This window comes from Rhododendron vialii, chromosome 1a (genome assembly GCF_030253575.1).
Source record: "Rhododendron vialii isolate Sample 1 chromosome 1a, ASM3025357v1".
NCBI classification, from domain to species: domain Eukaryota; kingdom Viridiplantae; phylum Streptophyta; class Magnoliopsida; order Ericales; family Ericaceae; genus Rhododendron; species Rhododendron vialii.
The window spans coordinates 1,408,984-1,479,438 of NC_080557.1; the positions used below are offsets into that span (position 1 = coordinate 1,408,984).

At 37.3% G+C, this 70,455-nt stretch overlaps 6 protein-coding genes across 12 annotated transcripts in view; 3 read left to right on the plus strand and 3 right to left on the minus strand.

Annotated features, from left to right (window-relative positions):
• Positions 1-1,044: 1,044 nt before the first annotated feature.
• LOC131323449 (probable E3 ubiquitin-protein ligase XBOS32) lies at positions 1,045-8,734 on the plus strand. 2 transcript variants are annotated; one of them, XM_058355257.1, is made up of 10 exons: positions 1,045-2,306; positions 2,820-2,879; positions 3,041-3,112; positions 3,213-3,388; positions 3,488-3,648; positions 4,437-4,498; positions 4,573-4,619; positions 5,292-5,432; positions 6,699-6,790; positions 7,781-8,734. In XM_058355257.1, exons 1-10 carry the CDS (start codon positions 2,112-2,114, stop codon positions 8,278-8,280), a joined length of 1,506 nt encoding a protein of 501 aa, XP_058211240.1. In that variant the 5' UTR covers positions 1,045-2,111; the 3' UTR covers positions 8,281-8,734. The 2 variants fall into 2 exon arrangements, with proteins under 2 accessions (XP_058211240.1, XP_058211246.1); XM_058355263.1 differs by having other exon boundaries at positions 1,059-2,306; positions 4,440-4,498.
• Positions 8,735-20,361: 11,627 nt separating this feature from the next.
• On the plus strand, positions 20,362-25,672 carry LOC131308258 (GCN5-related N-acetyltransferase 7, chloroplastic). 2 transcript variants are annotated; one of them, XM_058335139.1, is made up of 6 exons: positions 20,416-20,478; positions 20,524-20,722; positions 21,863-22,018; positions 22,722-22,817; positions 24,300-24,420; positions 25,373-25,672. In XM_058335139.1, the coding sequence occupies exons 1-6, from the start codon at positions 20,438-20,440 to the stop codon at positions 25,543-25,545; spliced, it is 786 nt and encodes a 261-aa protein (XP_058191122.1). In that variant the 5' UTR covers positions 20,416-20,437; the 3' UTR covers positions 25,546-25,672. The 2 variants fall into 2 exon arrangements, with proteins under 2 accessions (XP_058191115.1, XP_058191122.1); XM_058335132.1 differs by having other exon boundaries at positions 20,362-20,722.
• An 844-nt stretch (positions 25,673-26,516) lies between these two features.
• On the plus strand, positions 26,517-32,832 carry LOC131308222 (mannosyltransferase APTG1). Of its 3 annotated transcripts, none has more exons than XM_058335077.1 (10): positions 26,517-26,651; positions 27,416-27,689; positions 27,794-27,911; positions 29,315-29,419; positions 29,738-30,024; positions 31,159-31,440; positions 31,599-31,800; positions 32,080-32,231; positions 32,335-32,497; positions 32,581-32,832. In XM_058335077.1, the coding sequence occupies exons 2-10, from the start codon at positions 27,457-27,459 to the stop codon at positions 32,662-32,664; spliced, it is 1,626 nt and encodes a 541-aa protein (XP_058191060.1). In that variant the 5' UTR covers positions 26,517-26,651; positions 27,416-27,456; the 3' UTR covers positions 32,665-32,832. The 3 variants fall into 3 exon arrangements, with proteins under 3 accessions (XP_058191060.1, XP_058191069.1, XP_058191079.1); XM_058335086.1 differs by having other exon boundaries at positions 26,538-26,648; positions 27,415-27,689; XM_058335096.1 differs by lacking the exon at positions 26,517-26,651 and adding an exon at positions 26,679-27,126.
• Positions 32,833-32,978: 146 nt separating this feature from the next.
• On the minus strand, positions 32,979-37,325 carry LOC131308234 (VAN3-binding protein). Of its 3 annotated transcripts, none has more exons than XM_058335120.1 (8): positions 37,040-37,325; positions 35,854-35,922; positions 35,705-35,773; positions 34,916-35,276; positions 34,201-34,371; positions 33,947-33,996; positions 33,484-33,541; positions 32,979-33,360 (listed from the first exon to the last, which is right to left on the minus strand). In XM_058335120.1, the coding sequence occupies exons 1-8, from the start codon at positions 37,040-37,042 to the stop codon at positions 33,140-33,142; spliced, it is 1,002 nt and encodes a 333-aa protein (XP_058191103.1). In that variant the 5' UTR covers positions 37,043-37,325; the 3' UTR covers positions 32,979-33,139. The 3 variants fall into 3 exon arrangements, with proteins under 3 accessions (XP_058191103.1, XP_058191089.1, XP_058191097.1); XM_058335106.1 differs by lacking the exon at positions 37,040-37,325 and adding an exon at positions 36,174-36,598 and having other exon boundaries at positions 35,854-35,925; XM_058335114.1 differs by lacking the exon at positions 37,040-37,325 and adding an exon at positions 36,174-36,595.
• A 6,957-nt stretch (positions 37,326-44,282) lies between these two features.
• Positions 44,283-45,722, minus strand: LOC131308273 (transcription factor IBH1-like 1). The gene is made up of 2 exons (XM_058335152.1): positions 45,576-45,722; positions 44,283-45,003 (listed from the first exon to the last, which is right to left on the minus strand). Exon 2 carries the CDS (start codon positions 45,000-45,002, stop codon positions 44,463-44,465), a length of 540 nt encoding a protein of 179 aa, XP_058191135.1. The 5' UTR covers position 45,003; positions 45,576-45,722; the 3' UTR covers positions 44,283-44,462.
• Positions 45,723-67,631: 21,909 nt separating this feature from the next.
• LOC131323063 (uncharacterized) overlaps positions 67,632-70,455 on the minus strand; it is a 3,950-nt gene continuing 1,126 nt past the window's right edge. Inside the window, exons 3-4 of the mRNA XM_058354686.1 lie at positions 69,217-69,435; positions 67,632-67,866 (exon numbers count right to left, since the gene is read on the minus strand). Coding sequence (XP_058210669.1) covers positions 67,820-67,866; positions 69,217-69,435 — 266 coding nt within the window. The 3' untranslated portion in view covers positions 67,632-67,819. The remainder of the gene's footprint in view (positions 67,867-69,216; positions 69,436-70,455) is intronic.

The window sequence follows — 70,455 nt, forward strand, 5'->3', positions numbered from 1 at the left end:
AGAAGGGTCATTCCACAAAACCCAAATAAAAAATTTCTTTCACATTTTCAAATTCAAAAATAATGTAAATGAAAAAAAAAATTCAATTAAAGATCTCAATGAGATCTATCAAACAAGATCCATAGTAGTAGGAAAATTATTTGCGTAAACACATGATTTTTGAGCTTGAAGTTGTCTTATACAAAAAATAAGTTTGTTGCTATGATAATGGGCGCCGGCGGAGGGAAATCGTACCAGCGGCCGCGCCGGGCCGTCTCCGGTCATCGGACGGCCGATCCGAGCCGTCCAAAAATTCTATGAAAAAAAAAACAAGGGGGCTAACGCGGGAATCAACGGCATCCGAGGTATGTAGGGTGCTTGATCCGAGCACCCCTTTTCCATGTATATATGATCAAGCACCCTACACGGAAAAGGGGTGCTCGGATCAAGCATCCTACACATCTCGGATGTCGTTGATTTCCGCGCTAGCCCCCTCGGTTTCTTTTTTTAAAATTTTTGGACGGCTCGGATCGGCCATCCGGTTGCTGGAGACGGTCCGGCGCGGCCGTCGGTACGATTTCCCTCCTCGGCGCCCATTGGTACCTATGTAAATTCTGAAAAAATAAGTACCACCTTCTTATTTTTTTGGAACAACCTTTATTATTGTACAAAAAATAAGTTCTTATTTGTTTTCTGAAACGGGCTCTAAGTCATTATTGAGCCCACAATAATGATCAAATCGTTTACTTCTTAAAACTCATCTAAACCATCGATCAAGTTGAAAATCAAATTAATTGAATACCATTTGATATGATTTTAAAATGCATTAAGCACTAGATAATTGTGTAAATGGGTTACAATCCAATGCTGCGTACTTTTTTTTACAAGCCTAATACATTTCTAAAATATGTCAAACAATATCCGGTCAATGTGATTTACAACTTCATCTATTACAATCTTAGTAAAATTTAAAAACTAGACGGTTCCGATCATTATTGCGAATCTGAAAATGATCCAAACTGTACCATTAGAAATTTAGAAGGGAACTCGACGCCTCGACGGGAGCCTTCCCCGAAAGGAACAACCCAACTACCCATTTGGACTCGATAGTAATAACAACCAATCATAAACATGGAACGCTTTTTTGCAGGCCTTGTTATTGGTTTGAGGTTCCCGTGAAACTCGCTGTCTCCCACACACATCCATCCAACTTTCGTCCTTTTTTTCAGCATTAGCATCTCCGCTCATGGCCAAGTGGCCATCTGCACCCTCATTCCATTTGAGGGAATACTTGGGCTTTGGATTTTCAGTAATGTGATCCGGAGGCCGGGGATTCTGTCTTCTCCCTCAAAATCTGGAGGTGGGTGTCCCAGACTTCCATTATCTTTTAAGGAAATTCGTTACAGGGTCTTGTGGGTCTTGATTTTTCTGGCGCTTTTGGATGTGGGTATTACGTGTTCTTGATTTTCCGGGAAAATTGGGTGATTGTGGTCTGAAAATTTGAATCTTTTGGTTTAGGGGTATTCTTGGGAGGTAGGTATTGGAGGATTTGTGCTTTGGGGAGGAAATTCGATTCTGAAGGGAAAATTTTCCTGGAGAATTTGATTCTTGGGGGAAATTATGAAGAGGGTATTGGGGATTTTTCAATCTCCCAGAAGTGATTTGTTGTAGTGTGATTGAGAACCAAGAAGTTTGCGGGCAAAGAATTGATTGGCTTGTTGTATGTTTTCCTGGGTCTTCTTCTTGAAGTTATCGAGATCTTTAGCAAAATTGAGAGGGATTTAAGGTTTTCAGGTGATTATTTTCTCAGGGTCCTATTAGAGTCCGGCTGGATTCTGATGGTTTCAACAAATTGTTTTCTGATGTGAAAGCAAAGTTTTGTTGTGGGTTGTTGAACAGTTTGGTAGAAAATAAGAGATCTGTGATCAAAGAGAATCATCTATTTTGTCTTTATTGTAATGTGGTTGTGTGATCCAAAGACCCCAGGGGAAAAAAGTTGTTTGGAACTTAAAGAATCTTTGTGGGTCGTGGCATTGCTTCCTCTGTGAAGCTTAAGAATCTTTGTGCAGTTTGGAAAAAGAACCCTATATCTTTCTTCTTTCAATTTGAGGGTTGTAATATAAATTGGGACCATGAGATTTCTGAGTTTGGTGGGCAATTCCTTTGGATGTTCGGCGTCCGGAGAGCGGCTGGTTTCCGCGGCTAGAGATGGAGATTTTCAAGAAGCTAAAGCTCTACTGGAGTACAATCCCCGTCTAGCTAGGTATTCAACTTTCGGAGTTCGAAATTCGCCCCTCCATTACTCTGCAGCTCAAGGCCACCATGAGGTATCTCAAAACTTTTTGATCTTCGGAAGTATTTAGATTAAGGTTGCATTTGGATTTGTGGATATCAATTGGTATGGATTGGGATAACTCGTTCAAGAAGTATAGCTTTTAATTTGATTTTGTAGATTAGGTTGACTTTTGAAGAATGGATTTGTGAGCTTTAGATTGAAGGATTCGGAATAAGTGTTTGTAAGTTACAGCACTTATTCCAGATAATTGTAGTTACAACCTGCAACTACAGTTATTTGGATTCCTCCTATAAATGTTGCTACTTGTACATGAATACAAAAGTATGTCTTTGGCATTGCTTATCTATCCCACTTCTGAAATATCAATCTACCTCCGGTGGTTAACCTTCCTTCCCTTTGGTACAGTTCAACCTCAAATTTGCTTTATTTAATGAGGATGATGCATCAAACTCATCCAAACAGAGCTTAAATGCATTCAACTAATCGTAATTTGTTGAAATAATGATGATTGATGACAATGGTTTCTCATTTTTTTTCCCCCCAGATTGTCTCGTTGTTGCTTGAATCAGGGGTTGATATTAATCTCAGGAATTATCGTGGGCAGGTATAGTAAATGTTGCTTTCTGAAATTAAGATTGTGGTTCTTTCTGATCTGTTATGATGCCATTTAACAATATGGTTTGGAACTAGCTTGGGTTTGCAAGTGTAAGAAAACTATAAATTGTGAAGAAATTTAAGCACAGTGCTTTTCTTTCCCATGAACAGACTGCTTTGATGCAAGCTTGTCAATATGGTCACTGGGAGGTTGTTCAGACTCTAATTCTCTTCAAAGCAAATGTATGAAGTATTCTAAGCCTGTTTCTTTTCTACTTGATTTACAATCTCTGTTTCAACTATTTCCTATGAGACTATCACAATATCGGATATTGAATATTAGATCCACAGAGCGGACTATATCAATGGAGGTACTGCACTTCACTTGGCTGCTTTGAATGGACATTCGCGATGCATTCGGCTTCTCCTTACAGATTATATTCCTAGCATTCCTAATGCTTGGAATATCTTGAGTAAAATGTCAGAAAATGAAAGTTCCGTTTCAGAATTTGATGAAAGGTAAACGTCATGTTAAAGCCTGCTTGTAATTCGTTCTCGTCTTTTTTTCAGTTCTATAGCTCTAATCGGTTTTGTTCTCCTAATCTTTGTTTGCAACAGTGCACTCCATGAGATAATAAATAGACCAGCTGATGGAGGCATCACTGCCCTTCATATGGCTGCATTGAATGGGCATGTGGAAACTGTGCAATTACTCCTTGACCTAGGAGCTTCTGTTTCTGAGGTCACAGTGGAAGATGGAACTACGATTGATTTAATTGGTAAATAACCTCCACTAATTCGTTTACGGTTAGTTATATAATCTGCTATGGCCCGTAACAAATGTATTGTTAGTTTTAGTACTTTTGGTAATGTCTTGAAGTCATTTAGCTTACAACAAATTATCTGTGGTCGTCTTTACGATGAAAAACTTCATTTTTCATTTCTTTCTCTGTTAATGAAAATACGGATATAGACCACTTCTATGAATACTCTGTGTGTAATATGTATATATGTCGCATGATCTCTACATTTAATCATCTCTGTGGATTATTTACTACTGTTTCGGTGTTGGCTGTGCTGGCTTCCTCTGATACCAATTCACTAGAAGTGTGAAGTTTATTTCTCATCTGCTACAATATTTGTGAAACATAGTTGTATCACATTGAAGTATCATACTGGTGATTATCTTATCATGTAGTTGGCATGTGTCCAGTCTCACATTGGAGATCTGCATGGTAATCTTGGCTGCAAAGTCTACAGATGTGTAGTTTTTTTTTGGCTGGGCTATATTTATGTGTGGTAGAAAACCTTTGGTTTTGGGGGTGTAATTACGAAGAAGTACAGGTTGCCTTTTGGGTTATGGAGAGTACCCATGAACATAATAGAGAAAGAGAGGGAGAGAGGTTTAATTATCTGGTTAGAGAGTTAAAATGCTATAAGAGAAGACTATTCTGGAGACTCATGGAAGTAAATTCTAACCTGCCTATGATCCTGGGTTCCTGATTTACAGTTTGGTGAGCTTTCTGTTATATTAATTAACACATGAAATTACATTTTTGTCACTTAGCAGGTGCAGGGAGCACGGCCCTTCATTATGCTGCATGTGGTGGAAATGCACAATGTTGTCAAGTAAGCTTCATTTTGCAGCTTTGAGCTCTCTCTCTTTTTCAAGTATTTTCTGAAGTATGTTTTTTGCATTTCAGATTTTGGTCGCCAAGGGTTCCAGTCTAAGTACGGAAAATGCAAATGGGTATGCGTGACATGTACTCTGAGCACATTTACTTGGACTTGTTACTATGTTTTTGTGATCTCTATTGATATTTCTTTCTTGCTTTCTTAATATTATCCATAAATTGTAACAAAAACATCATATATAATCTGATTATTTATGTATGATGCCTTTTTCTTCTCTTCGATTTTTTTTAAGGTCTTTCTTTGATTAGGGTACTTGTTTAGAACGGTGTTGTATCAAACTCATTTGTTAGCCATCATTTCCATCACGCTTAGATGGATTTGCAGGGTTCAATAAATTCGGGTATATTAAAATCTGATAGTAGGAGTAGTAGAAAATGAACAAATAGTTGTTTGTCCTAAATTTGCGTTCACACAATATCCTGGAGTGGGGATGTGCTATGTACAATTTGTGTGAGTTGCAACCCACAAATGCACAAGTATATGGCTTAACTGCTATGTCTGTCTCTTCCTATGACTGCTAAGTCCTCATGTAACATAAATGGACAATTTTCTACTAATTCAAAATTCTATTGTCGATTTCTCCTATTTAGCATGGTGTTTATAGGGTTAAAATCACCATTTTGCCTTCTGTTTTATAAGTATGTTGATGCATCTTTGCTTTTGTTCCTTATTAATGGTTTGTAGCTATTTATGTATCCCATCCCAATTTTTGTTTGTTTTCTTAAAGATGGACTCCCTTGATGGTTGCTCGCTCATGGAATAGAGATGGCCTTGAGGAAATTCTTAGCTCCGAGCTAGAAGAGCAGTCTCAACTTCTTCCATCACCGTATATATGTCTTCCCCTTATGAGCATTGTCAAAATTGCTAGGTGAGCAGAGTTAAAATCATTCTAGTCACAATAAATTTCATGACTTCAAGATGTTATTTCTTTGCAAATAATATATCTCATCTTGTGCTATTGAAGACGTGGGATTGTTTCATTTATGTGAGTTTTGTTTGAATTGTTATAAGCACTTTCTGGCACCCAGCTTGTTGCATTTTTGTTAAATCCCTGGATCCTGTTGTCTTCAGGATTTTAGCAAATGGATTTGTGCCAGATATATTAGTATGTTTCGTTTTGTAAAATGAAATAGCATAATGGTAGAGAAGAGATGCAATATACTTGCAAATTTGTGATATCCATTCGGTGACCGTATCTGGGATTGAAAAGAATGCTGACTATATTGAAAGACTTATACTCTGTACATCAATGAATCATCTGACTGACAATTATGCACAGTAGAGTATAGTTAGTCTTAGACATGGATTACTTTTGTGGAAGTAGGTAGTAGGTACTAAAGTCTAAATATTCCGTATTTGCTGCTGGTTTGATCCTTGAACTTATTGTTACTAAAATTTAAAGCTCTTCTGAAATGTGTCATTCAAGTAGCGGAAAACATTAGACAAAGCCCTTAGCCCGGAGAAATTAGTTATTCCTGAAGCCTAATCTACTTAGATGGATTCCCAAGAGAAGCACTGATGCTGAAAACGATGATCACTGATTGATGCTGAAAATCTCTCCCATGTGGACACACCATAATGAGAATAAATCCATGATCCAGTTAAAATAGAACCTGCTTAGAGGGCTGCCTCCCCTACCCTTTCATTGGTACGCCAGTTCTTGGGAGCGAACTCCCGGACGAGAGATGGATGGATTCCCTGGTCTTTTTGAATCTCACTCTTGGAAGATTCTTGGAGATGCCCTGGTCAAGGCGGTTCACAATTTCTTTTTAAGGAGGCGCTGTTAAGCCCTATGCTGGTAATTCAGTCGATGTTGGACTACATTCGTCTACCAAACATGCACGTGAACTTATCCTGCTGTTACTCTTTCAAATATTAACTTTAGTTTTCCTGTCATAAGTTAAAACCTAATCTTTTTAAAATCTTCTTATTTTTAATTTAGAGTCATAAATAGCTACATGTACAGCTTCTAGAACGTTTTTCATGCTTATTGAGGTAGTCCAAGAAAGAAAATGAATGCGATAGCTTATATGTTTTGTTATTTTCAAGAATTACTCGTTTTTGCAAAATGTTTTTGAAAGTTGGGTATCGGAAACGACTGGTTTCGTGACAATTTGCTCCTTGCCATTTACAGAGAATGCGGATGGAGGGACAGCGATAACAATCCTGTATGCCTAGACCCTTGTGTTGTTTGTTTGGAAAGAAAATGCACGGTAGCGGTCGAAGGTACATTTCCCTTACACTTGCAAACTAGCATACATATCATAATGGTGTCCGGATCCTTGTTATGTATCTATCAAAGAAAAGCAGTTAAATGCAATCTAAATGTTGACGTGACAATTTCTGTTGTTTTTCCCAAATAAGTTTACTTTGGACATATGTTAACTATTGTAATATCTTTCACATGTAAAACATATACATGGTGTTTAATCTGTTAATAATGATGTAGTTGGTGTTGCAGGGATATAGTTGGTTGAGTCTGCTTCCTAATACAAACTGGTTATACAACTAGAAACCCCGGCGAATCAAACCTTTCACATAAGAAACGTCTAACATATGAACTTAAGGGAAAACAGCTAAGCTAAGCAACCAACTAGCAGCTAGATGTCTACAATAACTTATGGCCACACTTAATGATTATCGTGAACTATTGATCCTAAGTTGTATCGAACGATGTATACATTCATATTATCTCTTTCTACATTAGTTTCTACTTGGTCCTTTGCACATCCATGCCTCATCTGTATCATTCCAGAACTCATTGAGCTAACCGCTCTATGCAAATAATGTCAAAGATTAGGACTATACCCAATCAAGGATCAAACTTTTGTTTGGTATATTGTTTCACTCAATGAGAACACCAGCGTTTCAGAATCGTTTTGGAAACTTTTTGGACGCAAAAGAGAAACATCAGATGAATATCGTTGCTGGCTGTTTTCTAATGATTCAGCCTGTGGCATTGCCCCTGGTGATTTTCGGTGGTCACATTGCAATTTCGAACTCCAGTAATGTTTTGTTCTGGTTTCCTAGGCAACAGAAAAATTACACAGCTGTTTCAAGTGAAGCGAAGGGAGATTTCCTTCCCATCTGTCAAATGTCATTTTAATGGGGTTCGACTAACTGGGCGTGCTCATTTTCCAGCCATGTTCAAATGCCTTCCATATATATTCCATCATTGACCAACATGTAACAACAAAAGATGCCTTGTTTTTTCAGGTTGCGATCATGAGTTCTGTACAAGTTGTGCCCTATACCTCTGTTCTACTAACAGCTCCTCAACTTCGGTCCACGGTCCACCGGGGTCAATCCCATGCCCTCTCTGCCGCCACGGAATCGTATCATTCGTCAAGCTCCCAGGCACCGGCCCACTATACAAGGAGAATAGCGCAAGAACAAGTTTGTCCCTAACATTTTGTTCGTGCTCAACCGAGGGTATGGAAAGGAATTCAATGGAAACCCCATTTTGCAAACCCGATTTCCACTGCACCCGTATTTCGCCACTCGGGTCTTCTTTCCGGTCCCTGAGTTGCCAGAGTTTTCCCTCAGTGAAGCTCAGCCCGAGCCTTTGTATGGGAGCTCCCGACACGAACCCTTGTTTGGTTCGTAGAAGTAGGTGTTTGAGACCCGGGTTCAGACGTTCAACTTCTGACGGTGAGAGTAGAAGATCATGGTTTTGCTCTCTTAATCAGTACGTAGCAACTGGCAGCGGATGCTGAAAATATATTTCCCTTCACGCATAAATTAAAAACAAAAAGAGTGTGAAAATCGATTCTCTTTCCCTTCTTTTTTTTTTTTGCCTTTCTGTATTTTTGCTGGCCGTGATCATAAGATTGGATTGTTTTCTTGAGAGCAATGTTAAGGTACAGGAAAAGTTTTCCCGAAAATGTCCGGGAAAGAGAAATGAATGGTTCAAATTCACTTTGATGTTAGTGAATCTCAATCATTAATTTAATTTTCCCCGTACGTTTCGGGAAAAAATTTCCTAGATCCTAACATTTTTGTTCTCTTGAAGAAAGATATTGATTTTGTAAATAGGAAACACTGAATGGTAAGCTGTTTGACTGATGAATCCTTTGGAATCTGGGGTTCATTAGTTTTTTTTTTCGGTCCATGTCTAAGATTTGAATGATCCCCCATAATGAAAGTTACTACTGTATTTGTTTTGTTTAATACCTGCAGTCATTCAATGTGAGCAATTGCCATCAATGCATTTGAACTTTTATTTTTCAGTATTTTACGTCCATATTTTAAGATTCTCAGATGAGAATGTTTGCTTGATAGACTGGATTTCTAACTGCATAATTGTCAATGAAGCATTAATGTACGATCGATGGATATTATTTTTTGAATGGCAGTAGGTGTTGCAAATGAGAAGGAAGATCTCTTTTGCTCCATGGCCTCTCGAAGTTTAGTTTTTTTTTTTTTTTGGGTTTTTTGAACAGACGACCTCTCGTAAGTTCGGATGTAAAAAAACATACTCCCTCCATTCCCAAAATAATTTCGGAAAGTAGTTTATTTTCGAATTACAAAATGACATGGCTTCCTTTAGGGAGTAAACAATGTATATGATAGGGGGTTTTCAAACCGAGCTGACCTTTAGGGCGTGTTTGATAGGAGGTTTGGAGGGGAGGATTGGATTAATAATCCCATGGGGTTGTTAATACCTTGTTTGGTTAGGTTTTTGTAGGGGGGATTAGTTATCCCATGGGATTGTTAATCCCCCAAAATGGGGGTATTAGCAATACCATGGGGGGGGGGGGGTGTTACTAATAATCTCATCCCCATGGGATTGAGCAATACATGCTTAAAAATTCACTTCAATTCCAATTCCAATCCTAATCCTAGCCAAAACAAACATGTTATTTACAATCCCTTTCCATTCTCAATCGAATCCCAATCCTAATCCCGTGCAAAACAAACATGAATAAATAATTCATCTCCTCATTAATAATCCCACCTCATTCTCAATCCCAATCCTAATCCCATATCATTACGAATCCCCTCAAAACGAAATCTGCAATCAAACACGCCCTTAGAGTACTTGGCTCTACATGTTTCCTGAATAAACCTTAAATTCAAGCTTGATTCGATTACTAACGAGTCGTACTTGGCTCTACATTGAACAAACTTAAAATTCAAGCTTGACTCAGTTACTAATGAGTCAAGCTTAAGCAACTCAAGACTCGACTCGTTAACAACCGACTTTCAATGTATAATTGTTTGGTTTGGTTGTTAATAACTACGGGACAATTAGCGGTTCGCAAACTACAACGTAATATCTCCTTGCAAAAATTATCTTATAAACTAAAATAAGGAAGCTGAGAACAAAAATACATGACGCCATACAAACTCATGAACACAAAATTTGCTTAATCATGTCCGAGCAGCGTAAAAGGTTACATTGCTCAATTGCATCTTCTAAATTTACACACAAGAATGCTAATTGATGCTTCAAGCTCAAGCTCAGGAGGAGTAGCGACGAAAAGTGGAGGTGAGAGGTTTGAACCGGATAAAAAAAAAAATAAAAACAAAAACAAACAAAAAGAGTGATCCTACAAAACACGATAAACATAAGAAGTCTTGCAAGGTCAAGAAAAATAAATACCTAAAAAAAATTAAAAAAAAAAATGAAATGTAAACCCCAAGCTCATTAAGGATAGCACCGAAAGAGTATCATGTGTATGTCTTCCTTCTCCATTTGTGGTGATGAGTAAACCCCAAGTAAGAATTCTCTCTCATGGAGGAGTGGCTGGGTGCTAAACATGCAGGTTTTTTTGGTTCCATGGATAAAGGATGGTAATTAACAACCACCAAAGGGAAGGAACATGAAGAGAGAGAAAGGACAGCAGTCATGGAGGAAGTGAAGGAGAGAGAGAATATTGGTGTTGGGGTGTGCTGTGAAGTGATGGAAATGGGCAAAAGAGATGGTTATTGAAGAGATGGGTGGAGTTTATATATATAGGCAATAAATGGAGACTGGAAGTTTCAAACTTTCAATGTGAACCTGTGGCCTCCCACAAAGGAGGCATGATCCTCTTTTCGAAAATTTCTGTGCTTCTGAACTAAGGATTTTTCGGCCATTAAATTTAAAATATAAGAAAATGACACAATTTAATAGTTAAAAAATCTCTCAGCACAAAAAAACAAGTATTTTCGGGATAGAGGAGAAGAGATCAGACTCCTCTACAAAGAGGGTAGCTTTTTTGGCATTGAAATAAAATAATGGAAAATTGAGTAGAATCTCTCTCTCTCTCTCTCTCCATATGTTTCTATCTGTTTTGTCGTTGCCAAAGTTTCAACTGTTTATAGTTAATTCATTCAAGAGTTTCAATTGTTACAAATAATTACTCCATTCGTTCCATAATATTTGTCCGGTCCGCAAAACGGAGACGTAACCATTTGGTTTAACATTTTGAGAGTTACTTTTAACTCTCGACACAGTTTTCAATAAATTTTTCTCTCTATCTCTTTCCACTCATTACCACTCCAACTCTCAAAAATAACTTTTAAAAATGTAAACCAAACAAAGCATTTTTGTAAGAAAAGTTAAAAAAAAAAATCAATAATTTACTAGATCTCGACGAGTTTTTTTAACTTATGAAAAAAATTTAAATTTTTTCTCGAAAGAAATGCATTATTTTGTAGTCCTAGTTTCGCGGACCGGATAAATATTATGGGACGGAGGGAATAGTTTTAGTACGTATGATTTTTATAAGGAAAATGCTACAATACACACCTCTTATTTTGGTGTGTATCATATGCACCCTCATTGAAACACACCAAAATGTTATGATTCCCAAAATGTTGTGAATTTATTGTTAAAAAATTATGAATCATATTGATGAAAAGTTACGAATCTTTAGTATAAAAGTTACGATACGAAATAAAATGTTATAAATGACCGGTCCTACAAGTAATTTTTTATGAGGTGATACAATATGAACCACACAATAGGCGCATATGGTACAATGCGTTTCCCATGTGTAGCTCATTCGATCTTTCATAAAGGGAATAAACATGCCCCAAATCACTTCCATTTTTAAAAATTTTGTTGATCTTTAGACATTTATTTTATTAGATTGTGCGACTAGCCGACTACCCATTATGTATAAGAATTGATTTTTTGCAGAATTAAATTTTTTTCTTGGCGTGACTTTAATTACAAAGATATCTTTATCTGTATTTGATCCATGTCACATTAGAAACTAACAGACCAATTAGCATTCTCTGGTATCAACATTAGGTTTTTATATGCATATATAGGATGGGTTTTATGTTGGATCGGATGCCTTCCTTTATATGTTTAGATTTATATATATCAGGATATCTTCGTCACTATTATTGCTCACTCCTCAGGAAAATATTTTATATATAAATGTGTCTAAAACAATTCGATGTATACTAATCCCACGTGCATGATGTAAAATATGGGTGCTTTAAATGATTTTTTTTTTGGTCAAACGAAAACTTTGCATTAAACGATTTCAAACAAATCAACCGCGCGAAATCTGAATTTGTGTTTGAACATATTTTTGCACAACATTGCTCGGACTCTAGTATGTGGGGGTGGGAGGGGAAAAGACAAAAAGTACGTAGTTAAGGTCCGGGACTTTTTTTTTGCCATATTTTATAGTTAGCGGGGTTAGTAAGAAGTTAGTTAACGAGAGAGCTCAGAGGGCTATCTATAGCCCTAAAATCCCGCCCCTTGTAGGACTCGAACCTTGGTCTTTACGGAGGGGAGACATGAGCAAATCATCTCACCAAACATGGTTTCTTGCCCGAGACTCAAGGCTGCGTACTTTTAAACTTAACTTATTTTTTTATTCAGTCCATTCTTCTACACTTAACTTATTTTCCATCCTTAAACATAACTTATTTGTAATTGTTTGTGTTAAGCAATTAAGTTTAAGTTTAGAAGAATTCATGAACTTAAGGTACTCTCATTTAAGTTTCAAAAGGGGATAAAAAATAAGTTAAGTTTAAAAGAACGCAGCCTTAATTAGAGTTTGCTTCTTCTTAAACCTTTCAGATACTATCAACTCATTTTGGCGTGAGTCCATACAGATGCATTTGCTCCGATTTCAAGTGGGGTTATGGCCTCCAAGAATTAGTCGAAAAGTGCGTAAACTGATCCGGACAAATTATAAAAATATAAAAAAAATGGGGGAAAGTTATTGAAAGTACAAGAATGGGGAGTGCAAGAGTGACAGATCAAAGCTAGTATTCCTTTTTACTTAGCGCATCTGTCTGAGCTCTCTCACATCTTTTACCTCCTCAGTTACGCCAAGCACGAAAGAATAAAGAAGCATGGGAACTCGTATTTTCAAACTTTTGACGAAAATGAAAACATGCAAAGTTTCAACAGTGTTTTTTATCAGTGCTTCCGACTGCTGCAAATTAATTACTAAACCACAGCTTTCAGTAGTAGTAGTAGTAGTAGTAACATGCATCTCTCTCTCTCTCTCTCTCTCTAGATCTCTCTACTCTCTCTCTCTCTCTCTCTCTCTCTTAAAAGGTTCTATGACTATTTTCCTGGCAGTTTCCTGTCTACGATTAACCACAGCTCTCAATCTCCCAAAAAAAGGATATGCACGTACCATCGTTTTGTTTTCATTAGGGTAGTTATACAATTACATCATATTGGAAGGAAAAATATTATGTGCTCATGAAGCAATGACGCCATATGGTGCTCCACAACTCTTCTTTCTTGAAACATTATTGTGGACTATTTCACCGCAAAACGTTTGGACTTTGTTCGGTTTGGGTCTAGACACTCATCCTTTGCTCTCTGCGTACGGTCCCTGGCAAATGTTCTCTCCAATTATTATTTTCATTTCTCTTAGAGGAGTGATTTGGCCGCTCTCCAAATTGCTAACGGCACTCCCCATGAGAGTATGCCAAATTGCATGCTAATTTTTGAGGAGTGGCAAAATCAAAATGCGTTGATTTTGGCACTCCTTTGGGTAACAATTTGGAGAGTGGCAAAATCACTTCCTTTCTCTTCGGCTCCATTCCGAAACAAAAGAATACAATTTCAAGTTCAAAAATTATAGGTTTATTGAAATCTAAAAATATACTATATGGATCTTATTTGGAAGATATCGATGAGATCTTTTATACGATGCAAAAAAAAATTGAACGATTATTTTTCATTTACTTTATTTTTGAGTTTGAAAATTTGAAATAAACTGCTTATTTTTTAAGAAGGTTTTTGGAACGAGGCCTTATTCTCTATATTTCTTGACTCATTATCCAAAAAAAATCACCTTAAACCCCAATATTTCTTGACTCATTATTCAAAAAAAATCACCTTAAACCCCAAACCAGCACTAATATGTGATGAGAAAGGGAGTTGGTATATCATTCAACGGTACTACAAGAACGCTGAATAACCACTAATCTTGGAGAGTTCAAATCACATTTCTGGTCATTGTATATTGATCACATAATTTTTTTTCCTACCTCTCAAGAATCTCACTGTGATATGATAATTGAAAATGCACCAAAAACACAGGCAAATTTCGGTACAGAGAATTTGAGAGGCATGGTACGTAATTGGTACGGGCAGTGAAAAGTATACAAAACTTGTGCTTTGCAATATGTTAATCTATAAAAAAAAGCATAATTAAATATGGAATACTGCTGCTATTTTGTAGTACTTTTTAAAATTTTCAATGTATTTAAGCTGTTATACATTTTATTTTTGTTTCCCATACATGATCGCCCTGAAATTACTAGCTCCGTCCCTGTGCATGTACATACTCATGAAGAACCCCATGTATTGTACCCAATGTATGTCCATCGTCAGATCATCTTTAGAACATCCAAGTCCAAAGGATGCATGAGTCAGAACACAATGCCCAAAATTTACTCCAATAGATTTAGGAGAAATTTTACTACTCATATGTAGACTGGCAAACAAGATCTTTTGATCATTTTGGGTGTGGGAGAAGAAAACTCAGAAGTAAGCAGCTTTCCAAGTTAAAAGGCTGAGCTATGAAAAGCATATTCACAAAGGCAAAAAGCACACCTGGTTGGGAGGTTAATTATTTTCGCATTTTGCATTGTGAGTTGTTAATTTTGGATAGTCGCTAGAATTAGATTATGAATCTGGTAGATTATGTAGAGAGATATGTGCTGAATTGATTTTGTAATAGAGTAGTGTTTGGAAGGATAATGCTAAAAATAGATTATAAATGAGTATTTTTTTTAGGATAATGCTCGAAATAGCTTATGAATTTAGAAAGATAATCCAAAATAAGAAAGAAAAAGCTCCTATTGGGCTAATTCTAGTGCCTCTAAGTGTAGTTTTGAGAATGCATTGCCACATTATGCATTATCAGAATTCGGCTTCTAAACAAGAAAAAAACTGCAAAATGCATAATGATTTGCCTCCCAAACAGCCTATAGTAATTTTTTTTTAATGGAAATTGATTTTGGCATTTCATTTTGTGTCTTGATCATGTGAGAAAACAAAACAAAAAGTGAAGTGTCATTGGCTAAAAGTGAAGTGCCAAAATCACATTCTTTTTTTAATGACAAAGAACAATTTCATACATCATAAAGATAAAATAAAAAATAAAAAAATTAGTACAATAAGAAAAGACACCTATAGTTCCTAATAGTGTTTGGGAGTCACTTTTTAAAGATTATAATCATAATTACGAAATAAGTTTTGAAAATTAACTCCTTAAACACCCATAAAAAAAGAAATGCAAAATGCATAGTCTGAAAACGGAATTCCTAAAACACCCCCGAGTCCTATATCTCTCTCTAGCTTGAGAGTAGGATAAATTGGGATTAAAGTAGCTAGGGTTTCTGTACGTAGCACAGTATGCATTGCTTGGTCTTGTAGTATCAGCTTCAGCTATGAAGAGAAGCAGTCAGCGTGGGGGCAATTATTCCCCTACGGCAGACTACACTGTATTTAAGACTTGTATCCGTGAGATGAGTTATCTGAATAGAGTGAAAGGACCAAGAGGGTTAGAACGGTTGGTCAATAGGCAGGGCCGGCTCATAAGTTTTGAAGGTCGAAAGCGAACTTCTTGAATGAGGTCACCCTATATTTTTCATATAAAAGTGGTCTACAAAGAGTCATAAAAAAAAAAAAAACCAATACAAAAGATTTACCATACCTCAAAATCCATCATTTGAAAATTATTTTTCTCGCACTTTTTGCTGCAAACGCACTGATTAAGTCTCCATAGTCAAGTTTTTTCTCCAATTCCTTCTCGATAGACAACATAGCCAATCCATTTAATCTTTCTTGAGACATGGTTGACTGAAGATAATTTTTGATCAATTTCAACTTTGAAAAGCTTCTTTTTCCTGATGCAACTGTAACTAGTATAGTCCACAATTTGGGCCTATTTTGTGGCTCTTAAATTTTAATTGGACCTATTTTGTGTAAAGGAGGCTAGTGTAATTTTTTTTTGGACCATATATATATATATATAGAAATCCCAAAAATTTGGGGGCCCTCGTTTTTAATTTTTTTCGGAGGCCAGAGGCGCCCGCTTCCCTCGTCTTGGCTATAAGCCGGCTCTGTCAATAGGTCTGTTTTCTACATAATTGAATGAGATTCGATTCTTGAGGTCAAGCATCATTAGAGCCATTCCTGGATGATTTACCTTCAATCAAATCCAAGAAAAAATTAGTCGAGATATGAATAAATTATCTCGGACACTCGCATCGAAGGAAAGTGAATGGGTCCATTGTGGGTCCCCTTTTGGGGGTTTGATTCCTTTTTTACTCTGCGTACAGAGCCTTAAATTCTTGATAATCATCATCACTACCTTTCAGATGTGACAACTCATGGTTCCCACTTCCCATCCATGTGCTCAGGCCCCTCTCTCCCTCTCCCTCTCCCTCTCTCTCTCTCTCTCCCCTTGGAGCAGCGTATGTAAGACAGATTAGGGTTTCCCAATACAAAAAGTATGGGGCAAAAATAACACACCATTTGGTCCTCTATGTGCATCACTGCATTTATACACGTCCAGTATACTTTCTTCATCTAACAAAATTCTTGAAAATGAAAATCCCACGTACTGATGATTGTTGGGCTCTTTAAGTTTTCATTGAACAACTCTGTGGCTCGTACACAACTACTACAGTACGTAGGAGATAGTAACAGACAAAAAACAAGAAACCCATTCTGTGACATTTTCTTGTTACAAAATGGAGACGGCCGGATTGCCCGCCCTATAGCTCCTATGGTGCAAGTTGCACTATAGGATTTTCGAATTCCGTTTTTAGAGTGTTTCATTTTTATTTTTTTTTGCAGAAAGGAGAAAATTTTATTAATTTGAAGAGCGTAAGAGCGCCTAAACATCAGAAAGGATAGAACCCCATGGGGGTAGTGTTAAAGAAATGAATCCCACATTACTTGGGAGTGGAATGGGTGATCACTTAATAACATATGGGACATCTCCACTTATTGCCAATTAGTTTTGAGATGGATATAAAGTTTCTACATAGTATCAGAGCGGGGCTCGCTCCACCCCACATTTTATAAAATTCACAATCCACACCCCGCGATGACAGATCAGCGAAAAGACTGCACGGCGAAAAGGCTGCACGATGATAGGACCCAAAAAGTGGCCACACGTGACAGACCTCAAACTCGACTGCACGTGAGAGGGGATGTTAAAGAAATGAATCCCACATTGCTTGGGAGTGGAATGGGTGATCACTTAATAACATCTGGGACCTCTCCACTCATTGCCAATTAGTTTTGAGATGGATAATAACATCTGGGACCTCTCCACTCATTGCCAATTGATTTTGAGATGGATATAAAGTTTCTACATGTAGAGTAGTCGTCCACAACTTAGACGAACCACTAAAAAGGGTTTTCTTTGCACAAGCATGTGCAGCCCGATTACAAGCACGTTTAATAAAATTAAAATCACAAGCTTAAAACAAGCACTAGAACAACAATATTCTTGGCCGGAGTCTTCGTCGCCACACAACTCTTGACAATAGCTTCCACATCGAATTCAACTATAACCTTGCAAAGATTCAATGCAAGACGTACCCAAGTACAAACCATCCCGAATGGCGAGAGCTTCTGCTATTCGGGAGGAGTGAATACCAACATGAGTTTTGATTGAAAATACCCAATATAATCCCATATACTCCCCTAGCTATGGCACCTGTTCCCACTTAGAGCTGCAAACAAGCCGAGTCGAGCTTTACTATGTTCAAACTTGTTTATTAAATTTTTAACAAACACGAGCTCGAACTCAATGAAAACTTAACGAGTCGAGCTCGAGCCGAGCGGGCCTTGGCTTGACTCGAGCTCGAGCTTGTTCACGAGCCTCAACGGACCAACGAAAAATATATATATATATCCTCGCATAAGCCTAATACAACCAAAAATATTTTGATTGTAAAGGTATATATATTTCATTTCCCTGTGGAGGAATGGTGTGCTGGTGTGCATGTGCTATCGTCTCCCTTGGTTGATTTGAAACTGAAAACGAAAAGAATAAATTATGAAATAACAATAAAAATCGTAAACTTAAGTGTATATACCCTGGCTCGCGAGCCGACTCGAGCCGAGCTTATCCTAGCTTGAGCTCGGCTCGATTACAAAACGAGCTGAAAAAATCGACTCGAGCTTGTTTGTTTAACTTTCGAGCCGAGCTTGAACGAGCCACTAACTAGCCGAGCGGCTCGGTCTATTTGCAGTCTTGACCCACCACAATTAGTTCCTTAGAAACCGCAGCATCAACATTAATCTTGACCGTGCCTTCCTCCGAATGCTTCCAATTACTTGATTCGATTAAGTAAAACTAAAAAGTGTGCCAAATAAATAAAGTAGTGATTATTAGACTTCCTCTATTCATAACCACACTTCTTTTTTTAATTTTTTCATTTTGCATGTGAAATCACAAATTTATCCTTCATATTTGCACTTTTTTTACACATGAAATTATAACTTTATAAATTCACAAGAAAAAAAGAAGACAATATTATTGTTAATAAAAGGTGCGTAAATATAATGTTACATTAGTTAACGGTGCAATAAACGTAGCTCTATTAATAAAATCAAAATACTCCATTCACTATCTTTGATTTTTCGAATAGTACATGATTCAGTAAGCTCCATACTAGAACCACACACCAAGAAAAACAAACTCCAAAGATTAGTCTGGTTGGTTGGCATGTTTGCTCATCACATATTTAACCAAGGTTTGATTCTTGGGATCGAGTTGCAAGAAATTAATTTTTTTTGTGAATTTTCTAGTCTTAGATTGCCTGCCTTTGTGTGGACCGGGAAGGAGATTAGGCGAGATGTGTATAAGCAAGCCAGAGCATCCTTGAGTGTTGAAAAGAAAACCCCATACCTTATGATTTTGTTTTGGTGAGATCTGCTATTGACACAAATTTCAAGTCTGTACCTACGTGTACATACCCATTTTGGAACAATTTCGGATATAATAAAAAAAATCAAAGTCGCTCATTTTGTTTAAGGTCCTTATTAAAAACCAGCTTAATTGAATATCGGTTAGGGCGTTTACTAAAACATTCAACTTTGTTCTAAGGTAAGATTGGATATATCGTAAACGTCCTTGCCGATATAAGATTGAGATTATTTTTTACATGGACCTAAACAAAGTGTTTAAACAAAATGAACGGTTCTTACCATAATCTCCAAAGAGTTGCACAGTTTCATTTGGGCTGAACCCAAGTAGTCGAAAATGCTTGAGTTTTTGTGCCCACCCTTGAGTTAAAGGCCCGTATGTTTTTGTGGGCCTTGATGCCTAACAAAAGCCTTTTTAAGCCCAGATTCCAAGTGGGTTACCTATCTTTGACAGTTACGGCCCGTCTTGTACTTAAATTGGGCTACAACGAACAAAATCTAGAGAAAGAGAAGAGAAAGTTTGGAAAACAAGTTCAATTTTCTCTACGATTTCCTCTTAATTTTTCCTCCATTATTTTCTCTTCATTTTCCTTTCCATAATTAAGTTCCAAACATAGCCTAAATGTCGTGGTATAAATAGTCAAGCTGAGTCAACCTGAACTTTTGAAGTATTTGAGCTCGGCCCATTTCAAAAATGAGTTTAGCTTAAGATCTATTTGGTCGAGCTAGGGTTGCTTTAAGTAGATGGTTAAAGGTCAATTTACCTTCCTTGTTTTGATGATTAATGTTTTGTTTGGTTTTTTTTTTTTGAAAAAAATTTTCAGTTCAAAAAATACTTATTACCTATACTTCCAATAATTATTCTCATTTATCTTTCCACTCATTACCCATATTTTCAATCATTATTTTCATTTTCTCTCTATCTATTTCCACTCATTATCACTATCTACAATCATTATCCTAATTTCTCTCTCCACTCATTACCCCCAAAAATCAAAGTAAAAAATTCTCAAAAACACTTCCAAACACATCATAAATATGTGAGAGAAAGTGAGAGATGGTAAGAATCAAGAACTTTTTATACAACCATTTTTGTTTCTCACAAAAAATGGTAATATTTGGTAAGAAAAGAAAGTGCAAGAAAGCCCGTTGAAATGAGACGGTGGGAAATTAGAGTTGAGTTTTGTTCATCTTTCATTAAAAAGGTTGAATATTACACTCATTTCTATTGGTTGAAACGATGTGGACTCCACCCCAAGGTGATGTTATACTTATCAAATAATATATTACATGATAAATATGACATCACTTTGTAATATGAGTTTATACCATTTTAATTAATAAAAGAAAGTATAATATTTACCATATTTTAAGGACGGTAAACAAAATGGCACATGGGAAATCACACTTTCCTTTCTTTCTCACCCAAGCAGCGTAGCCAAAGACGCTTGTATAGACCGCGGTGCGAAAACACTCTGGAAGTGGACCGAGAGAGAGAGAGAGCAATGACAGTTCTTACATCTCCACCTCCGCTACTACTCTCCCCCCCTTACTATCCCACTACCACTTCCTCCTCCTCATCACCGTACTTCCACCTCTCCTTCCACGCCACCTCCCGCCGCCGCCCCATCACCGCCGTCGCGTCCTCCTCGCACGTCTGCAACCCGACCAAGCTCGACAAATCGGCGCTCAAACTGGCCGAAGCCGTCTCCGAGGACGAGCTCTGGGCCGCGGCCCGTCTCCGCATTCGAACGTTCAACGATTTCAGCCCGTCCGTCGTCGGCGTCGAAGTGAGTTGACCTTGTGTTGGATTTGATCGATTCAGCATAGTTAGTTAAGTTTTCATAATTGCTCAATCTATAGTGAATAGTTGATGCCCGGGCCGCTACTGGACGGTGGGATAGGCCCTGGATTAGCCAAGTTTCCGCGACCCAAACACGTGAGTTATTCGAAACCATAAAGTGAATATTTGATGCCAAACAATTAAGGGGTGCGAGTGGGTGCTTTAACTTGGTTGCACGAAGTAGGGCGGAGGATAAAAACAGCTCTTACTGATAGCACGCTCCTTTCTCAATAGGAGCGAGATTCATAGGAGTTTTTGACTTGGGAGCGCGGGAGGAAGTTTGGGGTGGATTCGTCTGCCCAACATAACGATCCTGCAACCAAAGGGTCAAAATGCTAGACTTCCCGAAAACCTTGGGAAATTGGGATAATCAGTAAAGTTGAAGGATATGGGGGCACATGAGGAAAACTAATCTGTATTGGATTTTTTGCAGTTACAGTGTTCTAGATGTCGGTCTAGGCGGCCGACCAGTTGGGGTCTAGGTGTTAGGCGGGGTTCCAACACCTAGATTAAAATCGACCTACGCGGCCAACTAGTCGTAGGTGCTAGGCGACCAACAAATTGGCGCCTAGATGCTCGGCGCCCCTCCTCCGCTCGACTAACTCCTAGCGACTTTTAGAACACCAGTAGTATTATTATCTATATGTTGTAACTACTTGTAAGTTGTTTAGAGGTGTAATTGAAATCAAATGGTGGAGATGAGGAATTTCTATTTCCCATCCAAATGTTTCTTTAGCTAATGTTAAAGCTTCATTCTTGGTGGATACATAACTCGTACCCCCTAACTCAAGAGAGCAGGTAATTTATATATTTTGGATTGTCCATGCAACATAAGGGCACCCACAAGTCCCGCATTCGGAAGCAAATTGTAGATGATGTAGTTCTCGTATAGTGAGGAAAATTTTACATACTTTCTGACCTCCTATTAACTCTATTAAACCTATTCAACCACAACTACAAATCCTAGTAGCATTAAGGGCCTAAAAAGGGACTAAGATGAAAACAGTAAAAAGGGACTAATACAATGCTCTGCATAAATAGCATACTGAATCACTGATGTTACCCTCTTCTTGTCAAGTTTTGTTAGGATTATAAGAAATACTTGGCCGAGCGTGAGTTTGAAGCATTAAAGGAACGTATTGCTGGGAAGAGGACAGGCTTTGGAAGAGTTACCTGCATCAACGCCAGCCTTCCATTGTCACATGTGTTAAGCATTTCAGATGATTTGTGCACCACATGCATGGTATGACTATTTCCATTCTTTTGTGCATATGTAACTATTTCATTAATGATGGACTTTGTAGATCCTGGATAAGCCTTTTGGTTTAAAGAAAATAAGTGCTGCTGTTACTAGAGTCTTGGTTGAATTGTAATCATCCGACCGAACACATCCCTCGAGGAGATAAATGAACTCGATTAAGATCGGATAATGTGGGCTTACATATGCAACAAATGCCTGTACAACAGGTTTTGAATTTCCAGAAGATGATTTGCTGTATGGAGATCAGCTTCTTTTTCATGATTTAGCCTGACAAAATTATGAGGTTTAGATGAAATCGACTAGGATTCTCTTTTCTCCTGTGTTTACTCTTTCTAGTTAAACTTTCTGAGTTTTCAATCCCAAAACTGGAGATAAAGACGTATTTGTCGGACTGCACGAGAAAGCAGGGCGCATAGCTTTTTCTTGTATAATCTTGGAGTCTCTTAAAATAGTCAACGTTTCATAATTTGTTCAGTAATGCTACCGGATGCAGAATTCTGAAATTTATTGACATTTTGTGCAATCTACTCAGTTTCTGTGCTGGCAGAGTTTTCGTTTTTGTTTAATCAGACGTGTTGGCAGAGTTTACATTAATAAACTTTGCTCTGAATAAGCAATGATATGTTCACGTGTCTGCCTATGAGATGCAATGTCTAATTTTCTGTTTCTATAATTCCATCTTTAGTTTTCAGAGAATGGAGAAGATCGGGTAGTGGTCGGGACCCTTGATCTTAATCAGTGTATACACCTTCCAGATGAAATAACTGGGATGAAGCCACAGGTTGAATCTCATTATTATCTCCAAATAGTTAATGCATGTGATACATATTTTCTTACTTGGTTTAACCAGGGCATGTCTGGTTTATGTGATTCGTTATTTCGTTCATGATAGATGTAGATTTCATATGAACTTGTCCGTTTTTTCCCTCTCTTTCTTTCCCTCGTCCTTTCGTTTTTTTGGGGATATGTATCTTTCACATTTTATTCAACTAGATTCTGAAGTTTGATTCTCCTTGATTCAAGTATTGTATTTGTTTTTGCCTTTTTAAGTCTTCAAGCTCCTTCCGCACAGAAATTTAACTAGATTTCGGATAGAAAAGATGGGCTTTCATGTTTGTTTCTGTGATTCCAGACGGGTTAATGGTAGTGTGCTTCCCGTGGATATTCTGATGGAAACTATACTACTATTGTCTTCATGTAGGTTGCGATAGTTGTTGTCATGATAGGAAAAGGTTAAAGTATATGACAGTTGCGTGTAGATATGTGGATATTATGGTTATATCTTTCTGAACACTAAAGTTGCAGGGAAGTGCTAATTGCTGCCTCATTCTAAACTTGACAAAGGTCAAAGCAAAAACGTAGTAGTATAGTACAAGCTGCTGGTGAATACCCACACTGCCATTATGACAACTGCAAAGATTCTGAATAGAATTGCTGCTGTGCAGAAATTTTTAGGCATTGATGGTTGTGATTGTAAGTGGCTATGGGTAAGCATCAAAAAAAAAAAAGAGTAAGTGGCTATGGGTTGGTGGTGGAAGCGAGTGCGCTAGATGTTATAGTGTGGGAAAGAAATGTCAGAAGTTAGAGATGACTTTTCCAGCCCTGTTGCTGATCGTGGTTGATTGGAAGGTTTTGGTGGTTAATTTTCTTTTGTGGCAGGCCAACAAGTCTTATGATTGATTGCTTGAGGAGGCTGCTTATGCAGAGATTAAACTATGCCTTGATTATGGGAGAGGATAAGATGCAATGACATGGTTGTTTATTTCAAGGCATTTTTGGTGAAATCTTACATGATGCTTTGTTGTAGAATCACGGTTAATCCATGTTTGAATTCGATTATTCCTTCTTATTCTTACTATGCCTTAACATCTGACTATGAATTTCTAGTAATTTGTTAAGTTACCAATTGTCCCAAAAGCTTAAGCTTAAAATGGGCCCAACAATGTATATCAAGCTATCTTACATAACCTATCAACTTAGAACCATGTTTCCTCATTTCATAATGGAAAGAACTTATACAAATTTAAATCATTATAAGAAAGAGCGTATAACGTTTATCGTGTAGAACATGTCTTATTTAGCTTTCACCATTTTACAATCCATATTCAATACCGTAATTGGAAGTGGGTGTTGATTGCATCTTTTAATGTAGTTTATCTCGAACCTTAGGATATTGACAACTATGACCTAATTCTTGATCGTAGTAGGATTCTATACTGCACTGATTCTGATTCGTTATGGTCATTTGGGCATTCCTTTCTAGGGGATTGGTGGTGACTTCGCAAGAGCGTATTTGAGCAATGTATGCGTCGCCAAAGAACTTCATAGAAATGGATTGGGTTATATGCTGATTGCAAAATCCAAGTTGGTTGCTGAAGATTGGGGTAATCTTTTCCTACTATATTTGTAGTTCAATTTTTTTGCCTCAACCTCCATGATGGCATCATCGCTTGTATTAACACGTTCATCTTTTAACCTAATCTATCTCTCGACCTTTGAATAGACAAATCTTTCCTTCTTCTAAGTTCATATGTTAATAGTTCTTATGCTAGAAAATCTTCATCTCAATTCTCAGGTGTTCAATGTCATCCGAGTATTATCAATATGCACCAACTAACAAATTAGACTCAGATTGTCATTCCTCTGAGAAGTACTGCAGACTTGCATCATTGGAAGCATATTGCCTGTAGGCTGTAGGCTGTAGCCAACCATGCTTGTAACTAGACCATAATAAAGAGCATGGATACTTGATTAAAAGTTGGAAAACATAGCATAAGATTAAGCTGTTATTTTAATGATGCAATCCGTGTCTTGTAGCTAAAATAACATGTGCTTGTCCAGATTCGAGTAGAGTCACAAGTTTTTTGTATGTTCTTGTTTCGTTTTTTTTTTTTTTGGAGGATTTAGGTACAGGAAAAAAATGGAACTGTAAATAGTTCTAAGGAGCTAACAGCTCGCAATGGCCAGATCCTTCAACTTCTCCATTCACTTTCCTTACCCAAATCCTCTATCCAAATAGGATGCTGAAGGTTTTGGGGGCGAAAACTTAATTGCTGATTTGTACCAGAAGAATGGTTAAATGCATTGATAGTCTTTAACATGTGTGCATAAGCACCGACTCTTAAGCATGTTCTTCCTAATATCCACTGCTTGATAAATCGGTCTTATGCTTTCCTATAACTAGCTGCATAAATCCAATGATACAATCAAAGACCCCGTTCATTTTGGGATTTTGGATTTGGATTCCAAAACCCTTGACCAAACAAGGTCAAAGTGATTTGAGCAACTTGGTTCTAAATCTAACCCTGTATTTGTACTTCTTATTCTTCCCTGCAGGGATATCGGATTTATATGCCCATGTTGCCGTTGACAATGAATCAGCAAAAAACTTGTACATGAAAAGTGGTTTTGTATATGAAAGCGATGAACCCACTTGGAAAGCTAGGTTTCTTGATCGGCCACGACGGATGCTTTTATGGATTGCGATCCCTAACAACCTCGACTTGTGATATCACAACCTCAGAAAACCACAATGTTTGTTATTCTGTTAGTCACTGATGGCATGTTATCCATGCGTATTTGTTGTAACTTTCTCTTGCATTCGAAATGAAAAGAGAAAAACAAAGGGAATGGAAATTTATCGTCTTGAGAGGGTGAGGTCTACTAGTGTCCATTTTTTAATAACTCGGGTGTTTGGGCCAATTTACGCGCTCCTCGACTGATTCGGGTCAACTAATAGGTTTGATCCTTAAATCCTCCCCTTTTTTCTGAGGTAAGAAGATAGAATGGTATCCGTTTCTCGATTACATTATTCATGTAAAAAATCCTGAGGTTAGGTTAATTTGTGCATAATCGTATTGAGTTTATCTTGAGATAAATGAGTTTCAATTCACTTTGCTAATCTGCTTTGGTCAAGAAGCTGCTTTTCAAAACGCATGATTTTTGATAAAATTGATATCTTCAACGAGTTTTAATTAGATGAGTTCATCCTAATGTTTTTGGTATTTTTCGGTTCGGTATTTGTGTCATCTTTTTTGAATTTTTTTTGGTTGAATTCACGTTTTAGTTTTTGAATTAACTATTCGTCTCGACGAGAGAAATTTAAAATTTATAAAATTACGACCAAAAGAAAAAAAAATCACTAAAGATGAAAAATTATTAAACAACTAGTACTTTTTATTTACATTTTTATACTTTTTTGATTCCTCTTGTGAAGAGGAATAATTAATCTCAAAAATCACAACGAAAATTTAAAAAAATTCCAAAAAGTAAGTTGTAGACAAAAAATACCGAAGTCAGAAAAATAATGTGAACTCACATTAGAAAGATTGTTCGTTCTGCAAAACAGAAATTTCAAAGTAATGAACAAAAAAATCAAATTTTTTTTTTTATAAATAAAAAAAACTCATTGATCTCTAATGATTTCGGGCCTATTAAAAGTAAAAAATCCCATTACTTTTTGGGTAAGAACGAGTTACTGGATCTCTGCGACATGGACTAAAAACCCGGCCCAAAAACAAAGACTAACCCAACGAATATATGGGCCTCCGTAGATTTACCCAAGTACTAGTAGAAATCAAGATTACGACAACGCTTCTGCATCTTCAAATCTCAGGTAAGCTGAGCTCGCAATTCAAATTTCTCATTTGTCTGATGAGTCTGATTGATCTGTCGATTCTATTCTGTTCTTCCCGCTATTTGACGTTTCTGTATCTCTTCTTGGAAGCATATAACACCACGAGTGGTTATGTTTGGTTAGTTGGTGTTCAATGTAGGACCCAAATGCATTCCAATTGTTCGATGGAAGTCCTCTGAGACCGGAACTGAAGTCTTTTACTTCTCATTTCTTGTCTTCCACTGGTTCTAGCAAAAACAGATTTTGGGTTTTTCTTGGAAGTGTAAAACGTACCCGCTTTTGAGGTGGAATTGATGTGGTTAATGGGGGAGAGTACTCATGGGGTGCTAGCAAGCTAAGTAGAAAACATACCTGTTGAATGCGATTGGCCCGAGTGTTTAGTTAACGAACAAACAGATTTCAACTTGAACAAGCCCATTTTAGCTGTGCCCGCACACGCACACAGAGAATAAATGTATTCCTGCAATGATCTGGTTTTATATCTTTCCCAATTAGGGTTGTCCAAAATGCATGTACATATTTTAGTTTTCCTGAAAAACATATCCTATAAATGGTTATGACTACTTTTTAAGCTAGAGATAAAGTTGTAGTTTTCCAAATCGATAAGTTTTTATGTGAATTTCTGTGCAGTAAATATATGGTCTCCTTGAAAAGTTGGAACTCCCAAAAGGAACCAACATTGTGCGAAGGATTCAGAATTCGGATATGCAAAGAGCGCTGATACTTGGCTTACCTCATGACAGATAATTTATTCTCAATCCGGTTCATCTGGTTGTGATAAAGCATGAGACACCGGAAGAGTGCTAAAAATGTGGATGACAAAGATAAGATTGAAAGTCCGAATGCGTCTGACCGAGAGAAAGTGACTACCTCAAGTTCTAATCCAAAGTTTTCATCAAGGAGGGTTTTTGTTATTTGCATGGCTATGCGTATGGCAAATTCTTTATTGGTGCAGACATATTTTAACCCAGATGAACATTGGCAAGCCTTAGAAGTCGCTCATCGGATTGCATTTGGGTATAAAGACTACTAACCAAATTTGTTTCGTCTTTTGGTTTTGTTGACTAGGTTTGTCTCTTACTAAGCTGCTAATGATGTCTATTTGGTTGATTAAATGACAGATATGGACATTTGACATGGGAATGGGAAAGGGGGATTCGTAGCTATCTGCATCCCATGATGTTTTCTTGTCTTTACAAAGTTCTTGCCTTATTTCATCTTGATACCCCATTATTCATGGTAAGTTTTTTTCCCAGTTCGCTAGTAAAAACATTGTCGAGATCTTTGCGAAGAATATGCCTATGAAGAAATCTGTATTCTAGTATGTATATGTTTTGTGACTAGTTGCAATAACGTGTTTGACATATGTTTTGGTACAGTTCACAAGACATTAACGGGTATATTGTACTTGTAACCGTAAGATATTGGGGTTTACTCAGTCTTGGGCAATGGTTTTATGCATTGTGAAACGAACTCTTCCATTCCTCCGAATACCTGTGTCTATTGGATTGGATAAGGCCATGGATATGTGATGGTGTCTAACGCCGTAACCAAATTAGACACTTGGAGTTGGAACATCCAATTTTAATGATTTTGTAGTACAAGAAGCTCACAATTGATAGTAAAGAATATATTCTGACCTCTCATGTAGATGGGAGATTGTAATCCCAAGAATTTCTAGACTTCCTGAAAAAGTAGTTCTAATACCGAAAGTTGAAGCACGAAAGTTGAATGCTTCATGCTTTGGCTGTGACACGAATATGTTCTGTCTGGTGTGTTGTTGGGTGCTTGGGACTATTTGGTGACCAATAGATGGAGATACCTATTGGTGCCAACGGATTCCCCTTTTCCGTCCTTCCATGAAACTAAAATTAGCAAGTTCGCTGCTTCTGTTAATTAAAAATTGGAACTTAGAGCCGTATTGCAGGAACTAGAGCTATTTTTAAGCGCGCTCTCTCTCTCTCTCTCTCTCTCTATATATATATATATATATATATATATATATATATACACACACACACATATACAGTCAGTCTCAAATGAGGGAGTCCTTATTTTAGTTAAAATGCGGACCTCCTCATTTCTCCCATTTTCCGATCGAATTTCGATGATCCGAGCCGCTCAATGTGTTCAGAACGTGATTTTAAGGGTACCCGCGAGAAATCGGCAAAAAAAATGACCGGGAAGGGCTTCATCCGAGCAGTTTTTGTTTGAACCGTTCGATAAAAAATAAACAAAAAACTGCTCGGATGAAGCTCTTCCCGGTCATTTTTTTTGCTGATTTCTAGCAAGTATCCTTAAAATCACGTTCTGAACACATTGAGCGGCTCGGATCATCGAAATTCAATCGGGAAAGGGAGGTCCGCATTTTATTAAAATAAGGTGGTCCTTACGGGAGACGGACTCTATATATATATATATATATATATTCCTTACAGTAATTGTAATATCTGTTTCTGTACAGTAATTGTAGTTTCTGTTTCTGCACTACTGGTTCGTTTCACTTTGGCTACCAATTTACCAAACTCTTACATTTGGTCTTTGGATGATTTTTGTTGGTGCGTACACAACATGTGGTCTATGAGCTTTCAAATTTAGTATCCTAGAATTTCTGTCGTGACAATTGTCACCGTTTTTCATAGATTAAAGCTCCAAGGATGCTGCAGTCTATGTTCTCTGCAGTTGGTGATCTTTACTTGTACAAGCTCTCTCATGTACTCTTTGGTGGCCGTGCCGCGCAATGGGCAGTATCCTTCTAGTTTGTGTTTTGTGCTGTTTCAGTCCCTTTGAATTGAGGGAAAGAAAATAAAGGATTATGGTTTCTAGCCAAATCACTCATTTGGATGGAGTATTTTGATGAGAAATGTAGAGAGAAGTGCAAAAATGGGATTTGTTGATTTGCTCTTCCCCTTTCTCACCAAATCTCACCAAAAATGGTGAAATTGGGTAAGAAAGGGCTCCCCTTTCTTATCTCACCCTTTCTCACCATCCAAAGGGGCTGTTAATTGCTTAGGTCTGGATATCTATCTCATTTGTGATGGTTGATGTACTTAATTCCATTGCAGCTCTTTTCGCAGTTGACAAACTGGTTTATGTTTTACTGTTTCACTCGTACTCTATCCAACAGTTTGGAGACAGTTCTTACACTTGTGGGGCTTTACCACTGGCCCTGTATAAGAGCTTCTTCAAGTGAAGTTCACTCAGTTTCAAGAAAGTGGGGTTTGCTTGCTGCAGCATTAGCATGTGCAATTCGACCAACAAGTGCTATTACATGGGCTTATGTTGGCATTTTAGAGTTGCTTGTGACGCGTGATAGACTGAACTTCATTTTTCTTGAGGTGGCCCCTATTGGGTAGGTAATCATCCTTCACTTTTTCCCCCAATTATCAATGTAAAAAGAAAATAAAAAAACAGATTCGTGCCTAGGATCTCGACATCTCATTAGGAGGAGCAATTTCTATGTCCAACACCATGTCAAACACGACACTCCTTCGGGATAAAACAAGTTACAAATATGACCGTTCTCTTGCATGTTGGGTCTGAGTTTTTTTTTTTTGGTACGAGAAGGCATTCAAAAATGAACCAAAAAACAAGGACTAACAAGTATAACCTTGAGAGTGGAGAAACATATGGCAAAGACCCAACTCCAAGGAAGCCAGAAAAACCAAATAAGCCACCTCCCACACCTGAGCCAAGGCTAATTCAGCCTGAACATGATACTACTAAGGAAACAAATCCAGTACAGAGACCAGATATAGCCAAAAAACAAGATGCAAAGACACCACATTATGGACCAAATAGTGGGGGTAGAAGTTGTTCTTGTTTTTTCGTAATCTTTTCCTTTCTTTTACTTTGCTCAATAGGTATTTCGTCTTATACTCGTTGCTTAATCAAGTCATGTTATGTGATTAATAATCTCAGTACTGACACTTTGAGTTATAACATTGTGGATACAAGTAGTTTAACTAGAGTGCTTTCGGCTCTGCACAAACTTAATCCCACAGAATCCGAGTAATTAATTTTGTCGATCAAGATTGTGAATGAATATGACCTACTGCAATTTGCAGAAAGTTTCAATTTTTTTGAAGAACTTAATTTGTAGATTTGTATGCCATTAGCTGCATTTGCATTTTTAGTGTAGGAAAACAATACACTTATAAAGAAGGGGTAATTTGGAAATTTTATTTGTATGACATTTATCGAACAATGAGAAAGGAAGGGATACTTGAATTGAATTTAAAACCTGCTGTTTATTATGAGGATTTTAAGGCCTTTATAATTTGCTCTAGATCCCATCTGAGTTTCTAAAACATGTAAATTGTTCATATGATTTCTAAGCATGTAAAAGTTTCAGCTAGCATGAAGTATGACAGAAAATGTAAACGTAAACAAAATTTCTCAGAATCCAGGAAATCTCCACTGAATTCAGTTTGATGTTTTGATGGCCATGTTATTGGATCCTTTATTCTCTGATTCATCATATCAGGTTTCTGGTGATCACACTTACATGTTTATTGGATCGTTTGATGTACGGCTCATGGGTCCTTGTGCCGCTTAACTTTTTGAAGTTCAACTTTCTTTCATCTGGCGGAGACTATTACGGAACTCACAAGTGGCACTGGTACTTCTCTCAGGGATTTCCGGTTATGCTCTTCACTTTCCTACCATTTTCCATAGCTGGCATTATTACGTCTAAACAGCGGAAGCTTTCTGGGCTTATTGCATGGGTTCTAGGACTTTATAGTGTCCTAGGTCACAAAGAATTCAGGTAACTCCTTTTAAATTCTAATTTCATGCTCCTGTTATTGAGTTTATTAGTTTTCTTTTCTCATTGTTTTTCTTTTCATTTTCCTGGACTACACTGTTTTTACTCGCTGGTTTGGATCATGGATGTTATACACTCATCATCTTATGGGACTCTAACAGGTTTGTCCTTCCTGTGCTTCCAATAGCTCTTATGTTCTCTGGGTACTCATTAGCAACAATTGGAAAGCCAGACTCATCATATGGTAGAACAAAAGACTCTATAAGAATTAAAACAAAGTGCCCCTCAAAAAAGCTTTTAGCGGTCCTGTTTCTGCTAGCTACCAATCTTCCAATGGCGTTTTATATGAGTTTGGTTCATCAGGTACTTGATCTGCTTCATTAACACATGATACTAGCTAAATTCTGTTTTTGATACTAAATTAAAGAGCACAAAGGGAAGATATCGCTTCGACGGTCAACCTCTTTTTATTTTTATTTTTCTCATGAAGGAAGAAGATTAATATGCTCCTCAATTTTGAAAACATAAAATGCTAATTTACAGAAAGAACCTGAGACTTTGCATAGTTATGTTGGACACAATTTTTTCCATACTATCTTTTGGATGATTCTTACCTGCATACCTGCAAACTGTGCTGGACAGAGAGGAGCTGAAGATGTTATGAATTATCTATCTAAAGAGGCTCTTAATGGGAAAGTTGAAAGTATAGTTTTCTTGACACCTTGCCATGCCTTACCTTATTACTCTACCCTGCATCACAACCTTCCCATGCAATTTTTGGACTGCTCGCCCAGGTAGTGAAAGTTGGAATGTATTGAAGATTTTTTCTTGTTGGTGCTTTTGCTTGGGGACTTGTGTTATAATGTTCAGTTTTGGCTTTGATGTTCTATTTAACAGCGAAGAGAAAGGAGTTTTAGATGAGTCAGACAGATTCATGATGGATCCAGTTGGTTTTGCAGCAGAGTTTGCAAAGAATTGGTCTTTACCTAGTCATATTGTTCTATTTGATTCACAAGAAAAACTACTTAAGGACTTTTTGACATCTCATTCTTTTCAAGAGGTAAATTTTTCCTTTTTGCTTTGTGTGTCAGAATCCTTGCATTTTCTGTTGTTTTTCAATTAAATCTGGATTGTGATTGGCAGGAAAGAAGGTTTTTCCATGCTCACTTCAAGGTTGACCGAGATCTTCAAGCATCCGTGGTTATATATTCTTTAAAAGACCAGTAACTCTTAGTCCATAACAAGTGCATATCTGGTCTTCATAACTTGGTACACGTGTTTCTTTTCAGTTGGATGCTTCGTCATTGTTGCTATTGCACTACGTTTTTGTGGAACATGCTCCTTTATTTGTTTGAAAGTTGACTTATCAGTATGCGGATTCATTTTTGTTTGATATGTCTTCTTGTTAAACCCTTAAACATTGACTTGATTTTGCTTAATTCCTCTTAGGGATGAGTGACTTGTAGATATCCATGGTCAACGCACAATCAACTAACATTACCCATATATTACGTTGATCAACTTTACCAATGCAGACATGATTTTCATCCAACGTTATTACCATTTCTATTGGGAACAAATAATACAATATGCACTACAAATGCATATAATTTCCGTGGACCTAAATGGTTTGGATCCGGCACACATTCTTCGTAATTACATGATTGAAAGTACAAAAACACATTAATGTAATGTTTAACTCTTAAGTTTTATAAAATTGAAGCTCGTATTTTGTAAATGATGTGGAGAGCATTAGCATATGATTGATAGTCATGGCCCACATCTTGTATCGCTGGTAATCATTGATCATGTCTAGCTTAACCATCCCTCCATTCGTTGTTAGGACGATGAGATAACATGTATCAGGTTCTTGATCGGCTTCTGAATCTTTGTACAATTCGGCATGAACGTCTATTACAATACCTAAAACAAGCCCAAAAAATTTCATACATAGAGTAAATTGTCTGTGTCCACTGAAATCTAAATCATTTGAAGCATTACAAATTATGGTATGAGGAAAAAGAAATACCAAAGAAAAATACATACTTTCCTTCTTGCTTGCAAAGGCATTAAAAAATTTGATCTTCCGTATTTTAAGAATAACCTGCAAATCAAGTATGAATTGGAGGTTGGGTGTTAGAAGGGAACACAAGGCCCCAGAGTCCAATTTGCTCAGATTAGTTTTGCTGCACTTCGGATGTAATCTCTTATCTCCTCGTTGCATGAAGTTTTTTGGAAATTCATTTGTGATTGACAAAGCTTTTGGTGTCACCTTATTAGCTATCGCTGGCCCTTGAATTTGCTGACCAAACATAAAAGGTCGGAGTAGAAACAGTAGGGAAAGAAGCTTTTGTTGTTTGTTGTTTGTTGATTGGGTTATGAACATTGTGAGATCTTGCTTTGTATTTTCCGGGAACCATACTTTTCTTGTATGTTGTAACCGATGGTTGCACGCACACACACAACTGAATTGAAAAGGGGCAAAAATAAGATATGGTTTTAAGCTGACCTTTGATTCATTGGTTAGGGTAACAGAAACTGATCTCACCATGCACCTCCCTGCTCCCAAATGATGAGAAAAGAAGAAGGGAAAATAGAGAAGATAAGAAAACATCAATAAAAGTGGGAAAGGGGAAAAAAACAAAAAGCTTCAATGCAATTGCTCAAAATTTAATTACCATCTGTCTCCACTAACAAAGAAACAATCTGTTTTATTAATCTTCTCAATTCACAGTGATAACGATCTGAAACAAATCGACGTACCGTCTGGCAACTCAATCTTGAGCTCCGTACCCTTGGTGAGAAGTGATCTGCATTTCTCAAAATCTAGTTCAAAATCATTGTTGTGATCCTCAATTGGAAGCACCGGCACGCTCCCATTTAGTTTGTCCTTACATCCTGACCTTGCTTTAAGGGTAGCTGCTCCCCTTAGTGCTATAGAACAAGATAAACACAAGGTAAATTAGTGAGCACTTTACTAACAAAATTAGCATAATTTCCTTAATCAAAACATAGCCTATTTGTGAGTTTCTTCATTTTTCTGTCACTATGCTTAATGGAGCATAAAACTTGCTGTGAGTTAAATTTGTGGGTTGGTAGGAGAGAGACGGTTTTGCTCTTAAATCTAGGAATCATTTGTTGATAGTTTAGCTTTAGCCCCATGAGATTACACTGAAGGCCCAAGTGGAGATGGCCAAATTGAAGCTGATATAGTCTTATGAAGATTGAAAAGTTGGAACACTTCGGTCCTCAGATAGTCTGAGTTGGAAACATAATTGGTGTGAAATACCAGTCCCTCTGTTTCAATAAAATCTTAGTCGTGCGACCATGTATCGATTATGGATTTTGAGATTTTCAGCACATCGTATTGGAGGTAGATAGGGAACGGAAGATTTTTCTTAGGACAAAGGATCTGCATAGGATATTTCTTATGCCCACCATGCATGAGAAGAAACACAGAGAGGAAAAAGGTGATCACATGTTGCAGCTGCAGCTGTGAGTGTCAAGATGTCACTAGCACTAGTCCCTGTCATGGCTGAACTCATTATATTGCTAAGCTGCTCCCTCTTGGCCCCCATTGCCTCCGCAACTTGTGCACACTGGGCAGCAACGAGGGCAGCGGCAGAAGCCACCGCTGCGTCCTTGGTGCTGGTCGATGCATCATCTTGTTTCGAGTTCTCAGCTGCTATGGCAGCTAGCGCTGCAGCAATGCCTGCTACCGATACTGCTGCATGAACCTCTGCTCTTTGCAACCTCTGGTCTTCTTTCCTCTTCTGCTTAATCTCTTTCCACCATTTCTTTATTGGGACATGCTTCAGTGGAGCTATCTTCCATGGAAACTGCATCCGAAATGTAGAAGTATATCCTTAGCCAATGCGATACAAATGGAATAGGATATAAATTTTCGCGACTGAGTTCTGGGCCTCTTTCACTGTAAACAGGAATTACAAAAATGGCCCCAACAAACAATTCTGGTGAAAGTTTCTCGCAGAAAATGGAGGATGAAAAACTTTTTCCCATATCTTCTATCAACTATGCTAAAACCAAAAAAAAATGTATGATGGCAGCATCACGTTGATGATTGGTGGAGTGTTGGCCTGATTCAAAAAGAATGCAAAACTACTAGTACATGTTGAACACTTCTCTGGAAAATTTCTAGGTCTGTATAATTTTCTCCTATAGATACATATTATATGGTGAAGTGAACTCGATAATTGCATATTGACTGAGGATAACGTAGAAGTAGAATACTGCTAGGTTAACATACCCATTTCTTTCTGAAACAGCTGTTGTAATTCAATTCTGGGTGCATGGCTTGTTGCATCCATATCCATGACTGGAGGAAAAATCAAGGAAAAATCAGGGTTGATTTCATTTAAATCTGCATAACTTCATATAATGATTACCTAATTTTACCTTCACATCATTGGATTTCCATGGTGGAATAGACGCATCTCCATTATCCATCTTCACACTCTTTGGCGACTGCTAAACAAAACCAAATTAGACTAAGTCTTATATCCCAAAGAGAAAGTCTGTGTGCACATACTTATGTGTACAGATTCAAACAGATGTATTTGGAGCCATCCGATGCACATGGATTTGACAGAACAATAAGGTGCCCACGTGTGTCGGACGGTACAAATCTGTGCATATAAGCCAGGCATGCATGCACACACATACACACACCGACACGCAGTATTTGCAATCAGATTGTTAAAGCCAATTAGACTAACAGGAAAGGGAGGTTTGGTATCACACTCAAACTTGTTGAATGAGACATTTTCTTGGAGAACGAGCGAGTTTTCTTGGAGAACAAGCGGGTTTTCATGGAGAACGAGCGAGTGATCATGTAACTCTGGTTGGAAAGCCTGGATTGCTAAGTTGCACCAAGCTCGTGAAAGAAAATCCATTGTGTCAGGATGTGCTTCAGAAACTGTTGCCTTTACCATATTGGAGGAATCCATTGTACTTAGGAACTAGCAGTAAGAGTTAGTAGGATGAGTTTAGGAAAGAAAAAGAAAAGGCTACTTAGATATATAAACATCCCCCCACATGCAGGTGTATTTTTATATAGGCGTGCTTAATTTATAACCATCATGCATCCCATATACTTTATAAAGAGATTGTACATATAGAATAACATGGTTGTGGCTATTCTGGAATAAGGAGCATAATAATGTAATGTTTTAGTTGGAAATGAAAGGGACCATCATAAGCCGCATCATTCTATTTCGACTGTCTGTTCAAAAGTTCTGTTTGTATAATATTTCCTTGATAGTGTGCATTCTGGATACATGACTGGTTTGCTTAATACCGGGAAATAGAAAACTTCATACACAATAATGCAGCCTATTTACATTTACTGATTGAAGATTGAAAAAATGCCGGTGAATGTGCTTCGAAATTGCTGAATTGCCACTGCAACAGTATGCTGCATGAAATTATTAAGTTATGAGTAGAATTTTTTGGACCATGCATAGCTATGTTATGAGTTCCAACACATGGTCCATTCCCATATAGAAAGTGGTTAGTATTATGTAGCTGTGTATGCTTGAATTGCTACAGGAAGAAGGGGACAAACCGAACATTACATCATTACCATCAGTGACTCAGTTTGATCACCCAATTAATACATCACCCTCTTAGATACTGTCTCCAATTCAACACGGAGTGTGATTGTAAACCCAGTTGTGACTTGCACGACTCATTTGGTTAATGGAAATTCTGTCAGGTCTAACAGCAGATTTCTGTTTCCTTTCGAATTTGGACATAGGCTTTTAATTCAGCTGCTTAAGTACTTCGTATTTTTGCGTGATTGCTTTGTTTTCTGTCCTCAATTCATTCCATCCTAACAGACACAATTGAGTGGACTGAAATCACCATATGTAATGACTAGTTTATGCATCTTCTTTCTGTCTTCTCACCCTGACCCAACACTTGCACAAAATGAAAGGGTAGAGGAGGACAGATGAGATATTACAGTTGGAAAGGATAATCATAGCCACCTTTGGGTTTTTATATGTTACATGAGGCATGGATATGGGAGAAAAGGGACCCATTTGGCATCATAAGATAAGAGCAGATTTGAATTGGAGAAATGCCACTGAGATTCAAAATGAGAGGGAACAACACATGGTAGCCACAATAGCAGCATCGAACCTTGTAGGATTAAATCATAAAGAGAAGCATGAGGTCCCTTCCTTTTTTGTACCTTTAGATCCAAGCCAGGAATATAACCTTAAGATGAAGCATTTTCACATGCAGGTTGTAGGATGACAAGCAAGAGCTGTCCAGGGCCACCACAGTAACATAGAGAGAGAGAGAGAGAGAGAGAGAGAGAGAGAGAGAGAGAGCACACGAGGGTGGTGATTTATCGGTTACTAGTTTACTAGAATATGGTTTCGTAACTGGGCCAACATAGTTTCTAAATCTCCTAGGCGACGATTAGGAAGACTTGCGCTCATTGATCTTAAGGAATTTCGTAAGAAGGGAACCATTAGTTCTATTCTACGAGAGTACTGTTCTCTTTACTGAGCGAACACCCTTTGATAGTGGTTATTCCTAATTTTCCATTTCATCTGATTGACATACAACGTAAACTGGCGTCCACCCTTTGATAGGTTTTCCGACTTAATCAGGACAGGGGCACTCTGAACCATAGTTGCTTGGTGAGATTTGAGAGGGACTAAACTAAAATACTCTCTCCGTCCAAAAAATGTCGTTTGTCTTGCAAAACGAGAACTGAACAATAGTTATTTTTGTAACTTGTGGAATTTTTTTTGGATAACTACTGGAGTATATTGTTTTTAAGTTTTCGTTTTGCGGACCGGACAATTTTTTTTGGGACATATGTAGTGCTTAAGTTTCTGGAAGGGCTAAAAAACATTGCCAAAGTAATTTGAAAGTACAAGAACATATGAGGACCTAACAAGAATCTCAATTAGTACAATTTACCATACACGTTCAGTTTATTAGTATTTTTATTGAGAGATGCTTAGTGCAGTAGTTTATTATATAACCAAGCATGCGCTTTGGGGGGCCGACATTGAAGAAAAAGAAGTAGAGGGGTATCATCAAGATAAAACTACTCCATTAGGTTCATAGCTTTGCTTTGATTAACTAATGGAATAATCCTGATGAAGGTTCTAGCTTTTTTGCATTAAAATGTAAGAGAAATTAGTTGGGTAGCTTTTGTGGAGTACTTGTTTATCTTCAAAATTTAGCTTTTTGGGGTCACTATGCTTTTTCTTATTGTTAGTTTATTGAGTATTTTTGTGATTTGGTGGAAGGCACATATGTATATTCTAACCATATTGTACCGACGGCTAATATTAGTATCAAATCAATAGCAATTCATATAAGTTAAATTTTCCAATCGATCACTACGCCAAAAGAAAATAATTTCCTTTAGGACTTGATCTCTATGTTGACCATTGTATTCTCCCTTGCTCTCATTGCTCAATACTATTGTAGATTTCTGTACACACCATGCGGCCATGCCAAGTTTTAAATAGAAATTATTTCGAAATCTCAAAATTAGCTTTGTGGAGTACTCCTTGTTTATCTTCAAAATTAGCTTTGGGGTCACTATGCTTTTTCTTATTGGTGGTTTATTGAGTACTTTGGTGATTTGGTGCAAGGTGTGTTCATTAGAGTACTCATGTGACAAGAGAATTATCTGTTTGCTTTGAATGATTATTAGCTTTTGCTAATGGTGGGTGTGATCAAGAGGACCACCCAAAGAAGAGGGCAATGTGATGCCATGACTGTGACTTTCTTTTAATTTATTTTTGTTAAGTCATTAGTTGGGGGACATAAAATAAAGTTAGTTAAAAGATTGGTTTGCAAAGCACAAGAGTAACATGAGGACACCTAACAAGGAATTGGGTATTGAATTAAAAAAGAAGAAGAAATGGGTAGATTTCATAATTACTACACTATTTTGCTTGGTTGTTAGCACTTGGAAGCTAACTTATTGGGCTCTAGTTTATTTGTGAAGAAAGTTGATCAATATTGGTGCAGGGTGTCAATTGTGAAAAACATTGATGATGATTAATTATAAAATGTACTACTAGCTTTTTTTTACTCAAAAGTGAAATTGTTTTAAACTTCATATTTTTACAAAAATAAAAAGAGGAGTTTCTCTAAAACTCACACGTTCATGTGATAATAAGCAATTGTATAACTTATTTAATCCAACAATGAAATTCTTGTTCTAACTTATTAAAAGTTACTTATCAAAATAAACTTATTAAAAATTGCACTTGGTATAGTTATAACTTATTTGATTTGAAGTTAAATTTAATAAGAAATTCCACAAATCTAACATACAATTAATATAGTAAACGGGGCTAGAATCATTAGATAATTGTAAAAAAGAACAATATTTAGACATGTAACCAATGAAAAAAATTGGGTGGTATAGCTTTGCGCTCCATGTTAACAATAATTTACAGTTTAATCCTACAAAGTTATGCAAAAAAAAAAAAAATCGTAAAACACTTAATGCTTACATTAATTTCAATTTCAAAATTAGCTAATCAAATGAAATAGAGCGATCCTTGAAGAGATATAATGAAATTCATCGAGTGGTTTGGAGGAGGATGTAAATCAATTTCTAAACAAGACCGGATACGAGCAGAAGACCCCCAGGCCCATTTATTGGATCGTTTGAAAATTGGCCCAGGCCCAGTCAACATAGGAGAACTCGGTTGGCCCAGGCCCAGTGTACTAACATGGGCCTTCATTTGCTAGAGTCCGGTTGCGAACTTACATGGGCCTTGGTTGTGTAATTACATGGGCTCTGACTTGTTACTTGTTAGTATGACCTCACGATATTAGGAGTTCTCCAATTTTCTTTTGGGGACTTTTTGGGAAAACAAGAGGAGAAAATAGAAGCAATCAGAGTTAGGTTCGGTCCACACGTGCTGAGTTCATAGCTTCGGTCCTGACGTAGGTGTTAATTATGGCGACTATAATACACTATTGAGATCAGAATGGGCTGGGAAAGAATCGTAGAAAGCCTAATAAAAAGGGCCACAAGTCTCATTCAGATCCGAAATTCGAAAAATTATTTCGTGATTCTGGGTCACCGTCACGTGATGCTCCGAGACCCCTCGACACTGCACATCTCTATAGGGCCCATCTCCATATAAGTACGTGGACGTTACTGAAACGTGTGGTATTGCGAAGTGTTGGGGCACCACCCGAATAATTACTCTATGAATCTATATATATAGGAAAAGAAATTAACCAAAGTGATTGTCACATGGTGTTGGCTTTTTCTCGGCCAAACATAAATGAATGCATAATTAATTCTCTGCAGTGACCGTGACAGAATCTTTGGGTGAAGATTACAAAATTTGGCAAGTAGTATTATAGGATGATGATTTTGGTTTGCTCTTCAAGCTAATTTGCCACATTTATTATTTTTCTCTCCCATCTCGAAACATACGCATATATAGTACTACTTGGTTTCTATTTTTTTGTGAATAAAATCTCTAATATATCTATGGTAAATCTTGGAAATCTTAATTCCATAATAGTTTTCAGATCATTCAAAACAAAAAAACAAGATGGTTGAAAGGCGACTGGCATGCATGTGGCCTATCGCCTTCTTCGGGCATGACTAAGGAGCCCCTACTGAATGAGGAGCTCGATAAGAAGAGCTTAAAAGCCTCATATATTCAGGTCATCCTAATCAGACAATCACATTACAATTAAGCTCCTAACCGGTGAACCACCCTCAACGTGTGTGAGCTGTTTGTTAAATAAAACCGGCTATATATCCACGTCATAAAAACCCTAATTGGAACAACCATGTAGGCGACCGAAAGTCCTTCGTCCTAAAAATGATACACAAAAGCAAATTTTATACAGTATATACCTAGATCAGTAATGCAGTCAAGAGTCGTTTGATATCGAACAGTATTGATCGCTGGATATAAAAATATGTTGGTGCTTAAAAAGTCTCATAGGGATCCAAGTACCTATCAGAGAATGAAGTTCATGATCTTGCATCTTGGAGTTCCATTCCAATGATTAATTGGATCATTGAAGCTACAATCAAACTCCAAGAGGTGTTCACGGTTTTTATCTTAACAAACATAGGTTCGTTCTTCGGTGGATTTCCGAAGGGTTTTTGGAAAGCTTGAGAATTTGAGGCAGCGGCAATCAAGCACGGGGTACGGTGAACGAGGATTCGGCTATCATTCTTGAGTCAATTGCATGTGAGGATTCTCAATTGCATGTGTAGTAAGTTCGATTGTAACCGTGCAATGTTTTCTCATAGTGTTTGATTCTTTCCCATAGTTTTTGTCCATTTAGGGTTTTTCCACGTATATCTGGTGTTCATCGTTGTTCTTCAATTCCCATTTCTTCTGCTTTAATTGGTTAGGTAGCAAAACAAGAATTTCAGGGTTGGTTTATTGGTTGGAAATTTGCATTTGGTGGCCTAAGTTTAAGTGTCCATAGCCCTTCATTAGGGCTAAACATACTTCTTACACAATCCACATGCACGTGCTGAGTTCATAGCTTAGGTCCCGACTCCCAACGTAGCTAGGTATTAATTATGGTGACTATATATGATAAGACTATTGAGATCAGTGTGAGCTAGGAAAGAATTATAAAAAAAACACTTGACCTATTTAAAAATTCATCAATTTTCCACTCGCCATTAACTTTCCATCCAAAAAACAAATGGAAATGCTGAAATGGCCTACATCTGGTCATTTGGAGGGAAACCAATATACATTTTGGGAGAAAAACACATTACTTTATTAATTTCTCCCGCCAAAACTTACCTGTAGGGCCATGGAGTTCAAAACAAAACTAAAAGTTATAGAACAAGCTAAAAATAGTTGTTAGGGGGGGGGGGGTTGCACTTGTTGGTTGATGTCAATACTAGGGGTGAGCATGGACCGGATGGATCTGATTTTATAGTAATCTAATAACCAAACCACTACATGCGGATTATGAATTGAGAGAACCAAATCAACTCATAAAATTCATAGAACCAAACCATTCAAAGGCGGTTCGGTTTCGATTTTAAATCACGATTTGCTTGAAATTGAGTTATCATCACCATAAACTATTTAAAGTATATAAATTGCATAGATAAGTTAAACCAGAAATTATATTAAAATTAGTATATTAAAATCATCAAAACTCACTAACATCAACCAACTAAATAAGACTAGAATACAAAAAATTGGTGAAGGAATAAGGCCATGGAATAAAGTATTAGTTTAAGAAATTAGTTATTGAGAAATAAGAGTGAAAAATCAATTGACTAAGCCCAAGCTGTATATGTTTAGTGTATTGAAATTATAGAAATAAGCTATCATATATGGAAGTTTAAAAAAATTAATATTGCAAGTGAAAAAATAGAGTGGTGATGCTTTAGCCAACATGGCTTGTAATCCTATTTTAGATTTTCGTATTTTAGATATTGCTCCAACTTGTATTAATTTGCAACTACGCGATGACACTTGTGGGGTTTCATACCCAAGACTCTTGTATGTTTCCTAATTTTATCTAATGCACTTAGTTTACCCCCAAAAAAAAAAAATAGAGTGGTGGAGCTTAGATTAGGAAGTTAAGTTTTAGTGTATCTAAACAAATTATATATATGTATATATATCACATGGTTTGGATCGGTTTGGAACCAGAACCGTTAACGTAAAACCACAAACCAAACCATTAAACACGATTTCTATTTAAAATCAAGACCAAACCATATTATTAAAAAACCAAACCAAACCATTCGATTTGAAATGATTTGAACTGAATTCACGATTTCATGGTTATTTTGCTCATCTTTAATCAATACCAACCTTTTGTTCTCTCCATGCTCTAATAATACAACACCCCCATGATCTCCATTTTTGTAACCAAAGTTAGCTAAAGTAGAATAGGTGACAGCTGTTTTAGTCACGTAATATGTGCTACAACATTGAATTTGCATTCAAGGATGCACGAGGTCTCTCTCTCTCTCTCTCTCTCTCTCTCTCTCTCTCTCTCTCTCACGCACACACACACACAAATTTTGAGTACCCTTGGAGAATTTTCCATGACAAAGAGGTGCAGATAGTGGAGGCCGGTATGATGACATTCGAAGACACTGATTTCCATGGGGGCGATATCTACATCAATTTGCTCTAAAGAGGCATTCTTTCTTTTTCTTTCCATTAATTGAATTCTAGCTGTACCCAGTGATGAGGACAATGCTATATGAAATTTAGCCTTCGTTCTCAATGAAAGGACCTTAAACGCGTGGCTTAATTTCGAGTAGCGGTATTAGGACACGTAACAGTAGCTAGCGTGTTGTAGTATAACAGTGTTGGGAGTACCAATCGAGTACCAATTAGTATATCAGGTATGCCATCATGAATTTTTGAAGATCAATTTTTGCAATGAAAAGATTTCTACTGTTGTTGACATAACGCAATAAAATCAACAAAGCCAGTGATTTCCCTTTCGCCTTCAAGTCTACCGACTATAGTATCCGAGTGAATATAATCTTCAACAAACAGTCGGTTGAATATTCGAGAGAGAGAGAGAAAAAGGAAAATATATTTTTGGTATTAAAAGATATTTTTGACTGGTAATTAATTATTCCAAAAAAGTTTGTTAATTCAGTAACAAAATCACTTGCATACCCGATAACGGAACAACCCAGGCCTTGGAACATACTGCAGTCTTTGGTGGCGAAGAGCCGACGTCGAGGTACCGAATCTTCCACGTACAATGGGCCAATGAAGTAGAAAATTAACTTCGAATGAAATAACTTGACAAAAATAAAGGCATTCTAGTTTTGCCAACTTAATAAGGAGAAGTAGAAGTTAGATTCAAAAGGCTATAATTCCCATTAATATGTTTCACATATTAAATAAAAACATGCCTCAACTATACCACCTTCATTAATTTGATTCTCCTTGCAAAATTAAGTAAAAGGCAGAAGGAGAAACAATAACTAATTAGGCCATTTGGGCAATTTTGGCAAACCCTATTTATGAATCAAATTAATTAGGGGGAGTGGCATTAGCAAAATGCCGCATTACATCAACTTGAGCCCGGAGTGAGAGGATGTAATCTAGGGTTTCTTCCATCAAACTGAACTCATCCATGGACTCCCCGCCTGGCACTAGCCTCTTCAGCACTTGTGTTCTTTTCTTCACCAATTTCTTCGCAATCGAACTAGCCGATTCAGCCATCTTCTTCACTCTCCGAATCCCGCAACATCTGTTTCTCAACATCTTCTTGCCTCTGCAGGTTGTCCCTCTCTTGTCGCGAAAAGCCGACGGATTCGAGGCTTTCTTGATCATGCTCTCGGAATCTTTACCCAGTATTTGATCAACGAGGGTGGTGTTGTCATTTTCTTTTGAAGCATTGGCGATTAGGGCGCGGCTCCAATTAGTGCTGCCATTTCTGGTTGAGGCTATGGCCAAATCCGCCGATAGCTTTATCGCCTTTTTCCTCTCCAGTACGCTCATTTCCTTCTTTGAGGCGCTGCAAATTTGGAGCCCCATTATCCATTTCTTGAGAAATTCTTGCCTCAGCATTCTGGAAAACAAAAAAACAAGAACATATAACATTTAATTCAAAAAAAGAAAAGAAAAAAAAAAGAACATGTATATCAGAACGTGTGCATCATTTATGAGGGTATTTTATAGTTGGGTATTAATGATGAATTAATCAGGACAAGGAAAAGAAAATTTCTTCCACCGGTGTAAATATTCGAAGAAAATAAAAGTTAAAAATTTGCATACGATTTCTTGAGCAAAAATACCCATTATTGTAGCTTAAAATTCTAACATTACCACTACCACATCATCCTGGTATCGTTCACAACATTTTCCCATCATTCTGTCTACGGTTGTGATGCCGTTTTATCGTGTTCCCTTTGGTCTTTTCTAAACGTTATGTTTGATGATTACTAAAATTTCTCTTTTGCTGTAAAAAAGAAGCAGCTAGATTGAATTGGAGATAAAGGGTCTTATTGATTTGAATCTACTTAAAATACTGACAAATACAAGTATATAGTAAGAATATGCAAGAGATATATACTGCTTCAAATTCAAAATCATGTAGTAATAATCGTTCTTGAAGTTTGGATAAACCAAGATCTTACGCACCTTCTTGCTGATTTTTTTTACTTGATGGGATAGAAAATCATGCCAAAATCTGAGGGAAGAGATCGGAGAGAGAGAGCTGCAGTTTATCGGGATCCAACAAAGCCAAGATTTGAGAGAGGAGAGAGAGAATGAGGAGGAGGAGAATGTGCAGGAAGCCCCATATATTTGCTTAAAGGGAAGGGGGGTGTGGGGCAAAGAGAGAAAGACATAGCACATGCAAGCACATGGGGGAGAAGGGCCCACCACCCAATAAACCCTAAAGAGAATATATATGGGAAATATTTGAAAAGTTCCCTTAATCTCATGCAAACCTAACATTTGTGACTTATCATGACTACACGGTACACAAATGAGTCAACCAAATAAATGCGATGCGAAAACACTGGCAGAGTCAGGATTTTGGTTTTGAAAAAATCGAACGGGTTATTTTCGTAGTATGTGTCGTTGAGTTTTCTAGTGCTATGTGTTTGCGTCTGAATTTTGTAGTTTAGGTTCATTCTTGTATCCTGTAATTAATGAAATATTTGTAGTGCCTTTGGACTTTTGAAATGGAATTAATTATTGTAAAAAAAAGATAGGGTTTCAATTGCATAGAAAAAGACATATTGTATATTTTTTTTACGTAGTTGTGTAACACACATCCTAATACAATAAGATTATTTTGATCCAATATTACGGTAAATATATGTAAAATTATTACTTTTTTCTTCACGTAGCTGATCGAAATATGCCGGCGCATAATTTCTTGTCTACGAAGAAAACTCGAAAATTCAATATGGCTTAGATATTTTTTGACTACATCAAATCCATATATGTTAATTACGTCAAAAATACTCAAAGTAATACTTACTCCAATATTTAAGATAGAATATAAGTTTTGGGTCGGGTCAGGACATTCCGACGCCACTCTAATTTTCCCTCCATACGTTGGCACGTGTATGTGGGGAGCAAATTTCGAAATGGGGCAAAAATAAAATATTAGAAGAGAGTAAATTGAAAACTGAAAACTAAAACTACCAAGTAATATATTTTTTTTATCTAAAAAAAAAAAAAAAAAACTTGGGTGTTTGCAGCTAGGGAGGCAGTCTGGTTTGCGGTTAGTTTAATTTCTTCATTGTGACATTGTTTTAGAAGGTGAATCATTTGGTGTTGGTTGCAAGTCAAGATCGTAGGCTTCACATGAGGTGACTAGCTAAAAGATGTTAGCTAGGCAGGAATCTAGAAAGATTGAATTTTGCGATGCGTGCAAAAATGGCAATTGGGTAGCTCACCACTTAGCTAAACTATGCTCGATTTGTTCACGATGCTGATGTATGGGTGGAAGCAGCTCCAGAATTTGTAATGTCCTTCCTCTCGTTTTCTGATTTCCTGTAGAATTAATAAAACTACGACTACTTTAATAAAAATAAATAAAAAAGTAGGTTGGGGGTGGCAATTTGTCGTGGGTTTAATTTAACATTTGTGGCAAAAAAGAAAATTTAGTGGCAATTTTGAAAAGGAAGTCTTAAGCCATTTAAAAATGTGAATTTTTTTAATCAGCTAGAAAATGTGATTTTTAACTTCTAACAACTTTACATATACCAAATAAAAAGTTCTCCTATCTAGAAAATAATCAAGATTTCAAAACATGTGAACGGAATTCGTTTTCGGTGTAGCTCACAGAAATAATTTACATAATCCTAAGAAGTTTGGTAAAGTGGACATAAGAAAGCAAATAGTAAGTATTTATCCTTCATGAGGTCAAATTTACGTCAGGGTCTTGGAATTAGTCGAGTTGCGTTCAAACTGATCTGAACAGCCGATTATAAAAAAGAAGAAAAAGAAAAAAGAGAAATCTACGTCATACACTTTTTATCCTAGGTACTCCACTTGATGGCCACATGCTCCTGTCCAATAATGAGATGGAGTCATTCCGTAATAGCGGCACATGCTTTTGTTTTCGGGCGCAGTAGACCTTCAATTCCTAATTAATTAATTTCTCATATGTTACTATAAAATATTAAAATTGAACCTAATATTTGCAAAAAACAAAAAAAAAGAAATTGATTTTCACACTCTTATTTTATCCAAATGCGGTTTCCCGATCGAAGTTAGTTCATGTAATCTAAAAATAAAAGCACTTTCATAACTCATTCTTTTTTTTTTTTCCTCTCTTTTTCTATTACAAACGGGGGAAGAATAGTTCGAAGTATATGCAAACAGGAACAGTATGTACGGATCTTTTTGCCAACTTTAAATGGGCTTCCATCTTCAATTTCAGAAAATGGAAAAAAGTACGCTAAACAATAATGATAGAACCACACCCGAAATTGACGCACATTCGTAATGCAAAAATCCCGACACACTCATGTGAATATTTGTGCAAGCATGTGCACATTCTGCATGAAATTCTACACTTCTTTTGATGTACCCATGAGAGCTTGAAGAGTGGAGAGGTTCTTGGGTTTTTAGGAGTGGTACAAATATTGCCAACATTTAATTAAGGAGGTGGTGGACGATTGATCCTTACAAATGGAAAAAGAGGGAATTGGCAGGATCCGGAAAACATGCAGGTGGGTCCTACCAGAAGGAAAAATTCTAGGGCACAGGTTGGGCTTTGGCAAGAGAGAAAAAGAAAAAACTTAAACATCCCCCACATGGTCTCCACATGGAAGTTTTAAAAGTTTGGCATGCCCCAGTGCTCTCCCTCTCCCACAAAGTACAGATCTTCTTCTGCAATGAATAGTACTGGTTAGAGATACTTGGAACTCAAAAATCTTCTGTGTCAGAATTGTGCAGGCGAAAAACTCTTTTGTGCAATCCTGCGGTTAAAATTATTGAGGAACAAAGGTACGTGCACAACTGGATAAATGAGACTTTAAAGATATTTGGGCTACCCGTGAAATCTTAATGTTTAGGTCATTTATCGCAAAAAGGATTGAAAAAAAAAGAGAAGAAAAAATCTTTACTTCCAATATTAGAAAAAAAAACATGTACTCCTTCATTCCGAATATTATTTTATTTTCAGATGACTCTGCTTGGCGGAGAATTTTTTTCAATAATCCATTCATAAAGACGCGGACAAAAATAGACTTGTTTGGTAAAGTTTTTAATTTTCTGACTAAAACAAACTACATCCATCATGTCTATGATTCTCTCCTTGGAAAAATTATACGTTTGGTGCACAGCGCACAGTGCACATATGGGCAAAATGGTGATTGATGAGAGGTAGCCAGGACAATCGGCAAAGGGGTAATTCGACCGTCGTAGCGAAGGGTGTCGCAAAAGGTTCAGGATGGGGCAGATGGCGGCCGAAGGAGGTGGTAGACTAGGTGCCATAGACGATGAGGTGAGAGTGGCAGAGGGCAGCGGGGAAGGGAGCGAATGAAAATTTGTTTCTAAAGCAAGCGAAACCACAATTTTCTGAACTTAATTTACGAAGTTTACAAAAAATTTCATGATCGAATCTCATAAAGGTCAAACATTTCAAGCTTTAGAGCTACTGAAGGTTTGATTTCATGTGATTCCGAAATTAAAGGAGCGTGCAGGCTGGTCTGAACATCTGATTATAAGAAAAAAAAACGAAGTATATATCTAGCAAAGCTGATTCTGAGCAGCAAAAAGCAATTCCTACATTACTCCTATACGGCATAGTCTTGAATGCTTTGACTTGAAGAGTGCACAAAACTCCCAACATTTTTTTATTTAAAAGAAAGAAAATCAAGAACTTGGGTGGACTCAATTTCTAAAAGAAAGAAAGAAAATAAAGTAGAGTGGACTCTTAAAAGCCCAATCCTCTCTCTCTCTCTCTCTCTCTCTCTCTCTCTCTCCAGTTTTTTTTTTGGTCCAATTCCCTCCACTTGCAGCAACAGTTTCTCTTCCCCCTTATTCCAACAAACCCCTTGAGCCCCACATCATTAATACTAATTGTGATTAATCTCTCTTTAATCACTCCATCTAATTCCGGGCACTTGTGTCACGTGGGCTGTTGGACCTTTCATTAACTTATCTATATTAATTACAACCTAAATATATGTCCCAAATTAACACATGGAAAATTTAGCTCCACCACCAAATGCGTGACTCCCACACCAATATATCTGACGTGGAAAAATGCTCTTGAGCCTGGCGGTGCTCTAATAGCGCTAAATAAACACTCCAATCCCACCTGTTAATCCCATCCCAAATTGGCTTGTCATTTAAAAATGTGTCTTGCCATTTACTTGATTTTTAGATTTGGCGTTTCTATCAATTTAGTCCCCACACTCTTAGTTTGATTGGTTTCGAATCAAAATACATTTGTCTCATTAGCCCAATCGGTTTTGGTTGTCGTCCCGTTTTGACATAGTTCAAGCATGTGATACTCACAATGCCTTTATTGTTATACCATATGTGAACGTTAAGTCCCATATCGAATAAATAGAAAAACGGTTGTGCTTTAATATACAATTGAATAACTCATCACTTACAAGACTTAACCTTTTAAGTGGATATGAGTTATTCAATATATATTGGGTCCAAATGATGTGCAAAACTCTCTGTTGTTACTCCCATTCAAATTTGGCCTTGAGTATGCAGTGACGAGTTGATGTTGCCGACGGATGACAATTTATGGGAAGACTCTTTGTGCGTCATGAATGGGCTTGTACAGAGGGCACTTAGTGACACTTAGTGAAGTAGAAAAAATCCGAGGTGAATCCCGATAAATTAAGGTGACTCGATGATGAAGTGCTGTGATGGATGACTCTGAATCGATATAGTGGGCGCGGAAGCCTTGTTTGGAAGATAGGATTAGAGAGCCCTTCAGAGGTGGGAGGAAGGAACAATATTATTAGTAGGCCCTAGACCGCTAAAAAGGTGTGGGAACAAGAGAAATGACAGTAAATCATAATCAAGGAGAAGTTTGTGTGCAAAGAGAGATCAAAGTCCAATGGACGGTTTACATATGAGGGAGAGATTTGTTAGAACATGTGTGGACATAAAGTTCCACGTTTAATAAATGAAAAAATGGTTTGACCTTAATAATAATTGGGTAGCTCTTTACTTACAAGACTTAGCTCTTTAAGTGGATATGAGTAATTCAATGTGCATTGGGTCCGAGTAATGTTATGGACTTTATGCCATTACTCTCATTCAAATAGAATTTGAGCTTGAGCATGCAGTGGCGAGTTAATACATCGATCAAACTCCCGATGCTTACTTTTTGTTAACAAATAAACAAGGGAGTGCTGTAATAGCCTAAATAAATAATCATAGAACATAATGATTCACATACTTTTACAATATTATGTAAGAATAATTTTAGTGTGCCCGTATTTTATAATTAAAAGTAAATGCTCTATGATATATAAACACACGCTTAGATGAAAATATGTCTATTAAGTCGGCACTTCGAACTAAAATTCTGGCTATGCGAGAACTTTGTTCACCTAACCAAAGCCTAAATGGCCATACGTACGCCCGTCATTTACGCTTATCCTCTCACGTACGTTGGGACTGGGACTGACAACAAGACTCAAATGTCAATGTTACCCCCCAGAATTGAACCTATGAAACTCAAGCTTACCACATGAATCTTGGGTCCACTTTCTAGATATTTATTACTCCGTACTATACTTAAAATATGGGCGCCGCATATGTATGTATAATTATATATAAACAATTATAGTAATCCGGAAATACCACGCACACACCTTTAGATCATAATTCCGGATCTGACTGTATTCGGAATAGTTCGATACATATGTAACTTTGCATATACATCGAACGATTGTAGACACAATTATGTCAGAACACTACAAGACAATTGGGATTTAGTAACGGTCAAAAGCGTCACTAAATAATACAAAAACCATCGCTAAAGGCTATACCAACAGTTCACCAACCTTCGGCCGAAGCGTTGCGAGATATCCGTCACTGTAGAGGTATAGTGACGGTTTTGACGAGCGTTGGTACAAATTTTTTTTAGTAACGTTTTTTTTGGCGACGCTTATAACCGTTGCTAAAGACAATTTTTTTTTTTTTAAAATCTCCATTTTGCGATTTAATGGCCATGTGTCCTTCACATGGTGCTGACGTGGCAATGGCAACCCCATGTCGCCCACGTGGAGCTAACGTGGCACCCACATGGCAATGCAACAAATATTGCACCTCCTGGGAATCGAAGCCAGGACATCCAGCATTAGCGCGCGAATATTGCAACAAATATTGCTTCACATGGTGCTTGTGTTACTTGAAGCACCTACTAATATTTATACTATACCAACCGAATTTTTCTTAATCCAATTTTTTAAATCCAGTTTTATACTATACATGCAAACACCTACTAATATCTTCTTTTTTCGATTGGAATCGTCTATTTTTTACATAGTAAAGAGTACATCCTTCGAACCAAGAATGAAATGAATTGGGTATCGCTACACACTTGATCGGGCAAAAAAAAAATTTATTAATGAAATTTTATCTCAATAAAAAAGTTTTCTAAACTCGATCAAGCTAAATTTTTACAAGAATGATTAATCAACAAGAAAAATAAAATCAATGGTCTCGATTATCACGGTTGTTTCGTCGTCGAGTGGCTACTATACGTTCAAGTACAACACAAGACGTAGTTTGTTGAACATATATATTTTAAATGTTTTGCAAACCGTTGCTATACACCATCTACACCGACAGTTTTTCCAAGCGTTACTAAAAAAACTGTTGGGAGATCCCAAATTTCTTTTAGTAGAAGTAGTGTTTTAAATGTGTGTGCGTAGCATTGCTCAATATAATCTTCTTCTATTTCAAAGTCTCAACATAATCCTCTAAATTCACAATCTTAAACCTCCTTCTTCTTTTTGTGGCAAATCTTAAACGTCCTTTGGTTTCAGCTTTGAAGCTGCTCTTTGAGTAGTTCTGTAAAGGGATATGCATTTGACTTTTGCAATTCCAAACTTATTAGCAAATTTTTCTTATTTTTTTTCAGGTTTATCTGGGAGGCTTTAAAGCAAAAAGATGGTTGCCCTTTTCATTTTAGAAACCACCAAGATTAGAAAAGGCTTATATACCCAACCCAGGCTTTAGAATTTCTCCAGTTGACATTCTTGTTGCTAAATGGTTAAATTGCATATCATTAAATTATTATTATTTTTTTTTAGAAAGTTGGAATTTTTTCCTTTTAGTAGTTTTTTGTTTAGAGATTTTTCAAAAAATTTGTGATTAATCATTTGTTTCGACTAGATAAATCAAAAAGTATAAAAATACGGTGAAAAAAGTTCAGATAAAGTAACAGGAAAGATAATAAAGATAGCTGTTTTAATTTTCCCCCCTTCAGTGTACTTTATTTTTTCTGTTGGTTATAGTATTCTAATTTGTGAGTTCATCTTGACAGGATAAACTATTAATCCAAAAACATAACGAAAATCCAATATCAAATTCAGACAAGAAAAGAAAAACTAGCAAAAACATGGAGATTAAAATCTTGCCAAAAGGAGAGCCACAAGTTGAAAAGAAAAATAAAAAATGAAAAAAAAAATAAAGCAAAGAATAATACAGAAATGATAGAGGAACATATAAAAAATCTGTACCATTGTGTACAGATCAGTTTTGGGCCTGTTTAGGGTCAAAAAAAATAATCTGATTCGCTCATTTGTTTAAAATATTTTATTTAGGGTCCATGCAAAAAAATAGCTAAACCGGATATTGTTACGGGTGTTTGCGATAAGTTCAACTTTGCTTCAGAATTCTAGCCTGAATCTTGGGTCAAAGTTGGATGCATCGTAAACGTTTCTGCCGATATCCGATTTAGCTTATTTTTTGCAAGGATCTCGAACAAAATGCTTTAAGCAAAATGAGCGATTTAGATCATTTTTTTAGAATCCAAAATGGACTCAAAATTGATCTGTACGCGGGGTATGCACTAGTATATCCGTACCTATAGGATCTCTCAGAAATATAGTAGTACAACATATTCCCTCCGTCCCTAATTAACTGTTCACGTTACTATTCCAGACATTTTAAAAAATCATTTATATCTTTCAAAGTATAATATTTTTTATATGCAATATGGATCTTATTTGATAGATCTCGATTGATTCTATTAGACAAAATTTTGAAAATTATGAAAAATAGTATAAATTAAAAGATATAACTCATTTTAAAAAATTTGAAAAATGAAAGTGGACAATTAATTGGAAACGGAGGAAGTAAATGCGTAGGGGTAGAAATTTATGGTGATGCGATGCACCCACCGCACGCATGCAAGCACGAGCTAGAGAAATCCAATTAAGGGCGGCAACACACCGCATGTGCACACATGGATGGGCCACAGCGCTGTCCTTACAAAGGCCTACAGTCTTACAGCTCTTAATCATTAGGGTACCCCTATGAATGATCACTAGCTATGATCACCCCTCCTTATCTTTTTATAGAGGTCGTAAAAGTTGAGAACTAGCCTCTTGTTGTCAAACCCACAACTTCAGGGCCAACTTTGGGATTGGTTCATTAATTAACATGTGCTCCCAGTACCGTATTTTCCTCGAAATTTGAACTTTTCATTTTCTCTTCTATTTTTTCAGTGTTTTGGATGAGTTTGACTTCTATGAGATCTGAGTGTTAAAAAGAGGGAACTAACAAAGAATTTAATACTTTCATTGATGTGTATAAATCATAATCTCGGCATGCTTTTATATAGGTTACAAAATTTGATAATAGAAAATTTTAATTAAAGAAACATTCATAACAAGGAAACTAAGACTGACTAGGAAACGTGAACAATATAAAAAAAAAAGAGTAGAGAAACCAAGAACAGGAGGAAGAACCAGGAGAAATCAAGAAAAGTCAAAAAAATGAATAAGCCAAAATCTAAGAAACAAAGAGCAAGATGAGATCAGCGCATGGTGCTGTTGAGTTTTGGAGGCGATATCTGAATGCGTGAGCTGTTGAGTTTTGGAGGCGATATCTGAATGCGTGAGCCAAGACTTTGAGAGATCTCGATCGTTGTCGAAGAAGCCGAGATAAAAGAGCCAAAGAGCGCGGGTGGTTAAGAGGCATGACAAGTGAAGATATAGAGAAGGTTGTGATAGAAAGGGTTGATGTGAAGAGACTAGCTACAAGACTTGGTAACTAATAAATCTAATTAGGAAACATGAAACATTCATATATAACAAGAAAATCAAGACTAACTAGAAAACATGAACAATAATCTTTATAAAACCAGAAACACAAGTAATAAAAAACAGACAAAACATGGTAACATAACATTTTCTAATATTATACTAATACTGAATTTGGACTCCGAAGGAAAATCTGTGTAATTTAGCCATTCATAAGTGTTCCCATTTTTTTTTATTTTTTTTTATAATTGGATATCCGAGTCAGCTTGCACGCAACTTGATTAATTCAAGACCTTGAAGATAATGAGATTTGAGTCTGAGTCTGGGTTTTGAAGATAACGAGATAACGAGACCTTGAAGGCCTTGAAGATAACGAGATTAATTCAAGACCTTGAACACAAGTAATAATCTGGGTTTTGATCACCACGGGTGTTCTCTCTCGTACGCGGATTTCATCAAGACAAGCTCGTAATCACCATGGCTGTTTGGGGTTGCTTTGTGGCAGCGATATGGCGGGACTGATTTGGGACTGGTTTAGGGACTTCCTCCTAACTAGGAGTGTAAACGAGCCGAGTTGAACCGAGCTTCAGCGAGCTCAAGGTAAACGAGCAAAAAACTCGAGCTCGAGCTTGGCTCGAGTTTTAACGAGCCGAGCTTAGTCATTTACTAAACGAGCATTTTTTATTGAGTCGAGCCTTCATTAATGAGCCGACCTTTTATCAAACGAGCCGAGCTCCACTCAGCTTGTTTAGTAAACGAGCCAAAAACTCGAGCTCGAGCTCGAGCTTGGCTCGTTTACTAAACAAGCTGAGCCAAGTCGCGCGAGTCTTAATGAGCCAAACCGAGCCAAACTAGCGAGCTGTTCGGTTCGTTTACAGCCCTACTCCTAACCATTAAAGTTGGTGCGGTTCAAGCATTATTGTTGCGTAGTTAGTTTTTTCCTATCTGCACTTTTAGTTTCTTTTCTGTTCTATATAAAAATTGTGTGGCAGCAGAGAGGTAGGTTGAGAATTTGCGAGTTTAGGAGAGTCTAGTGTGTTTTCTTAGACTCTCTCAATGTTTATTAATTCTTAGTGTGCAAATTATATTCTTTTTATTTTGGTAAGAGCATCCACAACTTACTCAAATTTTTATCCAAATTTGAGTAAAAATTTGGATAAAAGCTTGATTTGATACGAAGGTTTCCACTCATGAATCCATGTTTTACTCAAATCTCATCTATTCACCACCATCACCGCCGCTGCTACCACCAAAATCCCAGTCACCTCTCTCTAGCTCTCTCCTTCCTTTTGCAACCAAATCTGGGTTTAGCAATACCGACCACCACTAGCAACACTGACAACCACTAGCAACTCAGTTCTCACCACCAACACCGACCGCCACCACTAAATCTCAGTTTCACGACCACCACAAACACCCACCACCTGCTACCAAAATATAGCCCTTGATAATTTGGATAAAAGCTTTGGTTCACAATTCACATCAGATTTGGTGAAACATTTGAATAAAACTCAAATTTAGTATAGGTTTGGGTAATGAGTAGAGGAGGGTATTGGGTGATTTTTACTCAAATTTAAGTCTGAGTCAAGATTTGAGTAAGGAATAGAGATGCTCTAATGAATGAAATTCTGTTTGCTCGTTAGAATAAACTGGTCTAAACGTCCTGAGTTATTAAAGAAAAAGGTGAAAATGAGTAGAATTTAAATCCAAGTTATTAGGAGAAAACCCTAAACAGATAATTTCCAATAATAAAGGAAGAAAAGGATTAGAACGCATGTGTGTATTCATTAGCCATTAGTGCTACTGTAGTATTTTAGTCAAAGGGATAATTTTGTTTGTTTTGAGTAGCTACAACTTTACAGCTTGACAAAAAGTGGATTAAGGGTCCATTTGATTAGGATATGATTCCCCTAAATCAAGGGGTTTTTTTGGGGATTTGATCTTCCCATGTACTCTTCGGTTACCATCTTCTTAAGAAAAGTACCACTAATCCATCCTCCATTATTTAAAGCAATATCAGAGCACAATCCAGTACACATGGCTGGCTTCTCAAAAAAAGCCCAAAATAAGGGATCTCGTTCGATCGTTAGTATTTTCCTGTTCCCTTTTCTGTATTTTTCAAGCTAAGATAATGCATGTCAAAAGAAGTTGCACTTTTGACATAATAATAAAAACTTCGGACTATCGTCATATATTGGAGATTTGTAGGAAATTAGGAATCTAAAATCTCTTGCAAAATGCAAACTCCAATTAGTTGTGTAGTGGGCGGAATCCGACCAAGCAGCAGGCCAGGTGCCAAAGGCGGGTCGTCCTACTGGTGCTCGTATGGACCGGACGCTCGGCTTTGTCGCTCCTTGGAGCCAACTTGGCGAGCCCAACATGGGAGTCCAAAGGCTAGACCGAAGGACTTATGACCGGCGCTCACCAAGGTTCCGAGTGGCGTTCCGGTGTCACGTTTTTGAAACTTGTGTTCCGTCATGTGCACACCGAGCGTCATGTATAACGTCACGTGCCGAAAACGGTTTACGAGTGACATCAAATGGCTCATGCCTAGCATGGACGTACGAGTGACGTCATAGGGCTCGTACCGAGCACAATACGTACTTGAGAAGTAAGTACACTTACTCTATGAAACCTAAGGGATAGACCTTAAAGAGGTACGGCATTTCTAGACCTGAAATTTGATAATGTCTCAATCGTACGTGTACCAAAATAAAAAATAGATAGAAAAACTTATTGAAAATCATACAATGAATAAATTTTTTTCTGAAAACTTGTAAAACAACAAAGTGATGTCTCAATCTTGATAGAGATTCTTTTATTGCTTCATTATAATTATTACTCCTTGGATATAATCCCCCTCCCGCTTGACATCAAAGAAAAAAAAGTAGGAGCATGGTTGCAGCAGTGTTACGGAGGCGTCGGTGGTGGTTTCTCATGTGGCGGACTCACGAATTGGCAGGTAGCAGTGGTACAACAGTGCACGGCGTCGACTAGCAACGGAGGGGTTTCTTTGCAACTTTGGGGCAGCACACTACAAGAAAAATTGCATTGGGTGACGAATGAAAATCGTCGCAAATTGTATGTTTTTCGTCACAAATAATATAGGTGACGAAAAAAAATTTGTCGACTAAAGGTTGTCGAGGATTCCTACCTGGTGACGAAATCTATTTTTCGTCACCTATAGTGCCTTTTGGTGACGAAAAATTTCGTCACGGAAAAATGACTTGGTGACGAAATTTTCTTCGTCACCTATTGTGCTTTTTTGATGACAAAAAATTTTCTCACAAATTATTCCCTTTGGCTCGTCAAAGGTGACCCATCGGTAACGAAATTTTTCGTCGCGAAAGACATTCTTATATATGTGAAAAAAATTTCACTTTCTTGCTCCTGCGGGGTTTCGAACCCGAGTCTCCTAAGTTTTGCACGCAAGCTTTAACCAACTACACCACACAAACTTTTCAGCATATGTTTGAAATATCTAATATATAACACATACATTGAACATTAAAATATATTTTGAACGCCATTTTGAACTATTAAACATTAAAATTACTCCCTCCGTCCCTAAATAAGTGTCCGGTGCGCAAAATTAGGCTTTACAAAACGTGCATATTTTTTATTTAAAAATTTAATTTTTTTTCACAATATAATAAAACTCATTGCTATCTATTGATTTGTGAAAAAAATTTGATTTTTTTAACGCAACAAATGCTTCTTTTTGAAGGCCTAGTTTTGCGCGCCGAACACTTATTTAGGGACGGAGGGAGTAGCAATTTTAATAAACATGAAAGTCGTAGCTCTTTATGTTATTGTTCAAACCCAATTTAGATTATCTCAATCGGAGTTCTGAGCAAAGAGTTATGCCCGAAATATACTTGGTGACAAAGCGTAATTCATAAATTTCGTCACCAAAAGATAAATTTTTCGTCACTGAAAACGTAAAAAGAAGACGAAAATATTTTTCGTCGCCAAATTGGTTCATTTGGCGACAAAATATTTTTTCCGTCACTGAATAGTTATCTTTGGCGACAAAAAATAATTTCGTCTCCTTTTTTACTCTTTTGGAGACGAAAATTTTATTTCGTCGCCAAATAGGAGCCTTTGGTGACAAAAATATCTTTTTCGTCGCTAAATAGTTATAATTGGTGACAAAATAATTTCGTCAAGGAAGTTATCAAAACAGTGACGAATTTATTTTTTTTGTCGCCAAATATACTCATTTAGCGACGAAATTAAATTTTGTCGCCACTTTTTCGTCACTAAACATACTTTTTCTTGTAGTGGCAATAGGGGCTAGTTTTTCTGGTTTCGGTAGAGACGGCGAAGCGTCCTCTTTGTCGGCGGCTGCTTTGGGTGCAGGTGGCAGTTTAAGGTGTCTTTAGAGTTTGGGCTTGGCCTATTTTTGTTGGTATCTTGCCAACGTTTGAGTCTCGGGTAGCTTTTTAGGTTAATAATTTTTACTTTGGGTGCCATTGTCCTTTTAATTTTTGTATTATCGCGAAGATTAATAAAATTTCTTTTGATGATAAAAAAAAAAAAGAAGAGTAGCAACAGGATTAATTAAAAAACCTAAACTTTTCTCAATTTTTTTTTTTTTATCCGCAAACTTTTCTCAATCTGTGTTAGAGTGGAAAAGATGGAATCGAAAGAAGTGACATAATAAGACCATCAAAAACTTGAAAATCTGGTTATCATCTCAAAGGAAAAAAGAGACAAGAAGAAGATTAGACATGTTTTGACATAACAAGGCAGGAATTGCATTATTTGTGTGCGACAGAATCCTCTGTTCTCTCTCTCTCTCTCTCTCTCATTGCACTCAACTTGTGGTTATGGTGTAAAGAAAAAATCCGCAAATACGGTAACCTTATCCTACGTTTGGTACGATCGAATAAACGTTGGAATGAAATCATCATTCCATCGCAAGGATATGAATATCGGCCGCTAAGTAGCGTACCGGCCACTACGTAGCGATTTTTTAATCATCCAGTATCGATAGATCCCGCGACATGCGATTCACACTACGTATCGTTTGACACTCTCGCTACCGTTACTGCTCCGTAGTCTGCCACCGTTATTCAAAGCCCTGTTCCATCGAACAAAAAGCCAGTTATGTTACACAGTGATGCTAATGCGCAAATAATTAGTCCCCTGTCCATGTCTTTTGGTACAATAATGTAAGATAGAAGGGGGGCCCTATCTAAGTTAGAAATTGGGCCTTATAAATGAGAGAACTGGCCTTGGCCACGTGTTTCCCAACTAATAAAGACAAGACACTTCAATTCAAATCTCCTACAAAAACAGTCCTGCCTATGAAATATAGGAGTACCTTAAGCAAACCTTATCAAACCGGCCCACCACATGCACGTGTGCCTCATTAATCTCTCTCTCTCTCTCTCTCTCTCTCTCTCTCATGTAAAACACGTAGAAGTCCAATTCTATGATCCTATGATCAGCTGTTCCAAGCCTCGGAAATCCAAACAATACTTAATTTCAGATTATCCGATTTGGCAAAATTCGGACGAGCTCGGAATAAGTCCAAACTTGGTGAGCTGACTTATTTTCGCGTTTTGGCCTAAATCATCCGTTTAGGCCTTCAATTATGTTATTTTGCCGTTTTAGAAAACTTTTTTTTCGTTGATAACTCTTAAATCATAATTCCTTTTTAGTTGGTTCTTTTTGGAAAAACCCCGTTTTTCTTTCCCGTTTTCAATTTTAGGAAAAGCCCAATTTTTTAGACTTTTTTTTTTCAACTTATTATTATTAGGGTTTCGGGTTCCATCCTATGAAAGGGTTGTAAACCTAACATTTTGTCTCAATTTATCATCAATAATATTGCAGAGTTTCTCTCTCTTTTCCTTGTGCCGAAGATTTGCTCGTGACTACGAGTTATTTATCTCGTTTGAACTAGTATGCTAACTATTCTTTTGTGAATTCTGCTACGTCACTATCTCTCTCTCTCTCGATCGACTGTGTATGAATGAATTATTATGCTATAATAACACTTCATGAATCTGTATTTATCTGACCTATCTAGGTAGGCTGTCCTTGGCCACTTTCAGAGTACTCCGTGTGCCATTGAAAAAGACCCTAACTGTCGATATACATTGATTCACCAACACTAGAAGACAGTAGTAATAAACTACGAGATAGCCTAAGTGAAGAACAAGTGCTTGCATGTAGTTGTAATTACTGAAGAAAGCTTGGAAGTTTTTGGTTCACTGAATCCAGAGCAGGGTTTTAAAGCTAGACTGTTACGTATCTTATCGGCCGTCATGTTATGGGATTGCAGACTTTAGACACAATTATTTACTTACATATAAGTCTATATGGATCGATATGGTCCAATATTGGCCGATCTCAGTTGGATTAGAATATTGAACTACGAATTGACGAACTGACCAAAGCAACTAACTTTTGATCAATCCTTGGTCGAGGAGCACGTAAACTGAGACATCTAAGTTATCAAAAAAGGGAAGTTGGGGCATTCTTCGGCTGTCCCACCTTTATGAGGTAATTCATAGGCGTGAAACAACATCCGACTTCTAAATGATTTCAATGTTTCGGCCTATACGTTATGTTAATTTCTTGATTCTTCAATTTTTTTGATCTCAAGATGTTCGGGTTAATTTATAAGCACTTCGACTAATGTCTTGAAAACACAGAGGCTGGATTGCATATTGATTTGTCAGTGATGATGAAAAATGCTATAATTCCTGTGATTATTAGTCAATCCCCAATTCGATCATGTGATTCACAATCGGTACGGCCCATACTAGACCGATAGGATCGATTCACCTGTTCTGAAGTCTTTTTCTCGTCACGAATACAAAAAAGTTTCAAAGTTGAATTTTTTCGATATGTACTCGATAGTACATATCCCCATGGGCATCAAAAGATTCCCATGGGGCAAATTGAGAGTTCATAGATCGGACACTCCAACGAAAATAGCGTATGAGCGCATAAATATTCCGCCCTACAGAATGACAAGACCCCCCAAAGGAGGACAAAACCTCCCGAAGGAGGGACATTATTAAAACAAGTAACAAAATAAAAGAACTACCGCCGAGACATCCGCCGCCACTCTTTCGCAACCATCTTGATTGACTCGTAACTACCACCTCTGCTTCACAAAATCATAACATATCGTTGGGAGGTGGTCGCCTAGCAAACGTGGTAGACGGCGTCAGGTCACAGATCTGAGAAGATGGAGACTGAGAACGGTGGTGGACAACATCTTACCCGCAACCATTGAAACCGAAGCCCTGGAACGTTGCCGGAAAATGATTTGGTTGAAAAGTTCCCAATGGACACCCGAACTTCAGTCGCGGGATTGAGAAAAAAGACGGTTTGACGGTGGAGGAAAGAGAACAGAGGGAGAGAAATCGGAGGAGAATGATCCCTCCCTTCTCACCGCCTAAGAAGGGGAAGGAGGAGAAAGGCTGTTGGTGGCTAGGGTTTGAAGATTTTTAGCGTGAGAGAGAGAGAGAAAGTTTTCTACCACAAACACTTGCACACACACAATTACGCAAACTCACTCACACTTGAAAAATATAGTACTCCCATGCACACGTATGTACTTCAATTCGAATATGTCGTACTTTCACTTCCATTTTTACCCCGTCCGATGAGTACTTCCATCTTTGTCTAGGGCATGAGTCATTGATTGATACTTCAACTGATTGACCACTTGATCGATTGATTGATTTTATCTCTTGCACCAAACAACTAGCTTTGTCATGGTTTTTGTACCAGAGTGAAACTGTGGGGACTCACAATTGGGCTATATAAACTTCCCTACTTCATGCTCATCCATTCATAAACTCACTCAACCCATCCATTACTCTCTCTCTCTCTCTGTGTCTGAAAATGGGGTCAAATTCTGCTTCAACAAGGGGAGGAAGAAAGAGAAAGATGAGGCTTACTATGATAAGAAACAGAAAGGCCATGGAGAAGAAGCTCAAGCAGCTCAAAAGGCTGATCCCGGGGGGGAATGAGGCGGAAAATGCTCAGACTTTGTTTCAGAAAACTGCAAATTATATCTTCTTGCTTGAATGGCAAGTGAGTGCCCTCAGGACTATTTCTTCCCTGTCTGGAGTACTGGATAGCAATTCTGAAGATTCGTCAGTTGATCACTCAAAAGATCTAAAGTGACAGAGTGAGTATTTGTCGATTGGAGTATTATTAATTACTTGCTCTTGAGGCCGGCCTTCTCTGTCATACATTTGCGTGGAGTTTCAGCGCGCGTGACTTCCACACAAATGCATAGGGGAAGAAACCCGTTGAGCACCACCACGTGACAGTGCTCCAAGAGCACTGATCACTCTTGTCGAGGTGGGCTAGGTGTATATATGAATAAATGTCTAGCGTATGTGTTTTAAGTAATAAAATGTTTTAAGTGTGCGTACAAGTGACTAGTGGTGTAGTTTGCATTTTTTTGATCACCTATGAGGATTAATGTTTTCAGAAACTTCAATTAATGTAGTCTGTCTGGATAATGGTTTCGAACTTCACTGCAATCGTTGTCAGAGTGTCACCTTACGACACAGCTCAAGAAGACTCATTTCACCATTCATTTAACTCACTAGAAGTCGATTTATAGTCGGGACAAACCGATGTATGGTCTAGCGTCACAAGAGTTGAGAGAAGGTTTTTAATCTAAGACCAAGCTAAGAGGAAGCAAATTCCTAAACTCAGGCTTTAAACTATCAGGCCAAGAGTTAGTAGGTGAAGTTGCCATCTTGCCTTCCCTCAAAAAATGAAACACTAAAACATAACATCATAGTAACAAACCTGCCAAAAAAAATTAAAAGGTTCACCCTCACTAAATGATGGTAAATACTACCGTCACTCCTAATGTTTCTCAGCAATTTATATTCCACGCCCAAATTGAAACCATTTCTCTCCTTTCATTCCACCATTCTCTTTCCAAATTCGAGCTGTCCAAAATCGAAATGAACGGCCCTGGTGCGCTGCTCGGCATCCAAATATTCCTCATTTAAGAATTGCTTTGTGTATTGGCTCATCACTTCTTGGGGCCCTCGGATTCCCTGTCCAACTCTTCTGTCCCACTTATTCATCCCGGTGACTAAAGACTGCCACGTGCACGAGTTTAATATCACATGAAAACGAAAAATTATTTGATACTGCTAGAGCGTCAGAGAAAAGCTCCAGGGACCTTCCCTCCTCTGTTGTTTGGCCGGGCCCTGAAGGACACAATTGCAACTCAATGATCGTTGATGGTCCTAGTAATCGACGAAAAATAACAAACCAAACAAGGCGGGGGGAGCTGTCGTCCCTCTAACAAGGAGGTGGATTTGATCTAGTATTTTAGATTCATTCTTTTCAAGATAAAAATATTTCGATAAGGCACTTAATCATATCCGACCGAGCTATTTTTTGGTATACTTGTTTTACTTGACGAGCTCTATGAAATAAAGGTTACCGATCATCGGAGCGAGACCGGAGCAAGCCCTGCTCGACCGGAACAGCAGGCTGCTGCCCCTTAAAGGGACAGCAGCTCCCCGCCTCCACCAAACGGTCCAAACATATGCGAAATGCAGACGGATAAACCGAATTACAAACAAAACAAATAAGAGACTCCAAAATATATATAATTCGGTATAAACCCTACTCCACAGTGCAAGCAAACAAAGAGAGTTCAATTAATATGAAGGGACTAATGCTCCGAAAAGCTACAATTGCGAAAAAGCAAAATCTCGCAAAGAGATAAAACTCACCAATATCAAAATACAAATTCTCTCACCAAAATCTGATTGGAATCTCTCACCAAAACTATCTCTTCTCAATTCTCACCAAACTGGAGTTCAAACCATGAGACAACAAGATTTTCAAGAGTTCACCAAAGACGAAGTTCCTCCAAATGATCGGAGGTCACACTACAATAAAGTTCTTGCAGAGGTCGGAGGCCTCCAAGCCTACCAAAGAGGACCAAACAATAAATTAATAAGCCAAAATCTAACAAAGAGCCCTCAATTTCTGCAAAGAACCCCAATGGGGGCTCCCCCAAGAATCTAACTAGAAGTCCAACTCTAATTGAAAAAGTCGAGCTATAGTTATAGCTAAAAAATCTTCCTAAAAGCTCATATTTGCTCAAATTGATAAAACTTCCTTTTGCCGGAAAAAAAAAAAGTCCAAAACCAACAAACTCCGAAGCAAATCTTTAAAGAGTAAATTACCAAAATCACCCTGATGTTTCTATAAATTATAAATCACCCTCACGTTTGGAAAATTACAAAATCGCCCATGTCTCATAACGAATTACTCCCTTGAGATGATGTGTCCATTAGGAAGTTCGATGGAATGTGTCTGACATTATCGATCCCTAATTACGACCCACCAACTTGTTTTTAAATTTTTAGTCTATAAAAGACTATTTTCACACCTCTGCAGTCTTTTACAAGTTACAAAAAGACAGTGTGGTCCACTGTAAAAAGAATTTGATGATGTCATATAGATTTTTTCAAATGGTAGCGGTTACATCACCACAAGGGTGTAATTTGTTATGAGAAAGGGGGTATTTTAATAATTTCTCAAACATAAGGGGGCGCTCTTTAATTTGCAGAAACCTTGGTGGTGATTTTGATAACTTCCCCATCTTTAAAAAGTCCAAAAAAATATCCAAATTTGTGGACGAACTTTACCATCGTCTATACAGAAAACTATTGAGGCTTCAGAGTCGACATGGCAAACGAATGTCTTGGAAGATCGTGACCGACCCTCATCCAGACTGTGCGCACCAGAGCCGAATTTCCCACACCTGCCCCGCACACTTGTGTGGGATCTATACACTTTGCAATTAGTTCAAACATGTACGTGGTGGAAGGCCCGGCTCTCACCATGATTAATCTCACAAATAAAGGGAGAGCTTTGTAATGGGAATATTGACTACCCAACTCTTCAAACGAAAGTGAACAAAATTACCCAGGCAAGTCAAGATCGTGGAAGTTGTAGCTATGTCAGGATCCAAAGAAAGGCTTGCTCCTTTTTGAAACCAGTTCTTGCTGCTAATAAGTAGCTTGAAAAAATTACTTAAAAACACCAAAATCTAGAATTTATAACTTCCAAATATCAATACAAAATGAAATTACTACTATAACATTTCATACAAAAGATGACGAATGAGAATGCAGTTACAATAGCCAATTTTCTAAGACAAAAAGGAAAACAGAAACAAAAAGGTCATTTTCTTTTTTGTCAGCGAAAATTAGTATTATTAGAATAGTTATACTAACACATTGTAATAGAAGATGAACTCCTAAACTTCTTCCTCCTAGCACTTAAGTGCATCCCCTGATGCCATTGAGCCAAACGTCTCTTGGCAACAAAAATGTCATTTTCAGAACAACAATTTGACAAGAACAAGAATGCCTACATGATACGAATAACACATGCGTTATTCAACAATCATGTCTAACTCATTGCACTTGGGCATTCCTTGGATAAATCTGAATGCTGCAGAATAGGAACACATTTGGAAGATACAAGGACAGATAGAAGGTCTTTGCATAAACATGTTGCTTTATTTGGTTAGGGTTTTCAGAACCACCCTATATCTCAGCACTCTTTAATAAGTTAAACCCAAACCACTCTCTCTGATCAGCATGGTCCCAAATAAGTCTTTTGTCCAATTATTACTCCTATTTCTCTATGTATATTTCTCCACCTATTACCCAAAAATCTCTCTCAAAACCTAAACAGAACAAACCCTAACGTCACTTCAAAGAAGAAAGAAAAAAAATTGAAAACGAACACACCAAGTAGCCAAATTGCTACACTAATGCATCAGATGCAGTGTATGTGCAGCAAGCTCCTTTCATGTCAATAATGGGACTCCAATTATGGGAGCCAGATGCATTGCCAATAAGCAACTCTTACTCAAATCCAGAAACTGCCAGTAATTGCTACAAAACCACCATCCAAGATGCCATTGCATAATGCTCACACTTTTTTTTTTTATTCACAACAAAGTGAACAGTTGAAGCAAAAAACATACCCACTTTACCATTTTGAAATATTACAAAAGCGTCAAGGGAAAAACTTTTGGGTCAAAGAGATTAATCATCTAGAAAACATTTGCACTCAAACATGAAAATGCATGGAACTTCGGCCCTGTTTGATAGGAGGGATTATAGGTAGGATTGGACTATTAGTCCCCCGGACTAATAATCCCGTGTTTGTGTAGCCTTTAATCCCGGAACTAATAAACCCAATCGGACTATTAGTCCTTTTTGAAGGGGACAATATAATCCCATGGGGGGTGTGGGATAGATAGTCCGGGGGATTAAGGGAGGTCAGGATTAAGGGCAAAGTTACCAAAATATCCCCTTGTTTGCCCTTAAAGTTAAAGGGAATAAGGGCAAACTTAATCTTTTTGGTTTTTTTTTTCTTCAGTAAAATGCAATCATTTTGAAAACAAGCCTAATAATTTCGATATGTTGTTCTTTCTTTTCGATATAATTAAAAAAAATAGCCATTCTTTTATTTTTTTGGTTTGGTAAATAAAATAACAATTAACTAATCAACTTTTGCATTTTTTTTCTTTCTTTTTTTTTTTGTTTGATATAGCAATTCTTTTCTTTCTTTCTTTCTTTTTTTTTTTAGTTTGGTAAATAGCAATTAGCTAATCAACTTTTGCTGCTTCTTTTTTCTTACTTTGTTTTCGATAAGATAAAAAAATACGTAGCAATTCTTTTCTTCATTTTTTCTGGGTTGGTAAATAAAATAGTCCGTAGTTAGATCACAACCAATGAACACAAAATGGTGGAGTAACAAATCATGGAAGTTTGCTCTAGATTTCAGCGGGGGAACCAAAAAAAACAAAGTAGAGCTTGCTATCTCATGATCAAATCTATATATATACACACACACACACACACACATCCCTTTAGCATTCTTTTTTTTTTTTTTTTGTAATTATTGGTTAATTAAAAAAAGAACCCTTAGCATAAATTGCACTAGATTGATAGACAATAGAGCCATTAATACTTATCAAGCGGTATTCAAAACAAATATTGGACACACAGGATTGACCACAATCCAATCTAATCCCTTGCACAAACAAACATGGGATATGAGAGACTATACTACCTCAGACGTCTCACCCTCGATTTTCCTCGACGCACCTGTGACTATAAAAGCAGCAGCGATTCACTCCACGACAAGCTTCCTTGGCTCTGTCCCAAGAATCCCACTCCCTGTTGATAGGAAGAAAACCTATGAGTCCCAAATCTCTGAGCAACTTAACAAATGGTAAAAAAATTTGCTCGAAATTCATGTCAAGAAACTAAAGCCACAGAAAACTAAATACCAGGCGTCATGCATTCTGTTATTCTCTCGGTCTAAACATCTTAGGGTGAGTTAACGGAAATGTAGGGCGCCGCTATTCGCAGCCCTCTATTTTCTCCCATAGCCCGTTAAAAATTTTCAATTATACTCGACAGTTAGTTACCGAAATTGAGATATATTTTCAGTATCCAATTACCGAAATATAATATTTTTTTCAACAGCTATTTACCAAAAATGTATGTTCGGCAATTGTTTACCGAAAGTTGAACATATTCGACATGTAGTTACCGAAATATAATTTTGTTTTCAACAGCAATTTATCGAAATGTTATTTATGATTTTCAACAACTATTTACCGACATGTAATGGGCTATGGAAGAAAATAAAGGGCTGAGAATAGCGGCGCCCGAAATGTATTGTGAACAAACAAAGCTGAAATGAAAGCATGTATTCTATTTATGGGCAAATTCCACTTTCACCCCTTGTAGTTATCGCCATGTGCGGATACCCCCCTCATGGTTCAAAACTGACCATATAACCTACCTGTGGTTTTGAAAATGTACGGATAGACCCCCTGCCGTCATGTTTTCCATCTATATTAACGGACACAACATTAAAAGATCAATATATCGTCATCATGTCTCTTGATTCTTCTTCTTTTTAAAATCTAACCACATCATCCCATATACCAAAAATTGAATCCAAACCGTTGATATTGTAAATTTTGACAAGTACTACATCTATGCCAAAATTCAAGTCAATCAAAAAATGAAAAGCTCATGGTCGAATCGATTTTGTTATGAAATTAAAATTTTGAATTTGAATTTACTAAAAATTAGATCACTTGGTTATTGATACCTGATCGAGATGATTTTTTTACAGAGAAAATCTATTATTTATTTAATACATTATGAACGACTCAGATTACATTCTAGAGGCGTATGAGATACACATCCGTTAATATGGATGGAAAACATAACGGCATGGAGTCTATCCGCACATTTTCAAAACTACAGGTAAGTTATGTGGTCAGTTTTGAAGCATGAGGGAGTATCCGCACATGGCAATAACCACAATGGTGAAAGTGGACTTTGCCCTATATTAAAGTTCAATCAGAACGAAATCATATGTTCAAACTATCAACAAATATCCTTTCAAAAAAAAAAAAAAAAACTATCAACAAATGATAATCATGCCGCAAGTGGCCAATTGCAGATTAGTTAATGAGGGAACCAAACCAATTATGCAGGACAACTGACCTGGTATAGATGAGCGACAGTGTTGGTGAACCGCGTGCTTCAGTGTTTCCCGATGAGCTACAGTTCTTTGAACTGCAAGGCGGTTTTTAAGACGAGTGTTCTCAGAGGGTTCATCTCCTCCTATTACGTTTAATGTGTCTTCTGTAGGCAGGTTGGTTTTCTTAGTTATTATCCTTGTTGAAACTTCCGCAGTCACCCTTTTCAGAAGCCGAACTGATCCTGAAATAGAGAACATACATAAGGGCTCAAATAATTCATAACCACACTTTCCAACATGTTCCAATGCTAATAACTCAACTAACAAAAAAGCCCTGTCCCAAAAGTACCAGTGTTTGGAACAAAGCTTCTCTCTCTCTCTCTCTCTCTCTCTCTCTCTCGGAGAGAGAGACACCACCAAATATGTGAAACTCAACTCATCGCCATATCCATGTCATCACAGCAAAGAGAACTAAGAGAATCTCCAACCCAACTCCCACTCATTCTCCATTTTGGAGAATCAAGATAATCTACTATATTAAAAAAGTGAGATTGGAGGATTTTACTCTACATGCTAAACTCCAATCCAAACTCTCCATTTTCATCTCTAAAACTTCCCTCCAAAAGTCCTCCAATTCCCTTAAATTTTACATAGGAGTAATTAAACATGGTCAATATTGGTCTCATTGGCAGTTTTCAGGATGTTTTCCATTTTATAACTCTGATAAACAGTTAATTTATTTAATAAAATTTATTACTATTCTATTAAAGCAAACCTAGTAGCATAAAGGATAGTTGAAAGACTTTTTTAAGTATCTGTTTTGCAGAATTGTCTCTCCAAATATCACATAGGTCTCCCCAATTTCAAGTCTCCAATTTAGAGTCTCAAAATGGGTATGGGTTGGAGTGCATTCATTCTCCAATATTGAATTAGACTATAACGCGACACAAAATCATGAGGATAACTAAAAGGATAAGGACCAAGTTCACTATAAGCTGTGAAGCACCGACACCTCTAGAGGTCGAAGTATCGCAGTGTCGGACTCGGGGACACCTCGAGGACATGTACGGGACACGCCACGTGGTGTGCCCCATAATTTAATATAAATTTTTTAGGGGGACACGGCAGGGGATATGAGGGGACACAACAAGGGCCAAATTGTAATTTTAAAAAAAATTGGGGGTCAAATTGTAATTTTTTTAAAAAAATTTGGGGCCAAATTGTAATTTTTAAAAAAATTTCTGGGTGTCAAACTATAATTA

Coding starts and splice junctions, on each gene's coding strand:
- LOC131323449 (XM_058355257.1), top strand. CDS start 2,112: ATGAGATTTCTGAGTTTGGTGGGCAATTCCTTTGGATGTTCGGCGTCC. Junction 4,499..4,572: donor GAAATGCACAATGTTGTCAA/GTAAGCTTCATT, acceptor TTTGCATTTCAG/ATTTTGGTCGCCAAGGGTTC. Junction 5,433..6,698: donor AGCATTGTCAAAATTGCTAG/GTGAGCAGAGTT, acceptor TGCCATTTACAG/AGAATGCGGATGGAGGGACA.
- LOC131308258 (XM_058335132.1), top strand. CDS start 20,438: ATGACAGTTCTTACATCTCCACCTCCGCTACTACTCTCCCCCCCTTAC. Junction 20,723..21,862: donor CGTCCGTCGTCGGCGTCGAA/GTGAGTTGACCT, acceptor AAGTTTTGTTAG/GATTATAAGAAATACTTGGC. Junction 22,019..22,721: donor ATTTGTGCACCACATGCATG/GTATGACTATTT, acceptor TTCCATCTTTAG/TTTTCAGAGAATGGAGAAGA.
- LOC131308222 (XM_058335077.1), top strand. CDS start 27,457: ATGAGACACCGGAAGAGTGCTAAAAATGTGGATGACAAAGATAAGATT. Junction 31,441..31,598: donor CTAGGTCACAAAGAATTCAG/GTAACTCCTTTT, acceptor GGACTCTAACAG/GTTTGTCCTTCCTGTGCTTC. Junction 31,801..32,079: donor ATATGAGTTTGGTTCATCAG/GTACTTGATCTG, acceptor TGTGCTGGACAG/AGAGGAGCTGAAGATGTTAT.
- LOC131308234 (XM_058335106.1), bottom strand. CDS start 36,404: ATGGATTCCTCCAATATGGTAAAGGCAACAGTTTCTGAAGCACATCCT. Junction 35,277..35,704: donor GCTGTTTCAGAAAGAAATGG/GTATGTTAACCT, acceptor TTTCGGATGCAG/TTTCCATGGAAGATAGCTCC. Junction 34,372..34,915: donor CACAGCTGCAGCTGCAACAT/GTGATCACCTTT, acceptor CTTGTTCTATAG/CACTAAGGGGAGCAGCTACC.
- LOC131308273 (XM_058335152.1), bottom strand. CDS start 45,002: ATGCTGAGGCAAGAATTTCTCAAGAAATGGATAATGGGGCTCCAAATT.